Genomic DNA, 72,089 nt, shown 5'->3' on the forward strand with positions numbered 1-72,089 from the left:
TACTTATCCCTTCACCTAGCTGGGTGTTGCAGTTCCCTACACCTCCTCGGGGGTCTTCCGCAATCTGTCCCTCTCTCTCTGTACCTGTCCCTTGTTCACTTAAATTGGTTATTTCTGGTGGAATTTTCCTCAGCTTTGCATCTGAAACTTCCTTCTCCTGACTTTCTTTTACTGTGTCTTCATTGTCTTTTCCCTTCTTCTTTCTGTGTTCCTTTTGAGGACCTTGTGTTCCTTGTTCGTTTTCAGAATCTGAACTGGTATCAGAAATCTGCAATCTTCTTCTCAGAGAGATACTTCTGGGGACTAAATCTTGATTCAGTTCTGTTTCCCCCCTTTCAGAGTTCTCTTGTGTTTTTGGCTCTTCGTTCTCCGACTCAGTATTTGACTCTGAGTCGTCATAGTACTCTTTATCTTTGCTGTCCACTGGATTTGGTATCCTCAAAGTATGACTGGCATGGATCCAGTTTTTCAATCCAGCACACTTCACAGCTGTTGTCGTGATCAAAATAACTTGTCTTGGTTTTCCCCACCTTGGAACCAAACAGTTTCTTCTTCTGTGGACTTTTATCCTTACCCAGTCTCCTGGGCTCAGATCATGGGCTGGCTTCCTTTCAAGTGTGGTGGCATCCGCTCCAACCTGATGAAACAGAATGAACTGCGTCAGCCAGGCCTTTACAGTATTCCAACACCATGTCATCAGTTATTGTCATCAGCTTGTTGACTGGAATGTACACATGCCTCATTGCTCGTCCCATAATTATTTCATGTGGACTTAACCCTGTAGTTCTGCCTGCTATCGCCCTGATTGTCATTAGTACTAGAGGCAAGACATCAGGCCATTTCATACCTGTGGCTAAACACATTTTCCCAATCCTATTTTTGATTGTACCATTCATCTGTTCAACCACACCAGAAGCCTCTGGTCGGTAGGCACAATGTAATTTTTGTTGTACATTCAATGCTTCACTAATCAATTTTATGATCTCATTATGGAAATGTCCTCCGCTGTCTGATTCAAGGGTCACTGGGAACCCGAACCTGGGGATGAATTCTCTTAATAGTAGCTTTGCCACTGTCATCTCATCATTTCTTCTAGTTGGAAATGCTTCCACCCACCTGGAGAATAGGCAGACTATGACCAGAACATACCTCAATCTGTTACATGGAGGCATTTCAATGAAGTCCACCTGCATTCTAGCGAAAGGCCCTCCTTCTCGGCCTATGGTTCCTAGACTCACCACTGTCTTCCTTCCAGGATTGTATTACTGACATATTAGACATCTCTGGCATAGACTTTCTGCTACAAGTCTGAATTTTGGATTGTACCAGGTCTGCTTAAAAGACCTGATCATAGCGTCTCTCCCTATGTGTCCCTGGCCATGATACATCCGTGCCATGGTAGACATCATGCTATCAGGGATTACTGGTCTTCCATCTCGATAGACCCACACACGGTCCTTTTCTCTTGGTGCACACCCTGCTTTTATCCACTGTTTCATTTCCTCATCTCCTGACTCTTCCTGCAATTGCCTCACTTCTTCCCAAGTTCCCACAACGTTAGTAAACATTACTGAGCAAGAAAACATTTCCTTTTCCTTTGCCCGATTGACTGAATTCTGATTCCATGCACAATACTGTGCCATATCATTAGCATACCTATTTCCGGTAGTGATGTAATCACTACCCTGACCATGGGCAGCACATTTCACCACAGCCAATTGTTTAGGCAGCTGTATCGCCTCAATCCATTTTCCAATCACTTCAGCATTCTTAATAGGGGTTCCACTTGAGGTCAGGAAATCTCTTTGTAGCCAAAGTTGGCCAAAATCATGGACAACCCCGAAGCCATACTGGCTGTCGGTTATCACAGTCACTCTCACACTCTTCCCAATTTTACATGCTCTAGTCAAAGCAACAAGTTCAGCTACTTGAGCTGATCTCACTCCTTTCAGGTAAGATGCTTCCATCACTGCTGCAACCGTGCATACTGCATATGCTGCACTTAGTACTCCTTCATCTGTTCTCAAACATGACCCATCAACAAACAACACAAAATCACTTTCTGGCAAAGGTACATCTTTTATATCTGGTCGTGGTTTTGTGCAATACTCAAGCACGTCCAAACAATCATGATCTGCTTCATCTCTCACTTCCACATTCTCAGCATCTGGTAACAAAGTTGCAGGATTCACATTCAAACACCTCGCAAGGCTCACATTTGTTGCACCTAATATGACCCTTTCATACTTAGTCAGCCGACTATGTGTCATATACTGAGTACGACTCCTTGTTAAAAGAATCGCCACATAATGAGGTACAAACACTCTTAATGGATATCCCATCACGATTCCTTCACTCTGCTCCAAACTTCGACATGTTGCAGCCACTGCCTTCAAACACCTAGGTAAAGCTGCAGCCACTGGGTCAAGCATTGATGAAAAGTTCGCAATTGGTCTCCTCAACCTTCCATGTTTCTGGATCAACACAGAAAGTGCACATCCATTTCTCTCACTGCAATACAACTCAAACTCTTTCTCATAATCAGGCATGCCTAGTGCTGGTGCTACACACAAGCCCTCTTTCAATCGTTTGAATGCTGCCAATTCTTCCTTGTTCAATTCAAGGGGATCTTTCACATCACTCCTGGTCAAACGCACCAAGGGCTTTGCGATCAGGGAAAAATTACTAATCCACTGACCGCAGTACCCTACCATTCCCAGAAACATTCTCACCTCTCTTTGATTCATGGGAGCTCTCATTCCTTTTATGATTCTGATCCTGTCTATCGTTATTTTCCTCAGTCCTTTCTCAATTTTATTTCCCAAATACTGTACTTCCTTCTTACAATACTGCAATTTTGCTGGTGACACTTTCAATCCTCCGTCTGCCAAATGATTCAGTAGTGCTATAGTATCTACCTCACAAGCTTCACGTGTTTTCGACGCCACCAATAGGTCATCGATATACTGCACTAGTACTGAGCTTTCGGGCATTTGCAGACTTTCCAATGATTTCTTCAGCAATTGATTAAATATTGAGGGGCTTTCTGTATACCCCTGTGGGATTCGGCACCATGCCAAAATCCTCTCTCCAAACCGAAATGCAAAAATGTGCTGACTGTCATGATGTAATGGGATAGAAAAGAAAGCATGGCATAGATCAATTACTGTATACCATTCCGCATCATGGTGAATCTGGTACAAAATCACTGATGGATTTGGCACAATGGGACAGCATGACACATTATGGGTGAATTACATGGACTACTCATTATTTCTCTTAGGATTCCTTGCTTGATCATTTTCTCAATTATTGGGGTTACTCCTTCAATTATCTCAGGCGTCAATTTATATTGAGGGACGTTTGGATAGCTTATTCCTTCCTTCACAGTTATTTTCACAGGATCTATATTTCTCATTAGCCCTACATCTTCTCCGGTAAAATCCCATACTTCCGCTTTTACTGACTGCTTCAATTCTTTGGGTAATTCATCAGGGTTGAATATTGCATAAGTCTCAGTAACCTAATCTTCTCTGTTAGCTATGGTCATTTTATATAGTACATCCTCATCTGGTGTTTCAAATGCTATTCCATCTGGAGTACAGAATATAGTGCAATTCATTTTGCACAGGTCCCTACCTAATAAATTTACTGGACAGGTGTCGCACACAACAAAGCGGTGCATCTCTGTAAATTTCCCTATACTAACTTTTACTGGTTCTGTCAAAAATGTCTTTATCTGTCTGTTGGACACACCAACTACTTGGATTGTTTCATCCGAAAGAGGAAGATTCTTAACATCAGCTGATCTAACAGTTGATCGAGTAGCGCCAGTGTCCACTAGGAAAGTGATATTTTCATCATTAACCCTCCCATCTACAAATGGTCCTTTCTGGTCTACTTCTAGAGTTGCGCCAAGTACGCACTCTTCTTCCTCCCTTCGGCACCGTCAATAGCTTCCTTCTGAGTCACTCTCATCGCGTTGCAGCCAATACTGCGAAACAGCGCGAGCGCGTTGCGGTTTATTTACCTGTTCTTCATTGTAGAATCCCGATTCATTACTATACTTCTGTGTGTTTCTGCTCTGCGGGAAAGGTGGTTTTGGCACCTGATTCTGTGAGGTAACCACCTGCTGCTGTTGCTGCAGTTGACCACTCACCTCACTCTGCACCTGTGGATTCAATGATGGATTTTCATTATTAGTACTTGGAGGAAATTTACACTTGGATTTCCAATGCCCTAACCTACCGCAATTGTGGCATGGAAATTTCTTTTTAGCTTCTTCTATATTACCTTTCCCTTTTCCTGGGCTAAATCTCGGTCTAGTTCCTGGGTTATTTGCTTGTTCGACCAACTGAGCTTCGTGCCTTTCAGCTACCTTTACTTGTGCCCACATTGCCTTTTCTTTTAATTTTCGCTGTTTGGCCTCAATTTCGTCACTGAAATATTTAGCATGTCTTAATACTTCATCTATTTTCTTATTCTGCCAATCAACCGTATGCTGTTTTATAATGTCACCAATTTCTGCGCGTAAACCATATACAAATCTGTATACGAAATGACTCAAATCCTTATCACTCAGGTTCTCATCTCCACTGAACTGCTTAAAAGCTCGAATTAGCCTCTCATAGTATGCATGTACTGATTCTTTTCCTTCCTGATGTGTTCGATCAATTTTTACCCAATCTGTCTCTTTAGGGGGGCACTTTGTTTTTCAAAAATACCATAACCTGTTCATACTTCTTCATTACCTCAGGGTCCGGAGCTCCTGTCTTAGAATCCCTAGGATACTCTTGAGTTGGCCAGTTGATCATCAACTTGCACTCTGTCCACAAATCTGCCGGTACTATTATATCAAATAGACTATTCAAATCTATCCATAGTACTTTTGACAATTTTACAAATCTGTCTACCTGCCGGTACCACTCGACGGGCTTTTCGAGGGAAATCATTCGTAAATGACAAAATGTCCTGTCTTGTCCATGGGACGTGTACATATCCTCCTCCTGGAATCTCCCTCATGGGGTATTCAGTTACTGTCTTTTCTTTCTCTCTAACAGGAAACGCCGAAACTGTCTTTTCTGAAGCCTCATTACGCTTTCTATACCATTTACTTCTCCATTTATCCACATCTCCCCATTTTGACCTATCTGTCCTGTGGTGTTCAGATTTTCAATGTCCTTTTCAGTAAAATCAACTCGATAGGGTTTCTGTAAGGCTTTTACCTTATCAATATCTATACCCATTTCATTCGCAACTTCTCCTAGTCTTTCATGTAGATTTTTCGCTCTCCATGTCACGCTTTTACACAGGAATAACAATTCCTCATCCTGATAATTTTTCAATTTTTCTACAGGTATAGTTCCTATAATTATTTCTTCCAATACCATCCGTAACATAACCACATCTATTCACTGGGATTCTTTATCTTGTTTCTGTAACCCTCCTAACCATTCACTTAGTTTCTCCACAGAAGGTCCTACTGGGTTTTCTATGCTACCTTGTTCCGGATTTCTCTGGGGTTCCAATAATGTTTCTACTGTCCTTCTACTCTTTTCAGCATAATTCTGATTTATAAATGGATTATTTGAAACACTTGGTTCAAACATATTTACTGTCTGTCCCCATGGATTCTCAATTTGTCTCTGTTCTGAACTCTCAACCAAATTATTGTTCCGGTAAGGTACCGTCAAGCAATGTTCACTATCCTTTTGTTTCTCAAAAATGGGCACTACTGGACCTATGGTCACAGGAACTGTTACAGCTTCTAGATGCTTAGTTAATTCTCTTATTTTCTCTGTCAATTCTAGAGTTGTTTTGGGCAATTCTGCTGAATTTTCACTATTTATTCTATTCTCCGACTTCTCGACTTCTCTAATGGAGTTTCTCTTTCCTAAATCTGGTGAGTTAGGGCTATATGTAGGTAGCTAAATACCGGTCGGTAACGGCCGAAATTCGGTAAATATCCTGTTACCGACCGGTATTTAGCTATTTGAGATGTAGGGGGCACATTTCAGGATTCGGTAATTTACCGAATCGGTAAAATTACCGATTCGGTAAATACCGAATCCTGAAATGATATGTAGGGGGAGTGTATCATAGGTGTGTGGATTCGTTATTTACCACCAACTAAAAGTTGATGGTAAATGACGAAGACCTTTCAAAAAGCATTATTGTGCTATTTGAAAAGTGCAATGTGGCAGACATACATGCCCTTAGGGCATGTATGTGCGCCACATGTGCACACATGGACGAATCAGGGGTGCAAAAGGGTGTCAATGTGACACCCTGCCAACCATGCTACTGCCTCCCCCATTACCGAATCGGTATTTACCGATTTGGTAATGGTAACTGGCTTCCCATTGATTCCTATGGGCCTCCTGGCCCATAGGAATCAATGGGAAGGTATGCCTCATTACCGAATCGGTAAATACCGATTCTAAATTACCGACCCTTTCCGAATCGGTAAATTTTACTGATTAATTACCTACATCACATTTACCGATTCATAAATACCGAATCGGTAAAATTCGGTAATTATGAGTCGGTAAATGTGAAGCTACCTACATATGGCCGTTGGTCTCAGTTTAGATAATTCGTAATGTTTCTCTCATTGGGGCATTTGGTGTCAACATTTCTGGTTCTGGTCGGTACGGTGGTTGATTTTTTTAAAACACATCATCCAGCACATCATCATCTGATTCATTTGCTCTGTAACCTTTTGATTCCACATTATTCCTTTTTTCCACACATTTTCTTCCTTCATTCTCTCCTACCGCTCTTACAGGAAACATACCCTCAGTCATACTTGCATTCCGCCATCTTTTCATTCGATCATCATGTGTTTCATGTCCGTATGATCTGCCAAACAGATATCTATAACTTCTACCATTTCTTTGTTTTTCTCGTTCATGCATTTCGTCTTCCCATTCCGTCAATGCCTCAAACTGTGTCGGTCTAGGTTTCGGTTCTAAATACATCATCTTCTCTCGTAAATTCCTTAACACTGCCATGTTAAAGGAACCATGTTCTGGAAATGCCAAGACTCCATCGTCCTTGGTGTATTTTACCCAATTGTCTAACCAAATACAAGTATGGTACCCATATTTCGCAATCATCAAAGATGCAGGGGTTTTCGGTGGAGGAAGTAACTGTCCTTCCCTAGTCTTGACCTGTTTGTCTTTCTTAAACCACTTTTTCATTTTACCAAACCACGACTTTTTCTTCTCTGGCGGTTGGTAATACATTTTCTTGGTTTCTGTGTATCGCTAGTCTCTCTACAACTGTACCGCTATTCTGTCCACTCACAGCGCGACTCACACTAACGCACCAATCAGGAGCGTCTACGTCACTGTTTCTGTCCTCAAATTCCAGCGTGACTCACACAAACGCACCAATGGGAAGTGTTTACGTCACCCTGTACTTCTCCACTCCTAGCGCGGCTTTACGCTAACGCACCAATCCGGAGCGTTTTACACTTTTGACCGACTGTCCAATCCCAGCGCGGTCGTTCTGACGTCAGCAGCCGCTGCGGCAGCTCTGCTCCCGTCTACCCCTCCTTTACAAGTCCGCTCAGTGAACTTTTATTGCAACTTTACAATTCTATTAGTAACAACACAAAAACATCTCCTTTGTCCGCTCCGCTAACCAAAGAACAGCAATAGACCTTTCTCACGAGAATTCCGTCTTTCCCGAGAGCAGTGCTTACCTCTGCCCTACTACGGAATCGTTACTTTCGTTGATAAAGTAGCACATCCCTCTACCTTACCCTTCTAACAAGCATTAGCTAACCGTTTCTCTAGTATTGAAGAAATAAAACCAGAGTTTCACAATTAACCCGAATGCTATTTAGTTCACGCACTTTCACACAAGAAAATATAGTACATTCGCACAGAATCCTGTCTTTACGGAGAACAGCGAACAGTCTGTCCTACTACAGAATTATGACATACGTTAACAAAGCAGCGCTTACCTCTACTTTGTCCTTCTAACAAGCTCAGAGAATACCTGCTACCTTTTCAGTGATAAGCGTTATCAGTATGCCATTTGGTTTCCTGGTACTTAAAGACCAAAATTTCACAGGTAACCTTCGCTATCATTCACACTTCTTTTACACAGAAAATATTTCTAGTGGCAACACACGACGATGCTACTGAATCGAACCCAAACAATGCGACGTGCAACTTCAATCATTACACGTTTTCCCTGTGTACCTACAGGGTAACAACAATTCAGTTTTTCCCGAGAGCAGTGCTTACCTCTGCTCTACTACGGAACTGTTACAAACTTCCGACTTCCTACATCCCAGAAGCCGTGCAAACAACATATAACTCGACGCGACTCAAAATAGAGTGTTAGTACATAAACCAATACCAATCAAAAATCAATAAGCTATTTACAAGCAATGATCACCAAACCAAAACAGTAGCTAACCATATCTCTGCTACCAAGAAAAACTGTTGCAGCGTGGAAAGCAAAATCCCTCTCTTCGTCACAGATCATAGATTGCACAGACACACTGAATCACTACATTCGCTGGTGGGGCCCATAACACCAACACACATCCTCTATTAATCTGTTTCCCTAGGAGGCGATTGTTCCATTCGCAGTAATGAAAGGAAATACCCACTTATCCCTAATGAGCAATAGACTTCCCTACCGTTCTCTAGTCATTAAGGCCTAGGCTTCACTTTTTAGTATTCCTCTCATGGATAGGCCATGGATAAGCTAGCAGCTGGTTGAAGTGATAACTAAATCCATATTTTATTTACATAAATACACTTTTCAATAATAATGACCCAACACAGTTCTTGTAATAAATCTTAAATCTTTATTTAAATAATTGAAAATCGAATCTTTTGTTTAATCAAGCAGAAGACCATCATATTTACCTATTCTGGCTAAAAGTCGTCCTCTAAGTCAAATCTTGGTCATCAGTTCATACTGCCAGAGTCTTAGGAAACAGCTGTCCTGCAGTGTCACCGTCCTCTCCGTCAGCATAACGTCAGGAAATCGAAAATCTTCAGAAGGGTGTCGCCGCTAACTTCTCTAATCTATGGTATTTTATAGTAAAATTACATTTCAAAAGTAACGAGTAATATTTTTGAATGTCTCTGATTGGTTGGTGAGATCTGTTCCACCAGTTTCCCATGCGGAAAATGTGTCTTTAGATATAGTTCATAATTCCTTCGGGAAAGTATCTTTTATTGTTTCTTTCAGGGCAGCTGGCTGGTAGCCCGGAGCGTCCTTGAGTGGCACAGTTGAGTTAGGGTCGCGTAGAGGCCACTGCTGCTGATGGTGACGCATGCGCACTTCACCCAGAGACCTTCACAATAGAGTTGGTTTGTCAAATTGGGATGTCGGCCATTTTGTGGCCACTCCAAATGGTCAACTTAAGCAAAGAAACACAAAAACGTAATTAATACATGAAAATGACTAATAAAATGTTATCCCCTTACTAATACCCATATGTATGTGTATTTATCTAGCAGAAGCAACACTTAATGCAGGTTATACTCACATTAATAAAGCACAAATCGCAAATACATCACGGAAGCAACATATAACATGTAATATTCTGTTTGTCTATGATCAATATGCGTACACGTTTTAGTTTACGTATTAGTTAGGCCATGCAAATGCAATTCCCACGTGTATTCTTTATATTAGTAAGGTTGATTAAATTCCACAGCAATCCTGTTAGTACGATTACTATTAATCAATTAATCTTATTAATCTAAACATGCAAAATGAAGGGGGTATACAAAATTTTAAGATAAAACCCGCTCCAGCATCCGCACATTGCCAAAAGGAGACAATTGCCATGGTGAAAACAAGATGCATCTATGTTGCATTTCAGAGTCTATCTTGTTGTGGGAGCCAGTCCCAGCCACACCTCTGGGGTATCTTTTTTTACCAGGGGACGTTTTGAAACACAGAATAATCAAACATTTCTTACTATCAATTGTTTTGCTCTCCATTTTTGCCTTCCGAATGCAATCCAAATTAAGTAAAATATTTTGCAAAATGCTCTCTGAATAACAGAGAAACCAATATTCAGCGTTCTACGGATCACAACTATTCCTAAACTCAGTAACTATGGCATATTAAAAAAAGCCTAGGTTTCCTTCATACCTATTTTTCAATCATTCAATTTTTTATTATTAATTGATGCCTGGTCAATATACAGTCAAATTGTATAACAAGCTAAAGCTCAGGATTAGGCTCTGGGTATCAGATGTTTTTGAACAACCAACAAACACTATACAATCCTGCAACCAAAATTGTTTGATGGAAATAACAGCGTATTACACGTGTGAATTGCCCATAAGAGCAATTAAGTAAAGATGAACAGATTGTCAAAAGCTGCTATTTTTCTACTAATTTTCATAATTTATTTTTATTTTAGCAATTAATTTCTTTGTGGGAAAACCATGTGTGATCTAAAAGAATGACTCCTTGCCAGATTTCAAAGGTTTTCTGTTTTTCAGACATGCATAGGGTTCTGGGTTAACTCGTTTCTTTTACACCTGTTTCCACCACAAACTGCAAATAGGTAGAAACCCAAAAAATTGGACAAATTGACTATCTCTTACAAAAATTGAAAAACTGGTATAGAAAAAAAATATTTTATTTACAACTCTGCTTGTTCCTGAAAGCTGGGAACAAGGTGATCTTTAGTACACAAAACCTTTTGTTGATGCAGTGTATAGAGGAAGAAACGTATGCTTTCTAGCACAGCACTTTTTTCCCATTTGTCATGTACTGTCACAATTTTCCTATATTTTGACAACTTTTCATGGTTGCATCCAGGCAAATCCACAAACCCTGATTCTATCTGGATTCCCAACATCTTGAAAAAGACGAATAGGGGTGGGCAATATATTCGTTCCACTGGCAGAGTTGGCGGAGACCACCCTGCATTTCGCTAGTAACGCAGAATTCCAGCCAAAATCTTCCAAACTCCGCATGGTGTCTTTTTTTCTCAGGTGTGGCTCATGAGCAAGATTTGGCATCCCTTAGGGCAATTTTTGGTCACATAGAGGGCACCTGGCAAAATTTCTCCAACACGAGGGGTCGCGCGAGGCCGTTTGCAATTAGAAAGCTGCTGCTCGAGTAGAAAACCTACATGAGCTGTATCAAAATTGACTCAAGAAGCTGTGTCTTCTGGCACAGTGTGTGGTGCTGTTCTCGCTCATTTTCCATTATGCGTAACGAGCTCCGGGTGCTAAATTACAGCGCAAGCATTGCGATGTGCCTATTTCCGCCTCTTCATGAAATTCTGCAGAATCTCGTTGAGTTTTTTTGCAACTCCGTGGAACTCCACAGAGTTAAACTCCATGAGGTCCACCGAGGCTTAAAGAGAATTAAAATTTGGCCTGAATAACTCCAGTGAAAAAATGAATGCAGGCTTAAGCGCAAACTGCCATAACCATCAAAAAAAGGGCTCAGCACTAGAACGAGAAAAACCTTAGTAGCTGAGGGGCTAGTAGTATGTCTACAGGTGAAGTTTCAGCAGCTGAGGGGTTAATCTTCATGAAGTCTCATTACCCGAGAGGATAATAGAAACTGTGCAGGGGACCAGATCTCAGCTACTCATCAGATTCACTAATAGCTTCAAATGCTTGGTTTAACATAGGGTCTACAGTAAGGACTTGTTTTTTCCTGCTTGATGTCAATTTCTTGTCTCCTGAACTTTCTCATGTATTTGTTCCTCCCACACTTGTCTGTACCTGGTTGTAGTTCAGACTATTTGTAAATATATAATTCTCATACCTGTTTGTAGTTCTGATTGCCTACTGGCTTCACCAGAACATCTTTTGACTTGGTTTTCACATTTATTTGGAGTCTATTTTTAGTTGCTCATTCCCATTATCTACCTGCTTAATCTTGTTTGTCTGACCTTGGCCTTGTACCTGAGGGATGCAATCTTCACATATGTCATCTTATTGCAAGATTAAATTTGCCTCCAAGTGCAATTTTTTATGCTCTTTATTTGCAGACTCCCTACGACAGCCTCAAGTTTTACCTCCTGCTGAGCACCTTCGGGAATTGCTTGTAGCCCCATGTAGTACACTAGAACCCTAAAAAGAAAGCTGTCCGGTTGTGAATGATCTATTGTGAACTTACAGTAAACTTAAAGCAACACATTAATTACTATTGGTTGGCTTAAGTGCCACTCATATTTGCCTGCTTCTTATTCAAAGGATTGCCTTCCTCTTCTTGTGTTTGCCCCTCTGATATAGCCTTAGTCTAGCCCATGTATGCCTGAGTGAGTGTGTATGTATATATATATTCACTTCAAAAACGATAGGTTTCACACACGTTATAGTTAGGAATTAGCATTTAAAAAACCTTGCAAATTCACTTAAAAAACCATAGGTTTCACACATGTTATAGTTAGCTGGACATTTCCCTCGTAAAAAAACAATGAAATTCCCCCATTATAGTTAGTGCAGGCAACTATAACTCACGCGACCGCAATCCTCTGCTGATGATGTCAGATATTACATCACTGTATTTAGACACCTATTTACCCATGTCTTCTTCCATTAATCTTTAGCTATACATATATTACAAATATTTATTTTTCAGAAAGACACATATTTAATCAGTGATGTAATATCTAACGTCATCAGCAGAGGATTGCGGACGCGTGAGTTATAGTTGCCTGCACTAACTATAACGGGGGAATTTCATTGGTTTTTTACAAGGGAAATGTCCAGCTAACTATGACATGTGTGAAACCTATGGTTTTTTAAGTGAATTTGCAAGGTTTTTTAAATGCTAATTCCTAACTATAACGTGTGTGAAACCTATGGTTTTTTAAGTGAATTTGTACGGTTTTTTAAATGCTAAGTTATGTATTTATTAACATAATTTTTTTTCAGGTTCTTCACCGTACGCGCACCGTCCGCGCTCTGTGGGCGCTCGGTGCCCTTTGCGCACCGAGCGCCCATGATGCGTTGTGCGTGCCGTGCGCGCACAGTGCGCGCACCCCGCGCTTTTTCAAAAAAAAAAAAATGTTTTTCATCCTTGGGGGTCCTTCAGTGACCCCATGACAAAGGCTAGGGGGTCAGGAACTGTCCACCCTGCCCCCTTTTCACATTCTTCACCTTTGTTTTACACTGCCTCAGACTGCGAGAGACAAAATGGCGGCCGACACTTCCTGATTTCGACCGACTGTAATGTTTACTGTCATGTAACCACCAATCAGAATTACGCTCGCGCACGGCAGCGTGCGCGTACAGTATGCTTACCGTACACGCACGGTGCGCGCTTATAGATATATATGTACTTTTAACTGAAATTTTCTCAGGAACTACTGAACAGATTGACTCCAGATATTCAAAAGGCACATCCCTGACCTGAGGACTTTCTCTTTGCCAAATTTCAAATAATTCTGTTCAGCTGTTTGGGCTGTACCTTGGACTAAAGGTCCCTATGGAAAAATGCATGGGGAAAACGCGTTTTGGGACCCCCCTTTTTTCTTGGCCCCCGCTTGACTAATGACCCCGAGACTTACAGGCAGTCCCTGGGGCTTGGGCCGCTTGGGGGGCTTTGAGGCCCCAACACTTTTTGCATAATGCCCCGGGAAGGTGGCGGTCCCTGGGGCTGTGGGGCCCCTACAGGCCTCTGCCACATAATTTAGCATGCCCCTGGGACCTGGCCCACCCAGTGGCTTAAATTCAACGAAGCGCAGGAGTCAGAGCTTTGTTTTTTTCAAATGCTCTCGGCTGGATTCGCAAACCAAGCGCGAATTCGGCCGTTTAAAAAAAAATGCTTTCTTTGGCCCTGGGGGTCCTAGTGGGACCCCTGAGCAGGCCTAGAGGGTCAGGGTGTTTCTACCCTGCCCCCTTTTTCTTTTTTTTCACATTTTTGTTTTACTCTTTTCTTGTAACTCTGTTACCGAGTCACAAGATGGCTACCAACACTTCCTGGTTTGGAGTGTTGGCAGCCAATCAGAAGCTAGTGCCAGGGATGCTTCGCGAACCCTCCTTGGTTCTTAGATATCAATATTTTTCTTTTTTTAATTTCTCAGGAACTACTGAACGGATTTACACCATTTAAAAGAAAGGCTCTTTCTGAAACAAGACCTACCTTTTTGCCAAATTTGGTGTAAATTTGGTGTAATTCCGATCAGCAGTTCGGGCTTTAGCTTTGTCTAAAGTTTCCTATAGAAATTGACATGGGGAAAATGCGTTTTGAGACCCCCTTTTTTTCCACCCCCGCTTGACGAATCACCCCTAAACTTTCAAGACAGGAGCCAACCATAGTGCCCCACTAGTTTTGAAACTTTTGTAGAGATTCGTCAACCGGCGACAAAGATATTGGCAAAAGAAAAAACGCTTTTTCAATAGAAATGAGGTACTAACTATAACTACCGACTGGCGACCGCCAGTAGGTAATATATGTATGTATATACATAAATACATATCATCAATGGTCCCCCCTCCCTTCATCCAAGAAGAGAGACCGGCACTACGCAGGTTTGTTAGTCTGGCTTTGTTTAATGAAACAAAATCATCCACGCGTTCCGACCGTTACACACGGTCTTCTTCACGATGACACACTAAAAAAAAATTTACACTTAAATACACACCTTCCCATGTGAGAACTTTAACATCGACAGAGGACAATATTGCTTTTTTTCCACAGTTTCAATATCATAGTAACTATGGCAGCCATCTTGGAACATTTGGTATAACAGTATACATAATGTTTGGTACCACTTTCTTACCCAATAACAATAGGAACGCTCCCAATATGAATCTCAGAAGGGCTGTTTTTTTTATTATATGCCTTATGCCCAACTCTCGTAAATATATTTATGCACGTACTTAAAGATTCCGTTTTTCTGGACTTTTCATTAAAAATACATCAGACATGAAAAAGTGTACCTCCTATTCCATGCAGCAGCCAAGAAGATTGTAAACTTAATTCATGATTGGAATAAAGTGCTAGTGCTCAGTGCTTCTTTTTTATTTAGTTTTTTAAAAATACGTTTTCTTTTTTGTGTAAAGTGCTCGACTGCCTATCCTATTTATAACTCTAATTAAACACAAATTCCCTCTATTTTTCTCCAAGGATTTTGTATATTTCATCATTTTGTAAAAAAACAGTTTAAAAGCTGCAAAGTCACTATGTTACAGTGTAAAATAATAATTCTAAAGTGCTAGTGCTAGTGCTACCGTTCTCTCCTCCATCTTCCAATATTCTTGAATAAGTGTCGAATTACCCTTTTCCATGTGTTTTTATGCTTCACTTTCTACTGATGTCAGTGCAAATTAGGACTTAAAATTAGATTTCAATAAAGGCATGTATACATCTCCTCATCCATGTTAAAACCTTTGGGTTCCATGCTGTCTAATTCTAGGATTTAGTATGTTTCAAGTTTTCTCAGATCCTTCTCTCTATCCCCCCTTCTTCTCTTCTTGGCTATTTGGACTATACAGCCATATCTCATTAAGGCCGGATCACTTTGGTGTTCCTTCTCAAAGTGCCTTGCTGCTGGGTAGTTTTGATCTTTTTTTACAATGGCCCTTCTATGCTGCAAAATTCTCTTGTGGATCGGGAGTGTAGTGTTTCCCACATAGATTTTTAAACATGGGCACTTTAAAATATATACCACTAAACTTGTCTTGCATGTCAAAAATCCCCTTATTCTGATAGTTTTGTTAAAAGGTGTATGGAGAGAAGTCATATTTTCCCCATACTGACATGCCTTACATTTAAAACATTTTCGGAATACTTCCTTTAGTCTTATCCATGTTTGGGGAGATTCCTTCCCCAAATAGTCACTTCTGATTAGATAATCTCTTAGTGACTTGGATTTCCTAAATGTTATTTTGGGGTACTTTTTCATTTCGTCTACAATTACTGAATCTTCCTTTATAAAATGCCAGTGCCTTTTTAAAATCTGTTTGATTTTTTTCTGACTGTTGTTATATGTCATTATAAATATATGTGTGTTTCTTTTATCTCTGTTTCTCTTTTTCAGCGTAGGCTTAGAGGTGCTGGAAGAGTACCTTCTCCCTATTCAAATTCCTAGCTTTAACTGCTGCTGTTTCTAGAATTGAGGTCGTATCCTTTCCAAGAAGGACATTTCATTTCCTCCTCTATTTTCTTGTATAGACCTGCATGTTCTTTTTGCTCTATAAAATTCCCCAAAGGAGATACTCTTTATGAGGGGAAGTTGGGTGTGAGCTACCAGCGGGCAATATGGTATTTCCAGCTGTTGGTTTTCTAAAAATCGTACTCTCCAATTTACCTCCCTTAACCCAAACCTTAATGTCAAGAAATTCTATTGACTGTTTGCTCTTATGTCCAACAGAGCTAAAGTTTAAATCATTAGAATTCAGTTCACAGATAAATTGATCTACTTCCGTAACTGATGACATCATCCACAAAACTATTCACACATCACTCACACCCCATGCAACCTCTCTTCTGACCACTCACAAACCCACACAACCACTCACATACCTAGCCACAGATCCATACCAGTACTCACAAACCCACTCACCACAATAGACATAGAAACACTGTGCAAGTTGGTTGTCTTTCTTGTGACTTTAGAAGACAGACTTTAAAAACCTTTTTTCAATTCATTAGCAAAATTACAATTTTGACAATCCTTGAATATGAAAAATGCAATTAATTCGCTACGGTGCAACAGTGAACCAAAATGGTTAATTCAACACAATAGTTCATGGTGAATTAATAAGTGAGAGCGCAAGCAGGTATGCCAAGTGGCAGATAAAGCTATTGCTAACAAATATGTGTATCGTTCAGGCGCCGCGCTCTTCACGTGTGATGAACCTATTAATGGAGATGTAGGCTAGGGCCCGGGAGTATGTGCTCCATATAAAATCAAGAAATTGCTTACAAACAAGGGACACTGGGTTAGGCCCACTCTGGGTCCAATCAAAAAAACAAAATAGTCGGTACTATAGAAAAAGGCGGTGAGGTGGTACAAGAGCAATATTTCAAAAAAGGGGGTGGTTGTGTGTGGACCAGTACTGGTGTACAGAGTGGCCCCTCTGTCAACGCGGTCAATTGGAGTGCTGAGAGGAGTATTGGCGAGGTGTGGCAAAGTGACGCTTGGGTATATTGGAACCAAACGGATGCAATGCTAATTTCAAGTGATGTATACCCACGATGTCAACAGAACAGGTTTGACAGTGCCATAACGGTAAAGGATTTTCATCACCCCCTAGCCTAAATGCACATGGAGATCCTCCTCGTGGTTGAGGCCTCCTGGGGTCTTGCTTTGTAGTCTCACAATATATTCAGATTCCAGGCGTCTCAGATGACGTTCCCGATCTCCTCCTCTTGCTGATGCTGGGACCCTGTCAATGCCAAAGTAGGAGATTTTAGTACTGATATCTCTGACATGTGAATGCAACAATTCACAATGCTTGCCAATGGCATAGGACATGTCACCATTTCTAATGGCGCGCAAATGCTCTAGGACGTGCTTCTTTACCGGGAAAATCGTGCTCCCCACATAGCGCAAACCACAAATACAGGTTAAAACATAAACAACAAAGTCGGTGTTGCAATTGATGAAATTGGAAATCTTCCCTGTTTTTCCATTCGTAAGATTGTACGTTTTCACACTGGTACTGCTACTACAGGTTTTACACCTCCCACACTTATGGAAACCTTGGCGTTCCCTCAACCAGGTGCCCCGTGTCTTTTTCTTGATGGAGAGGTGACTATGCACGAGCATGTCCTTTAAGGACTGGCTTTTCCTGTATGTGATATGTGGTGATGGACTAACCAATTTGCCTATAATGACATAATTCTTGACTATGTGCCAGTGTTTGCACACTATCCTATGGATATCTTGTGAGGCATGGATAAAAGTGGTAATGAGTCTGACTTCTTGTTTCCCACTGTCCTTCTCTCTCGGAATGAGTAGGCTATTTCTGTCCCTTGTGACAGCCTTGTCAGTGGCTAATCTGATGTTTTTCCCAGTGTGGCCCCTACTTTTAAATCGGCCCGCATGTTTTTAGCTTCTTTTTCATAGGAATCAGGGGAACTGCAATTACGTTTAGCTCTTAGAAGCTCCCCATTGGGAATGCTCCTCTTTAGTCCAGTAGGATGGTGGCTATGTGCGTGTAGGATACTGTTGCCGGATGTGGGCTTCCCATACAGGCTGGGGTGTAGTGTCCCATGTTTGACCTCGATCAGAATATCTAGGAACTCGATGGTCATGCGGTCGGTCCTGCTGATAAATTTAAGGTTGAGGCTGTTAGCGTAAAGGCCTTGAATGAAATTGTGTAGAGCCTCCTGTGGACCATCACATATTAGAAAAATGTCATCTATGTAGCGGGTCCACAGGATGACGTTGTTCATGTCAATTGCATTCCCATCATGCCACATATGCTCCGCCTCCTACCACCCCATAAACAAACAGGCGTAGCTGGGAGCGAAGCAACTTCCCATGGCGGTACCAGTGTACTGTTCATACCACTCATCCTCAAACTGAAAACAATTATTGTGTATCACTGATGACATCATCCAGTGAATGTGTGTTTCTGTAAAGTTTAAATATTTTTCATATATATCTATGCCAAGGTGTATTGAAGAATGAATGTATTTACAACTGCCTGAAGGGATTATTTTGTAGGTGAGTCACTGACTGTATAAGTGAGTGATTGAACATGTCTTACTGAATGCATGGGTTACTGACTACACTGTGTGAAAGTCTGTATTAGTCTCTCAGGTGAAGTGTAAGCAACTGCATGGGTTGCTGAATAGCTACATGAGTATCTATATGGGTTATTGATTTGTTGTCTGAGTATCTGTATGCGTCCCTGAGTGTCTGTATGGGTGGATAGGGGGAGTATGACTCTGTGCATAGATGTCTGAGTGGGTGATTCACTGGTTGTATGGATTTAAAAGCGCATCTGGGAAGGGCTGCATGGATGAGTTACTGTGTGTATGGGTGTGTTGGTGAGTGAATGAATGTCTCAGTGGTATATGTGTGACTAACTACATATGTTTTAAGGCACTATATGTGAGTGTTGGAGTATATAAATGACTATACATGAGAGTAAGTTATTTGAAGAGTTCGTGTATAAATGAGTGTCTGCTTGTATCAGTAATTGTATAGGACAGTAAATATGTGTTAGTATCTTTATAAATAAGTGATATGGTGTGTCTATAAATAACAGACTTGGTGTGTATAACTGTATACATGAGTGAATGGATATGTGATTGATTCTTTGCATTACTGACTAGGTGTGTGAGTTACTCTATGGATGAGCGGCGGAGTGTGACTGCATGTATAGATTTATGAGTGCATATTATACTGCTGTATTGATGAGTAACTACATGTATAAGTGACTGGATGTGTGTGTAGACCTAGGAAACAGTGAGTGGTATGTAGTATGTGGCATTGTTGTGTGTATAGTTTCAAAAATTGTAGTCTGTATTTTAGAATGGGTGTATCAAAGTTTATATTAGGGCATCAGTATGTGTATCAGATTATCACGTGGATTATGTCATCAGTGATGTCATTTGAGATGTCATCAGTAATGTCATCAGTGATGTCACTGAGCATGTCATGAGTGATGTAATATGTGACATCATCAGCAGTGCACTGCGGGCGCGCAAGTTATAGTTAGCTCAACTAACTATAACAGGTGAATTTCTCTGGTTTTATAAGAGTCAAATGTCCAACTAACTATAACGCCCCTGAAACCTATGTTTTTTTGGGTGAATTTCAAAGGTTTTTAAATGCTAATTCCTAACTATAACGTCTGTAAAACCTATGTTTTTTCAGTGAATTTCAAAGGTTTTTTAAATGTTAATTTCATATTTAAATGTTTATAAAACCTATATTTTTTCTATTTTTTTGTAATATTTTGGAACTCTATTATACTTCTTTTTTTTTAGCTTTAAAAATTAAGTAATGTTTTATATCTTCCCCCAAAAATATGTATCTCTTTATTTTTTTTTAGAAAACTGCACTCCCATACCGGAAGTGTACCAAGCTGCATCACCACCTGAATCCTATCCGCCATATTGCTAAACTCGTAAAGGATGCGCATTTCGTATCAGACGGATTTGTGGCGCTGCGTCCCGCGTAACATCATATATGTATGAGTTCACGCCAGCTGCAACATAGGTATCCGACGGGTACGCAGAACCAAGCCACGCATTACATCATGTACATATGGGGTCGGCCCGCTGCGTGTTGGGTATGCGACGAGTGCACGCTGCCAGGCCCTGTGTTACGTCATAGACGTATGGTGTCATGCCGGGTACGCAATTCCCTCATTTTTTTTTGTCTCAAACCTACATCTAAAAACCTTTAAACTGTATATGAGAGCAAGCATTAATCTCACATATTTTAAACATTTATATAGTTCTAACTGTAATAAACTTATATTATGATAAATATATTTTCTCAAAATCTTGTTGGGTGCGGCCTCCTTGCGCCCTCGATGCGCGATTGCCATGTGACCTTAAAAAAAAGCATTTGATCAGTTCATAACATTTCCCATTGTAACAGTTGGAGGACCCCACCCATTTTGGTCATTCTCTCTACAGCGTTTGATGAGACACGCCCCTTCTGCTTAGAGAGCTTTTTTGAAAAGTTTTTTTGCTGTGTAAACATCTTCCACTACACACAACATGCAACGATCATCTTGATCAATATTCATGGTCTGTACATTAGCCGTCCACGTGTAATGGCCATGCATTTCAAACGTTACATCAAAAATCAAATGTGTGTTACACGATGCCCCTGGTGTGTGTGTGTGTGCACATTATTGTGTTTCCTTTTGGCCTGGGTATTGCTGGTCCAAAGCGGTATCATCAGCCACGGGCAGAGTGCACATCCTAGATCACATGTGACAAACAGTAATGTGTACATTTGTATTGCAGTATTCTCTGTCAGGCTTTACCAGTATAGTAGTGTGACATATGTGAGACTTTCAGATTTACGTTTGGCATGCACTGCTTGACTATAATGAACGTTATCACTATTTATGACGTAGCCTCACTGCTGATACTCCCTCCATTCGAGCACATTCACATGTGTGCGCTTCGCGATAGCAACACTTTCAATAATACCGCACACCATTGACATGAGTGTCTGCGCATATCCACAACCTTGACAACGACATGTGATGTTGGCCATTCAATGTTTTCGAACAGCATCTCATTAGCAATAGTTGCCGCCCTCCAGGTACATGCTACATTAATGTAAATTGCGCATTCTGCGATGTCAAAACTGCAACATAAACACACATAAGTACACTTCCTGGCCAGGCAGGAACTGGACAACGCCCAGGTCCCCGGAACTATTATTCACACCCCTACGCTCGCCTGGCGTACGGAAGCCCAGCCCACTTTGCGTATGTATAAATAGGATAACGACGACGCCACATGTCCCAGTTCTTCTACACTGCCTCAGGTGATATGGCCGAATCAACCTCGCATATCACAATGCGCAATAAAAAAAGGGACCATAATGCGTACACCATCGTCGCAATCAACACTGCACCTGAATTGTGAACCCTGCTGCCCGTCATGTTTGGACACACAACAATGACAGCAGGTGACCAGTTGGGCCTGGGTGCAAGGGGCTGCAATTGAGCACGATGCTGCGGGAGGGGTGGGGTGCATCAGCCTGCGTGCGCAGGTACAAACAAGCGATATTGCCCCGCGTAATAATGTGTTCTCTGACCTCATTCAGTCACATGTCTGTCTCATTTTAAGGACCTGCTGGACCGTACTGTAGGCCTGAGCCAGCGGGCAGCGCTGCCATACAGACACGTGTTGAGCGCAGTGCTGCGGGAGGGGTGGGGTGCATCAGCCTGTGTGCAAAGGTGCAAACAACCGATGTTACCCTGCGTACCGATGTGATCTCTGACCTCATTCAGTCACATCTCTGTCTCATTTTAAGGACCTGCTGGACTGTACTGTAGTCCTGCGCCAGCGGGCAGCGCTGCCCTACAGACACGTGGCGTTGGCTTTTGGGGCACTGTAGTGAGCTGATTACTAAGTGTACATGCATACAGGCTTGCACCACCGCATTACACGCCCACATTACGCTACTACCATGTGCTCTGTTCCTTTGTATGTGAACGTTGGCATAACATTATTATTTAACATTGTGTATTCTCGTGCACTCCAACTCCTCTTTGAACCACGATTACCACTAACAGTTCGAAGATCGTACTTCAAGAAGGAAGGATGCACTCAACTGGTGTTCTCTATTAACGTTGAAAGAAACCTTCATTTACCTCAAGACGTTTCCAACATTATATTTCTTCTCCCTTTTCAGACACTGGGTTAGTGGAGCCAAAATGGGCGGAGCGGGTGCTCACCCTGTGATGATGCCCTGGGCATTCTGATGCCTTCCTCCATGGTATCAAGACACCGTCCCTGACCGGAGACCTGCTGGGCCACCCTGATAGCGGCACCCCAGAGTTGGAGCTCACACCGGCATGTCCTTGGACACACCGGTTGCGGCAGGTGAGCAGTCAAGCCCCGGCACGCAGGAGCTGCAATTGAGCACAGTGTGGAGAAAGGGGCTGGGGTGCAGCACCCTGGGTGCACAGGTGCAGGCAAGCGATGTTGCCATAGATAATAATGTAATCTCTTGCCTCATTCATATCTCTGTTTCATTTTAAGGACTTGCTGGACCGCACTCTTTCTCGCGGACCCCAGCGTCCCAGACACACTAGTGACGGGAGGTGAACCGTGAGGGCTGGGTGCAGTAGGCCGGCACTATGTCTCCTCCTCCCTCTGTTCTTTTCACTCTCCCTCCCTTTCTCCCTTCCACCCACTCACTCTCTGTCCCATTCTCACTTTCCTTCGTTCATTCTCACTACCTTTCTTTTTCACTTAGACATGGCACACATACTTATGTTTCTTTTTTGTCTTGCAGGTTTTGTACGCTGCTTCCAGAGGAGTCCCACCCACTTCTTTCATGTTTTACTGTTGTTCGAATAAACTTATATTTCCATTTATTTATGTTATTTTTTTACCAATAAATAACTGAGTGTATGGGTCTTTCTTTTCTGACAACACTTGTCTGTAGTTTATTGTGAAAATCGGCAGTTGATAGTAGGTTATAAGGGACATTTTGTTACATTTTCCAGTGCACCTACCAAATATAAACCAACAGACTATTACATAAATGAAGCCTGGGTAACTGTACAACGGCAAGAGTTCTCTGGCTGTATCACTTTATAACACCATGAGTACTGCCTGTGTGATTTCAGAACCAATAAGGCACTGCCTAGGGCCACCGAGGCTTCAAGGACTGGCGAGGCCCACCCTGCATATTTAAATAAAGCCCCAGAGGTTGCCAATTCCTGGTCTTAAGTTGGTCTCGAAGCCCCCTGAACAATTCGTAAACAATACCCGGAGAGGTGTCGATCCCCTAGTCTGCGAAACGTCTCTGTGCCCTCCCGCGTCTAATTTACATGTGAGATTAAGATCCCCAGTGCTGCAGAGATCCCGCAATATAATAATAGGATTGGCCGCGGAACATTACCCACCAGTGTGCTCATTTAAATGAACGGGTGAGACCCCGCTTCAGTTTTTTTTCTCTCCATTTTTATCATCCGGTTCCGCTTTATTGAAATGATACAAGGTTTTCCTTCAACGAGACAAACAAGAATTTACTGCCATAGGGTGCAAGCAATGCTCCCGCCCTGTAATAGCAAACATAAATGTCCTGTGCTTGCACACCCCGGAACATTGTATGATCTGTGCCTGGGAGGTGGCGCTCCATGGGACCATGATGCTTTGGTTCATGCATAACTACAGAATTAGTATAAATGCATACTAACATTACTTGCACACGTGTGGTACAGCAACCAGAGTGTAGTGAAGAGGCAGAGGAAGCTCAAAATCAAGAAATATAAATCCTACCAGAGGTAGGATCACATAGTTCAATCAGCTGACAACCCTGGGATGAGTAGAAACAGATTCACCAAGAAAACGGGTCTTTAGCACACGACCCTGGGATGAGTAGAGACAGATTCACCAAGAAAACGGGTCTTCAGCACAATGCAAGCATGCGCAAAATCTTGGTGAGTGCTGCCTTCTTTTCACCTTCTCCCGCTCGTCACCAAATTTATGTAGTGAACAAGAAGACAGCAGTGGATCCGATAAGTAGATTTATTGCAGGAAAAGAAGACAGATTAAACAGTCACCAACAGGACCAGACACCAAGGCATCCATCTTCTCCAGCACCGTGTACAAACTCCCCAAGATTCCCCTCATGACAGCCCTACATTCTAACATTACATACTTACATTATAGTATCATTACATACTAACATTGTACTATGACTTACATTGAAATAGTACACAGAGCACATCACTTTACAGCAATGAGCTTACAGTTTAATCCCCGAGACTTCAGGCCAGTAGGGGTGAGTATTTTGCTTCCCACTCCCTGTATAGTATAAACGCATACTAACACTACTTACCGTTATACTACAGCGGCCAGTATGCTACAGCGCCCACAGCCCATCGCTTTACAACAATCAGCTTGGTTTGATCTCCGAGTCTTCACACCGGTAGGCGTAGTACTTTGCTTCCCACTTCCGGTATAGTATAAACGCATGGTAGAGCTCAGTAGTTCGCTTCCCACTCCCTGTATGGTATAAACGCCCGCTAACACTACTTCCACAGATATCCTACAAACACCAGAGCACATCACTTTACAGCAATGACCTCCTGGTTTACGCTCTAGGTTTCATACCCAACTGTAGCAGCATCTCATCTCATCACCATGTCACTCTGAGCAACACCGCACTTTCAGACCGGTAGGTGTGACTACTTCACTTTGCACTCCCCCACAGAGGTTACAGTGCTCCTATCCTCCTGTTACCTACTCTTTTTGCCCTTTGTCCCCCTTACTTGCTGCAATGGAATCACAAAATGGCAGCCAACACTTCCTAGTTGCAACCGCTCGCAGCACTCACAACCAATAAGCAGCAAGTTCGCGCTCGTAACGCCTCAGCCAATCAGATGGCAGAATTCCCAAATATCTATATCTGTAAATTTCGATATTCCTCCAAAAGCATGCTTTCTAGACCAAGACCCTTCTCCCTGCCAAAGTTGGGGCAATTCCGTTCACCCGTTCGACCTGTAGCCTTGTCTAAAGTTTCCAATGGAAATTTATATGGAGACAACACGTTTTGGGACCCCCTTTTCCCTCAGCTCCCCTTGACGAATCACCCCCAAACTTCCCACATAGGAGCTGATATGAACAAAGAATTAGTTTGGAAAATTTTATGAAGATTCATCAAATGACGCCAAAGTTATAAGCAAAACAAAAAATGCTCTTCCTATGGAAACTTGGTCCTAACTATAACTACCAACTGGCGACCGCCAGTAGGTAATACATATATATATATATATATATATATATATATATATATATATATATATATATATATATATATATATATATATATATATATATATTAGTCATGCCCTGGGGAGATGGTGCCCCCCAGAGGCTGTGGTGGGGCCTAGCACCTCTTCATTAATACATAATTATCCCCGGAGAGGTGGCAGTCCTCAGGGCTGCAGGGGAGGCCATGTGGGCCTCCCCCGCATTAATTTTAATCAATAGCCCTGGGAAGTCAAGGGTACCCCGGGCTACGGGGAATGCCACATGGGCACCCCCTGCATTACTATAAAAAGTGCCCCAGGACCTGGGCCACGTGGGGGCTATTTACTAACAAAGCACGGGAGCCTGCGGTTCGTTTAAAAAAAATAATCTCAGCAGGACTCGCAGATCCAGTGCGATTCCCACTGTAAATGTTTTTAAATGCTTTTTGCCACTTTGGGGTTCCTGTTGGACCTACCAAGAGGCCTAGGGGGTCAGGGTGTTTCTACCCTGCTTCATTTTCTTTATCTTTAATGTTTTTTCGTCTGACTCATTCAACCGAGCCACAAGATGTCTGCCAACACTTCCTGGTTTAAAGGGTTAGCAGCTATTCAGATCTCAGCACAAGATCTCAGGTGGGGGTGGCGGATCCTCCATGTCCCCAGTTATATATCTAAAAAACCTTTAAATAACTTAAATAACTCCACAACTACTTAACGGATTTATACCCAAAGGCACTTCCTTGGACCAGCATCTACCTTCCTGCCAATTTTGGTTTAATTCCATTCAACAGTTCGGGCTGTAGCTATGGCTAAAGGTCCTATGGAAATTAACATAGGGAAAATGTGCTATTAAGCACCCCTTGGTTCTTGGCCCCCGCTTGACAGATCGCCCTAAAACTGTCAAGTTAGCAGCTGGAGTGAGCGTCATATCAGTTTTTCATACACCTGCTCACCAACCTATGCAGCAACTCACAGACCCATTCTCAAAGTTTACAGGTGATAGTTAGGAAATACAAATATTTTTTTTTAAACCTAGAAATTCATTGTAAAAAACAAAGGTTACAGAAACACTATAGTTAGGAAATAAAATTTAAAACACCTTTGACATTCAGTGAAAAAAACAAAAGGTTACAGAGACGTTATAGTTAGGTACAGATCTCAAATGTACAAAACCACAGAAATTCAGCAGGTATATTTACCTAAGCTAATTATAAATGTTGCCTCCACAATCAACTGCTTATGTCCTCATATATTAAATCACTCATGACCTGATAAGTGACATCACTGCTGTCATCTCAAATGACATCACTGACATCATCCAGAGAACCACTCACACACATACTCACATACCCATTCACAGACCCACACCAGTAGTCACACATCCACTCACTCCTCCATAGAGCACTAACACAACCACTCACTCACTTATACAGCCAATCACACAACCATTTACTCACCCATACAGCTACTCATCAACTTGTCCCTCACCCGTACAGCCACTCACACAGGCACACACTCAGCCATACAACTACTCACTTATTCAACTATACAGTCATTCACACACCCGCTCACTCACCCATACACCCTCTCAACACAGCCCCTCACTCACCCATGCAAGCACTCACCCAATGGTTTCCATACCCATTTAGATATCCATACAAGCACTCATACATCCACTCACCCACCCATACAGCCATTCACACAGATACTCAATCCAATACAGCCACTCACACACCAACTCACTTAACCAAACAGCCACTCAAACAGCCACTCACTCACCCATACAGCCACTTAGACACCCAGTCACTCACTCATACAACCATTCAGACACCCACTCACTCACCTATTTCACGAGTGATGTAATATGTGAGATCATTAGCAGTGCATTGCGGGGGCATAAGTTATAGGCGCGCTCGGTTGGTTGATCAAGTTCCCTTGCCTCTTGAGGGTCCCTAGGGTCCAACTAGCCCTACTGTTACCTCTAATAAGCTCCACACAGCTGGATTGCTGAGAGGTGGTCAGAGGCCACGGCCCCCCTTCTCCACCACTCTGCAAACATGCATCCTGGTGCACTACTGGTTGGTGATGAACTCTACTTTACTCTCAAGGGACCTTGGGGGCCAAGAAGCCCTCCTGGTACCTCCTATATGTCCTACGCAACAGAAGTCCTGAGAGCTGGTCAGAGGCCCAGCCCCCTTTCTCCACCACTCTTCAAATGTGACTACTACTTAAAAAAACCTTAGAAATTCACAGAAAAAAAACAAAGGTTACAGGAAAGTTATAATTAGGAATTAGCATTTAAAAAACGTTAGAAATTCACTGAAAAAGCCACAAGTTCCAGGGACATTTTAGTTAGGAATTAGCATTAATTGCACCCCCGTAATGCACTGCTGATGACGTCACATATCATATTACGCATGACATGGTCAGTGACATCACTCATGGCATCTCAAATTACATCACTGACCAGGTAGAAATGGCAGTTTAAACACTGCATACACAAGGCTGCAAAGGCAGGCCTGAGACATGTTTAAATGTGCTAATTATGTGGGTGAAAAGCTTTACAACAAACAAATGATGGACGGAATGCTGACAATGCAGACATTCTCCCCCAGTCAAGAGATCTGGGTTAAATCCATTGTTCTTTTGCCCACTACGCCACCCCAGTTTAGACATGGCCTTATGCAAATCAGTCTTGACCCTGTGCCTCATGGGAACAGTCCAGCCCGAACTGCCAAGCCATGTATTCCCTGGACCGGAATCAAGCATCCTAGGACCGGTTTCTGGCTATCAGCCGTCATCAGCCAGGATAGCTTGACTCCAGTGGCGTAGTGAGCACGGGTCCCACGTCTGGGACTACCCATCCCACTTAGGGCGAAAAGCTTTACAACAAACAAATGATGGACGGAATGCTGACAATGCAGACATTCTGCCCCAGTCAAGAGATCTGGGTTAAATCCATCGTTCTTTTGCCCACTACGCCACCCCAGTTTAGACATGGCCATATGCAAATCAGTCTTGACCCTGTGCCTGGGATGGGTATTCCCAGACGTGGGACCCGTGCTCACTACGCCACTGGAGTCAAGCTATCCTGGCTGACGACCGCTGATAGCCAGAAACCGGTCCTAGGATGCTTGATTCCGGTCCAGGGAAGACATGGCTTGGCAGTTCGGGCTGGACTGTTCCCATGAGGTACAGGGTCAAGACTGATTTGCATATGGCCATGTATGAACTGGGGTGGCGTAGTGGGCAAAAGAACAATGGATTTAACCCAGATCTCTTGACTGGGGGAGAATGTCTGCATTGTCAGCATTCCGTCCATCATTTGTTTGTTGTAACGCTTTTCGCCCTAAGTGGGATGGGTATTCCCAGACGTGGGACCCGTGCTCACTACGCCACTGGAGTCAAGCTATCCTGGCTGACGACGGCTGATAGCCAGAAACCGGTCCTAGGATGCTTGATTCCGGTCCAGGGAAGACATGGCTTGGCAGTTCGGGCTGGACTGTTCCCATGAGGTACAGGGTCAAGACTGATTTGCATATGGCCATGTCTGAACTGGGGTGGCGTAGTGGGCAAAAGAACGATGGATTTAACCCAGATCTCTTGACTGGGGGAGAATGTCTGCATTGTCAGCATTCCGTCCATCATTTGTTTGTTGTAACGCTTTTCGCCCTAAGTGGGATGGGTATTCCCAGACGTGGGACCCGTGCTCACTACGCCACTGGAGTCAAGCTATCCTGGCTGACGACGGCTGATAGCCAGAAACCGGTCCTAGGATGCTTGATTCCGGTCCAGGGAAGACATGGCTTGGCAGTTCGGGCTGGACTGTTCCCATGAGGTACAGGGTCAAGACTGATTTGCATATGGCCATGTCTGAACTGGGGTGGCGTAGTGGGCAAAAGAACGATGGATTTAACCCAGATCTCTTGACTGGGGGAGAATGTCTGCATTGTCAGCATTCCGTCCATCATTTGTTTGTTGTAACGCTTTTCGCCCTAAGTGGGATGGGTATTCCCAGACGTGGGACCCGTGCTCACTACGCCACTGGAGTCAAGCTATCCTGGCTGACGACGGCTGATAGCCAGAAACCGGTCCTAGGATGCTTGATTCCGGTCCAGGGAAGACATGGCTTGGCAGTTCGGGCTGGACTGTTCCCATGAGGTACAGGGTCAAGACTGATTTGCATATGGCCATGTCTGAACTGGGGTGGCGTAGTGGGCAAAAGAACGATGGATTTAACCCAGATCTCTTGACTGGGGGAGAATGTCTGCATTGTCAGCATTCCGTCCATCATTTGTTTGTTGTAACAATTATATGGGTAGCACAATCAAGACTGCTGGCATTCATTTTACAGACCCTGGGACCATGTAGTGCTTTTATACTAGGGACTTATAAGTAACTTAAGTATGCCAATTGGGGATGATCCAATGTGATCATGTTTTAAAGAGTGAGCACATACACTTTAGCAATGGGCAACAGTGGTAAAGTGCGCAGAGTCCTAAGGCACGCAAAGACGAGATGAGGAAAAACTGGAGGAGAAAGGCAAAAGGTTTGAGGGAAAACCACCCTAATGCTGACAGGTCTAACGTGTTGCCCCAGCTGAAAGTGAGGAGATCTACCAAACCTCTTGAGAGTTCTCATCACTAAGGCGGAAGAACCTGGATAGACCATCAGCATTGGCAGGGTCCGACCCTGGACAGTGTTCCACCATAAAGTCCATTCCCTGTAGGGAGATGGACCACCTCAACAGTTAGGGAATGTCACCCCTCATTTACATGAGCCATCTGAGGTGCCTGTTATGAACCGGGACGTGAGACCCAAACAAGTATGGTCTCAGCTTCTTCATTGCCCAGACCATAGTAAAGGCCTCCCTTTCAATCACACTTCACCTCGGATACAGAGCAAATATCCTCCTACTAATGAAGGCTACAGGTTGGTCTAGTTCCTCCTCATGTAACTGTGCTAAGACAGCCCCCATGCCATGCTCTGCAGCATGTGCCAGCACTATAAACCCCTTGAGAAGTCAGAAGCCTTGAGTGCAGGTGCTGAATACATGGCCTACTTGAGGGTATCAAAGGCTTTCTGGCAGGCCTCTTTAGATGATGACCTTTCTGGGCTGTTTCTTTGAAGTCATCTCTGTTAAGGGGGCTGCAATTGTGCCAAACCCCTTAACAAGCCCACTGTAGTATCCTGTAAGGCACAGGAAGGCCCTCACCTCTGTCTGTGTTTTAGGGGGTTGCCAGTCCAGGATAGATTCAATCTTGGCCTGAAGTGGCAGCGCCTTGTCCCAGCCCACCATGTAGCTTAGATATACCACTGAACCCTGCCCTTTCTGGCACTCACTGGTCTTGATAGGCTGGCCTGACTGCTGCACCGCCTGCAGCACATCCTGGAGGTGGTACCAGTGTTCCTCCCAGCTGGAGGTGAATACAGATATGTTGTCCAGGTAGGCTCAGATAATGTTTCCATCCTAGCTAAGACCATGTTGACCAACCTCTTAAAGCTGGCAGGGCATTGTTTAAACTAAAGGGCATCACTCTAAATTAGAAGTGGGTTTCTGGGATCAAGACAAGAATACTGACTTCTCATTTTCCCCAATCTGCCAGTACCCGGATGTGAGATCAAAGTTGCTGAGGAACTTGGCAGCACCCAGCCTGTCGATTATCTCATCAGTTCAGGGGATGAGGTGGGCGTCAGTCTTTGTGACAGAATTGTGCCCACTGTAGTCCAAACAGAATGTAAGTTCTGGAATGGTGCCCAGTGGGGAAGCCTTGGGTACCAGCACCACAGCGCTGGACCAGGGACTGTTGGAGGGCTCAATCACCCATAACGCCAGCATCTTGGATACCTACTCCTTGATACTGACCCTCACCTTGTCTGAAAGCATGTAATTTTACTTTTAACAGGCGGACTTTCTCAAGTGTTGATGTCATGGGTGAAAAAATGTGTGAGTCCGAGAGTGAGGGAGAACAGAGAGGAAAACTGCCCCAGCACCCTCAACAGTCACTCTGCTGTTCTGGGGTCAGAGTAAGTGAGAGATTCACACCATTCAATTACCCATCATGCTCTTGGGAAGACAGGATGTCAGGCTTGCTCTCCTCTTCCACCCCTTTATCTGTCACCAGGAGTATGCTGAAATCATATTTCTAAAAGTGTGGTTTGTGGTGGTTCATGTGGAGCACCCTTAAGGATTTTCTATGTGTCTTGAGATCTACCAGGTAGGTGCACTCCCTCTTACCCTCCTTCACCTCGTATGGTCCTGCCCAATGATCCTGGAGAGCTTAGGGCTCCACAGAGTCCATAACTCACACCTTCTGGCCAGGTTGAAAAGCTAGAAAAATGCTCAAACCTTGTCAGACCTCTCCACCTTTCTCACTATTCTGCAAAGTGTCGAATCAGGCTCCCCACTGGATCTTCTACCACCATCCAAACTTTGTCTACTGGATCTGATTCTATTATATATGATGGTTGATCTCCTGAACACTTCATTACATAAAGGCTTTGTGTCTCAGGATTGGATGCATGCTATGGTTTTTTCACTCCTAAAAAAATGAATCAGGACCCTTTGATCTAGTCAAACTTCAGACCTATTTCTTGGCTACCCGTGCTTTCCAAAATTTTGGAGCAGCATGATAATACTTATCTCACATCCTATGCAGAGGCCCAGTAACTATTTTATCCTTCACAGTCATGGTTCAGGGCCAGACAAAGTATGAAATCCACCATTCTTGAAGTCACCGATCATCTTAGACGACTCCTGGATGAGGGCTATACAGCTTCGGTTATTTTATTAGACCTTAACGCAGCTTTTGATACTGTGTCTCACTCCATCTTGCTTGAAGCCTATCTTTTTTGGGCCTGAAAGGAAATGCCCTTGCATAGCTAACTTCATTTCCCAAGGACGGTGTATTTCAAGTCGGTTCAGCCACTGCCAGATCTGAAATTCAAACTTTAACTTCTGGTGTCCCCCAAGGCTACGTGCTGAGCCCTCTGCTATTTAATATCTATGTCAAGCCTTGGGAAACATAGTGGAGAGTTGCAATCTGGCTATTTTTTCATACGCAGACGACACACAAATAATATTTGCTTTGACATCTACCCAGGATCATGGATTCTCTGACCTTAATTTTGGCTTAAGTCAAGTCACCACCTGGATAAGTGCTAAATCTCTAAGGCTGAATGGTGATAAGACGGCAGTCATGATCGTGGGTAGACCTCAACACTGGCCCCACTCCTTCAGACCTATTCAGACCCCATCTTCCAATGTTAAGAATCTTGGTTTTGTTCTTGATGACAAACTATCAATGAAACGTCAGGTGTCTACAGTTACCGCCGCCTGTTTCGATGTGCTGAAATGGGTGAGGAAGATCATTTTGATGATCATCCAGTCCATTCAGAAGTAACCCTGGCCGTCGTGCTCCGCTTCGCCCACGGAGTGCACGTAGCGCTGCCTGCTTCGCCGTTTACGAAGTAGGCGTAGCAGGCAGCGCTATGCACACACCGTAGCGAAGGTTAAAGGTAAATAACCCACCATACCTTCAGCGCTGCGTCCCGGGGATCCCTCTTCTTGCTGACGGTAACATCTTCACGCAAATGCGCATGCGCGGACGCCCGCACATGCGCATTTCTCGCAAGAAATGTGCATGCGCGGGCGTCCGCGCATGCACATTTGCGTGAAGAAGTTACCGTCAGCAAGAAGAGGGAGCCCCGGGACGCCGCGCTGAATGTAAGGAGGTTTATTTACTTTTTTTAACTTTCTTTAAATTATTTTAAAATTAGGGCGGGTGGCGCGTAGTGGGGCTACGCGGAGCGGGCAAGTGTGCGTAGATTTTGCCCCACTACGCGCTGCTCCACGTAGCCCCACTATGCCCACTACGCCCAGGCCTGTTCAGAAGACCGTGGTCCCGGCCTTATTTATATCCAGACTGGATTACGGTAATTTTTTATATTTGGGAATTGACCAGGCATCCATGAGGCACCTGCAGATGGCCCAGAATTCAGCAGCTAGACTGCTGTACTGACTTACCAAAAATGTCTCAATTTCACACATCCTTCATGAACTGCACTGGCTGACAATCTCTAAACTCTTTGCTATATGTTTAAGGAAAAGCTAGAATAGGGCCATATTACCTCCAAAAGCTAGAGACATCTCACATTCCACCTCGTACCCTGAGGTCCTCCTACTTGGTTCTCTGCACTGTACTGAGATTCTTTCTGGCCTGGATCGGAGGATGTTCTTTTGCAGTGTTTGGTCCAAAATTGTGGAATTCCCTTCCCAAATCCCTCACAGACAGTACCTCTCTTCTTGCGTTCCTCAAAGATATGAAGACACGGGTCTTCTAACTAGATAGTTCTTCTGTTTCATCATGCTAAGCGCCGGGAAACCCTTAGGGGCAGCTGGGCGCTTTACAAAACTATAAATAAATAAAATAAAATAAATAAACCTTGTCAAGCTCATTAAGTGCAGGATGCATTGCCAAGGAATTGTCAGTAAAACAAATTCAAACAGTTTTTTTCCTTATTCAATCAAGTTAAATCCATCACTAATCCAGTTTTATCCATATGTTTGTTCACAAAGTTCACCAACAATTTTAACAAGTGCCGATCAGGCTTTCCTCAAAATGTAAATCCAATGCATTTCTGGCAAGTCTGCCCTTTCTCAGGGGGAAGTACAATTAAAAAACATCCCATAAGTATCAACAGTCTGTTGAAATTGTTGATGAACTTTGTGAACAAACATGTGGATGAAATTGGATTACTGATGAATTAAACTTGATTGAAGTAGGAAATAAACAGTTTGAATTTGTTTGACTGACAATTCCTTGGCAGTGTACCATGCGTTCAATGAGTCTGACGAGATATGAGCACTTTTCCAGTATTTCACACACACAGATAGAGTGTACTACAGGATAGCATGCCCTACACACTTGCCAGTAAGCAGTAAAATGTAAAATTGAAAACTGGTGTGCATTCTAGAGCATTGTTTTAGGTTGAAACTCTACCAGAGTGACGATTTGGTCGTACCAGAGTTTCATAACATCTTGACTGCCTCAAGATTGCTTTTGGCCTTTTACTAGAAGCAATACCCCTGGTTCCGGAAAGCCAGCATAATGCTGGACATATTCTGAAAGGGTTTACTGGGAGCTTGTTCTTCCCTCTCTTACAAGGCTCAGAGGACCCCTAACAGGGTGACCATAGAAGTCAAAGGGGCTAAAGACAACTCCCTTCTGTAGCACCTTCCTGTAGGCAAACAGAAGACATGGCAGGAGGACGCCCCACCTTATGACTCATGGTCTCATGTAGGCCCATGATCATGCCGCTGAGGGTCTTGCTGAAACTCTTCACCAGTCTGTTTGTTTGGGGAGCATAGGTTGTGGATAACTTTTAAAATACTCCACACTCATTCCACATGGACATCATGTACACTGATATGAAGTTAGTGCCTCTGTCAGACACTACCTCTTTGAGGCATTCCACATGAGTAGAAATCTCCATCAGGGCCCCGGCCACAGCAGGTACAGTGACTTGCCTCCTTGGGATGGCCTCTGAGTAGCAAGGGGTATGGTCCATAAAGACCAGGATAAACCTATTGCCGAAAGCTATTGTGGGGTATAAGGGGCCACCCTCTCAAAAGGAGTGCCAACAGGTAGTAGGGCCAGGAGAGCCTGGAGCATTTTCCATAACTTCCCGCTGGCCTGGATGTTGGAACAGGACCTACAGAATTAATCTGAGGTCATCTTCTTCGGGTACAAAAGAAGTGGGCAAGTCTGGTGAAGGTCTTGTTTTGCCCCAGCAGACCTGCCAGGGGGATATCGTGAGCCAACTCCAGTGGGAAGGGCGTGTAACACTGGGGAACTACCACCACATGGGTTGCTCCAGGTCTTGGAACCTTGCTATATAGGAGGTCATTCTAATAGATAAGGTGCTCTCCAGAGGTATTACCTGTGGTCTGGGTTTCAGCTTGCTGCCTCAAGCCCTCTAAAATGGGACACTCTTTCTACGCTTTGCAAAAATCCTTCCTGCTGGGACAACCCTCAACTGGCCATATAGCATGCTCAGTCAGGTCACCCATAGTCACAACATAGTCTCATACACCGACGTCACCAAGCTCATCCTCTCCCTCATGAAGGAAACCCAACATCACCAGGTGCAGTTTACAAGAAGGGATGAAAGGCATTGCAACCTTGAAGAGCAGTAGCTGCCTGAAGCTCAACTCAGAGAAAACAGAATTCCTCATCCTCAGCTCCACCTCCTCCGTATGGGACAAAACTTGGTGGCTGCCGCCCTCAAAAACCCACCCACTCCAATGGACCACGCTCGCAACCTAATCAAATCCTCATACTCGACTCTTCACTCACCATGAACAGCCAGATCAAAGCAGTGCCCTTCACTTATTCAACACCCTCTGCATACTTTGCAAGACCTTCAAATGGATCCCCCCGACTCCAGGTAGACCATCACGCATGCACTCCTCACCAGCAAACTGAACTACGGAAAGGCCCTCTGTGCCGAAATCAACAAAAAACTCCTCACCAAACTCCAGACCATCCAACACGTCGCAGCCAAATTTATCCTCGACATCCCACGACATGACCACATCACCCAACACCTCGGTGACCTCCACTGGCTTCCCGTCGAAAGAAGAATAACCTTCAAACTGCTCACACATGGTAAACAGTCAAAATATCGAAGTTAAAATATGGAGATGACAAAATATTGAGTTTTAAATATTGAGAGGACAGAATATCGACTTTTAAAAATATAGTGGTGCAGAATATCGATATGCAGGTAAGAAATATAGTTTTTAATAATATCGATGTTAATAATATTGTCAGTCATAATATCGTTGTTCAAAATATCGATTTTTTTTTAGTGTTTTAAATGTTAGTATATGTTTAAAAAGTATATATTATTATTGTAATGTATGTTTGAATTTTTTAAAAGTAATACATTTTGGTGCCGATTCCGATCCGGTAAAAAGGCCCCACGAATCGTCGTACGGAGCATTTTCTCCGTACGACGCGTACCCGGTAAACTTGCATTACAACCCAGGAAGTACGATTTGTACAGAAAGTCGCTTTCCGTACGATTCGTAGAAAAGACCGTACGGGGGAAATTACCTTTCGAATCCTCTCCGGAACAGCCTGTACGCGCCGTCCGTACGAATGAAGCAGCGTTTTACGGACCAGCAAGTACGATCCGTCCCTACGGCATTCCGTAGGGCTCTTTTTTTACGGGAGCCAAAAACTGCCGTAAAAGCTGATTCCCCAGGGGTACGAGTCGTTCAGGCCCCCCCATCCCAGCCCCGTATGTACGTGCCGTACCCCCAGCCCCGTATGTACGCGCCGTACCCCCAGCCCCGTATGTACGCGCCATACCCCCACCCCAGCCCCATATGTACGCGCCGTACCCCCAGCCCCGTATGTACGCGCCATACCCCCAGCCCCGAATGTACGCGCTGGGGGTATGGCGTGTACATACGGGGCTGGGGGTACGGCGCGTACATACGGGGCTGGGGGTACGGCACGTACATATGGGGCTGGGGTGGGGGGGCCGTACGACTCGTACCCCGGGCACAAGTGTACCCGGGGTAGGGGTCATACACAGTTCGCTCCGTACGGGACTTTTTCCATACGCTTGTGCATTCGGAACGCCGGTACGGATCGGACTTGTGCGCTCTGACTTCAGTTTTACGACTCGTACGTAAAACTGTCCGGGGACGTCTCGTAGACTTTTCCCGAAGCGATTCGTATGTATTTTTCCCGTACGAATTGTACTTCACCGTTTGTACGGTACTTGTACGATTCGTACATAAAAAAATACGGATACGAGTCGTACGGGAAAAATAAATACAGGATCGGAATCGGCACCTTTATGTTAAATAATTTTTGCGGATTTTAGTTCTGTAACAGGTTGTGGGTTTATAGGGAAATAGGGTGGGAACTAATTTAATTATAATATATTAATTAAGAATTTTTTTGAAATAATGAATTATATGTTAATTAATATTTGCATAATTTTATTTCACAGCGGGTTTATAGGGGAATAGGGTGGGAAGTAATTTAATTGAAAGTAATTCATTAATAAATTAATTAATTAATATTTTTGTATTTAATAATTTATATTGAGAATTGTTAATTAATTATAAATGCATTAATAATGAATACTTTATTGTTAAATATGTTAATTGTGTTAAAAAAAAGTTATTAATTAGTTATTAATTTAATACTAATTATTAATAATTTGTTAATATATTAATTGTGTACTTTTTTAGGACTGGGTTGAGGGTTGATAGGGGAGCAGGGTGGGAAGTAATTTAATTTTTATTAAAAATGTTCATATTTTATATATAATATTGTTTTAAAGTTATTTTATAGTGTTAATTGTGTGAATTAATTTATATTTGATGGTTATTAATGTTATTGTTAATGAACATTTGCCTAGCCTTCGAGCTGGTAAGTTTCAATTCTATTAAGGACTCTCAGGCGAGGATTCTGCCTTCTTCCTTCGCTTTATTTTTTACAGCAGCAACTCAATAAAACATCAACAACTACATCTCCCATGAACACTTGGGAAAACAAAAGTCTCAGTAGGAACCTTCCTCTCTGTCCGCACCCCGACCGATCACCATAGTCCATCTACGCTGTTACCTCTTCCTCTTTCTTCGCGCAAAGCACATCCTTGCGGATCTCATGCGTCCTGTTTGGTACCATCATTTCCTGCAAAAGAGGCAGTGTCAGAGGCGGAACCGAAATCCAATGAACTTATCATAAGGAAACGTCAATTGTGCAACATCATAAACAACGCAAGACTAAACTTAGAAATAACCCCTCTAAGTGGATTACTTACAGTCATACGGGAAGGGTCCACTTCTCCGAAGTCATTGGGAGGGATAATCCTCGCCTCCGAGTCCTTAATAGAATTGAAACTTACCAGTACGAAGGCTAGGCAAATTTTCATTCTATGGCAGGACCGGAGGCTTCGGATTATGCTAGTTTAAAGCTTGTTGACAACTAACCTCGCTACCTCCAGCACCGGCTTGAAATAGAACCTCTTAAAGGTGGAATCTGAGGACTACTCGGCCGTGCGCATTAGATCCTCCAATCGCGCTCCTAGGGTAAAAGCTTTAGAGGCCATCGCACCTCTCGCTGAATTAGCACCAAACTGTTTGGTATCGATCCCCGCCCCCTGCATTACCCAACGCACCCATCTGACGATGGTCGAGGATGAGACTGCCTTGTATGGCTTGCGTAACGTAATGAGCAGTTGTCTTTCACCCGGAGGGCGAGAATCATTAGTCATCTCTTCATAGGCACGGAGGCACTGCACTACACACAGTTTAGGGGAGTCTGGAAAAGCTGGGTACGAAATAACCATTGTGTTAGACTTAGTTCTTCTACTTACAGTGAAAGATACCCCTTCCGGTGAAAAGACTCTGGCCAAAATATCCAAGGCTCTTACGTCAGAGACACGCCTGCAGGAGACCAGACACAACAACATTGCCAACTTGGCTGTCACCTCCTTACGACAGAGAAACCTATTCAGTTGCCAAAGACAGAAAAAGATTCAAAACCCTACTTACATCCCAGAGGACGGAGTATCGGGGTTCTGGGGGAAGCGAAAGGCGAATCTCCCTGAGGAGGCGACACACCAAGGGGTGCTCGCCGACAGGGGAACCCTGTACTACCCTGTGACAGGAAGGTGTTAATCGACCGATATGCCAAACCATCCTCTGCTAAACTCGCCAAAAAATTAAGGACATGGACTACATCCGTCCCCATGGGATCAACACCCCGTCGCACACACCAACAACGTCATAGGTGCCAGGCAGATCTATACCTCCTGGTCGTGCTATCTGCCCACGCCTTGGAGAGCAAGCCCTCAGCCTTTCCCTAAAGGCCTGGGAGTGTCCAGCGACGCCGGAGATCCTCCAGGCCATCAATCGTAGCGTCCCTTCTTGGACTAGTCGATGGGGAACAAGGTCTGGATTGAGTAGAATGTGAGGAGAGTGGGGGAGTGGGATTGGAAAATCCCAAGAAAGTTCCAGTAGAACCGGAAACCACACTTGAGACCTCCACCATGGTGTGATCAAGACCACCTCCGTCTGCTGTCATCGCAGCAGCGCTGACACTCGCGTGATCATGGAAAACGGAGGGAATGCATATCCCTGTTCCCCCTGCCAGTCCTGGAGGAAAGCATCCGTTGCTACCGCCAGAGGATCCGGGCGCCAGGTGAAAAATCTCGGTAACTGATGATCTAGTCTACACGCAAACAGATCCACCAAGAAGGGTCCCCACTTCTCTGACAGGAGGGAAAAAACTTGAGGATCCAGCTTCCAGATGCTGGCATCCAATAGGTGATGGGAGTGCCAATCCGCCAACTCGTTCTCCCGCCTCGGCAGATATTCTGCCATTACCGAAATCCGGTTGTCCAGGCAAAAGTGCCAAAAATCCAAGGCTAAATCCGCCAGCATCTTGGACCTGGTGCCCCCCCAGGTGGTTGATGTAGCGGACCGCCAAAACATTGTCCATCCTGAGGAGGACACACGACTGCACTCTGTCATTGGTTCAGCACCGAACTGCAAAGGAACCGGCTAGCAACTCCAGGCAGTTGATATGTAGCGACTGCTCGTGAGTGGGCCAGGCTCTACCTGTGGAAAACTCGCCGCACCTGGCCCCCCACCCGGAGCGACTGGCGTCCGACTCAATAACGATATCCGGGGCTGAACCAAATATCGCACGGCCTTTCCAGGCCTCCATGTGCGTGAACCACTATTGCATCTCGACCCTCTCTTCGTCTGACAGGGGAATCAGCTGCGAATATGTCAGGCCCCGTCTGAGGTGATGCGCCTTCAGACGCTGCATGGCCCGATAATGGAAGGGCCCGGGGAAAATGGCCTGAATCAACGAAGCGAGAAGACCGACCAACCGTGCCAACTGGCGGAGCGAGATGTGCTGTTTTGCTAAAGTCTGACGTAGTTCGTGCCTGATTTTCGCCATCTTCCTGGCGGGAAGACTCAGAGTGGATGATACGGAGTCGATATTGAAACCTAAAAAGGTTGGGCATTGGACAGGCCTTTTCCCGTTGATAATGAACCCCAAACCCTGAAGGAGATTGACAGCGGTCTGCAACTGGGTAGACAGCCGTTTGGGGCACTGGTCCAGAAACAACATGTCGTCTAAGTAGACGATCATCCGCACTCCCCGTGCCCGCAGGAACTCCACCACCGGCCGAAGGACCTTCGTGAAGCACCACGGAGCAGAGGATAGACCAAAAGGGAGTGTGGTGAACTCGTACACCTGACCTTCCCACCTGAACGGCAGGAAACACAGATGCGGGGGAAAAATAGGCACTGTCAGGTAGGCATCCTTCAGGTCGAGCCTGACCATCCAATCCAGTGGACGCAAAACGTCCCGGAGGAGGTGGATGCCCTCCATTTTGAAGTGGCGGTATACCAGCCACTCGTTGAAGTCCTTTAGATTGATTACTGGACGTCGGCCTCCTTCGACCTTGTCGACTAAAAAGAGATTGTTGAGAAAACCACCTGGATGCTCTTGTGAGTTACAAATCGCCCCTTTTTGGAGGAGGGCGAACACCTTGTCGCGCACTAACTCTGCATCGCGCTGCGAGAAGGTAATGGGGCGGGGGCGATATAGCTGAAATGGACGGCCATGAAACTCCAATTGGAAGCCCTGGACCGTCTGCAGCACCCAAGCATTGCTTGTGAGGGGCACCCAAGACGGGAAGAACCGTGCTAAGCGCCCCCCACCTGCAGGCTCACCGTGTGGCAGCACACTCACCTCTTCCAGCACCTTGTTGCTCGCCTCTGTGGCTTCCATGACCACGGAACTTCTGCCCTCATGTCGGATAGAAGTTATTAAAGCGGGCGTTGTCATGGAACTGCCCGCGACTGGAGCCTTGCCCCTGATCAGGGCTGTTGAAGCGGCCGAACAAGCGGCCCCTGCCACGTCCGGCCCTCTTGAAAACCCGAGGGGTAAAAACTTTCCGAATGTTAGATTGCGCCCTGTCCAGGGACATGAAAGTAGCAACAAACTTCCCCAATTCCTTGACAAAGGGGTCCCCAAACAAACCCCCTTGGGCCACAGCACTGGCCTCCGAGGAGGCGAGGTCACCCAACTTGGGGTCTATCTTAATAAGAAGTGACCTCCGTAGCTCTATGGAGAGTGCACAATTTGCATTCCCAATGAACACGATCCCCCGCTGTGCCCAATTGGAGAGAACCTCCGGGGAGGTTAGGGCCCCTGACAACTTGGCCTCCTCAGCCATGTCTAAGATCTTGGTTACAGGACCTACTGCATCCAGCAGCTTGTATTGGCAGGTGCGCCAAGAACGGTCGATACCCTTCTTAGGGTCCCTAATAAACTTTGCTAAAAAGGTCGCCATCTTCTGCTCGATCTCCGGGGTCAGCGCCACCTTCCTTTCTAAGCTGGGGCGAGGGCACTCCGCCCGAAGGCAACTGCGAGCGTCCTTATCCATGGGCTTATGCAGACGACTCGCCACGTAGTGGGCCACCTTGTCCCCAGGGACCCAGTCCGTAGACCTTGGATGGACAATATCGTCCAGGTCCAACATGTCTAAAGACCCCACCGGGGCAGGGGCCGAGCCCGAAGCTGGGAGCCAAGACCTAGAGGAACACGCCTCCTCATCAGTATCAGGGGAGTCCCCATCGTCAAGGGGATCAGGCGAGACGGTTTGCGGGGTTTGTGGAATACCCTCCGTAGGGGGCAACTGGGTTGGTTGAGGGGCCTCCTGTGTCATAAAGGCGCTCTTCAAGCACGCAAAGGCCTCCGTGTCAACCCCTTCGGTGCAGGGCTTTTTGCTGGGCGGGTAGGAGGGTGTGGGCACAGGGGTGGGTACAGGAGTAGGGATAAGTGACGCTAGCTTTGCATAAGCCTCATCCAAGCGCGCCGACAGACGCTGCTCAAGGGGTCTCATGGCCTGATCTACAGCCCTATAGATAGAATCATCTACTGCCTGATAAAAATCATCCTCTCAGGGGAGGTAGTTTAGGGGGTCCTCCTCCTGGTACTGGTCGTGTTCTCCCTGTATTCTGAGTTAAATTAGGCTCCGCAGGGTCACAAAGGCTTAGGCAGCGTGTGCGCACTAGCACAAATGAAAAGGCCTGAAGGCACTAGAATTTGGAGCTGGGAGGGAGCCCAGGCAAATGTGGGTGGCCAAAGGCGCACAATAGACGTGCAGAGCCCTGGGGACACACCAGCCCTTACCTGTCACAGGGCAAATCACCCGGTACAGTGTCCCACAGCACCACAGCACTTGATGCAATTACAACCCCGCAGGTTGTCAGCCACAACACTCAAATACAGACCCCAGAGGTCATTCAGGGCTGAGAAGCCAGGAAAACCGACCCTTAAGGGTGTCACACCGGGTGGCAAGGAGCAGACAAATCCCTGAGGGCAGCGCTGGTCAGAAAACTCTGTGATCCGAGTTTTGAAAGTCTCGCTGCCAACAGGGAGGAACGTCTGCTCCCTAGCGGCGGAAGGACCACACCGCAAAAGTCACTGGGTGAAAATAGTGTGAGGTACGCTCTAAGCGTCCCGCGATTAACAGGGAATCTGCCAGGAGAAAAACAGTGCAAGCGGTAGTATATAACCGTAGAAACAGTCATAAAAAAAAAAAAAACTAAGGAGAAATAAAAACAACTTAACTTGCTTGCTGCTGAGCAGCAAAGAAAGAGAAAGAGGAACCAGCATAGATGGACTATGGTGACTGGTCGGGGTGCGGACAGAGAGGAAGGACTCCTATTGAGACTTTTGTTTTCCCAAGTGTTCATGGGAAATGTAGTTGTTGATGTTTTATTGAGTTGCTGCTGTAAAACATAAAGCGAAGGAAGAAGGCATAATCCGAAGCCTCCGGTCCTGCCATAGAATTGTTATTAGTTAGTTAATTAAATGATAATTAATTATGTTACTTGATTAATATTTTAAAATATTGGTGGTGACGTTTATAGGGGAATATAGTGGGAGGTAATTTTTTTGTTTTTAAATTAATTAATTGTTAATTAATGTTAATTATATTGCAGGAGTGGGAATACTAAATGAATCCCTTACGCTATTCAACACTTTCCCTACTGTTGCACTTGCTGGAGTGGGAATTGTCATTTTTACCCACCCGCTATCCAACACTTTCCCTTCTGTTGCACTCGGTGGAGTGGGAATAGTAATTTTTACACACCCGCTATCCAACAGTTTCCCTACTGTTAAACTCTTTGGAGTGGGAATAGTCATTTTTACCCAACCGTTATCCAACTCTTTCCCTACTGTTACACTCGTTGGAGTGGGAATAGTCATTTTTACCCTCTCACTATCCAACACTTTCCCTACTATTACACTTAAACTGGGATTAGTAAATTATTCCCACATGCTATCGAACACTTTACCTACTGTTGCACTTGCTAGAGTGGGAATAGTAATTTTTACCCACCCGCTATCCAACACTTTCCTTACTGTTGCACTCACTGGAGTGGGAAAAGTAATTTTTACACTACCGCTATCCAACACTTTCCCTATTGTTACACTTGGTGGTGTGGGAATAGTAAATTATTCCCATTCGCTAGCCAACACTTTTCCTCCTGTTGCACTCTCTGGAGTGGGAATAGTAATTTTTACCCATCCGCTATCCAACACTTTCCCTACTGTTGCACTCACTGGAGTAGTAATAGTAATTTTTACCCTCCCGCTATGCAACACTTTCCCTACTGTTACACTTGTTGGAGTGGAAATAGTAATTGTATCCCCTACACTATGCAACGTTTTCCTTACTGTTATAATTAATGTAGTGTGAAATTTTATTTAAAAAATAATAATAATATTAATAGTTTAATTTATTACATATAACATTAATTTTTATATAATTATATTACAGGTTTATTTAGATATATGTGTAATCATAATTTTAATTATGTTTTTAACATTTTATAATTAAATTTAATAAGCTTTTATTAATATTATTACGTTTATATATAAATTTAAAAAAATGCATGTTTAATATTTTTTTACATTACATTTAATATTTAATTTTAACATTTTTTAGATAATTCTAACTATGTTTTATTTAATTATATTTATAATTTAATTAATTTTATATTATTTTTAAGACATTAAAAAAAATCATATTTTATACAACTATATTTTTAACAACGATATTTTGGTATCGATAATTTGGTACTTACCTTTATGGAGATAGAAAGTCGATATTTTGTCCATCGATATTTTGGACACGATATTCTGGTACCTCGTTATTCTGACTGACGATATTATGTTAGTGATCCCTCACACATGCCTACAAAGCTCTCCAGAACACCGGACCCCAATACCTCAATGAGCAAATCTCTTTCCACGCCCCCAAGAGAAACCTCAGCTCTGCCGACCTCCCCCTAGCCATGCTCTCCCGCATCCACAGGGCTAGAGCGGGTGGCAAATCCTTCTCCTACCTCGTGGCCAAGACCTGGAACGAACTCCCCTTCCACATTTGATGAAGCCCGACACTGCACCAATACAGAAAGGACCTCAAGACCTGGCCCTTCAAATGACCCATGGAGCTGCTCGCACCCCTTCGCCCCCAGCGCCTTGAGACCGTCAGGAGTGAAAAGTGCACTTTAAAATCCCTGACTTATTGATTGATTGAATTTTATAGCCCATTGTAATCATTAATGTTGCTGTCCCCTCACCCAACCATTCAGTGTCTTGTTAGAGTAGTCCAAGAAATCGACCCAAGACTGATTGAGGAGTTTGTGGCTGTCCCTGACCTTCTGGCAATACTTTTCAGGGGTCAGCCCAAATTTTGCGAGAATAATGGCTTTCATGGGGGTATACCTGATTTTGTCTTCTACTGCTAGGGTCTGGAGAGTGTACCAACCCCACTGAGAGCATATGCTTCTAAAGATCACCCCCTCCCCCCAGTGCTCCTCTGGGATATTTTGTACTCCCAGGGTCACCTCATAAACTGAATAACACGTATCAATGTAATCTCCCACCACATAACTGGGCACCAGGTCTTTGGATATATGGCCCTTCTTATCCTTTCAGACACTGAGTGTATGCTGCCACCAGTGCCACTGGAAGCTGCTTGTTTTGCCTTCAGTTCCAGCTCTTTAAGGCTCTTCTTATGAGACAAATGTTCCAAAGTATATTTCTTCTCCATCCTGATCTTGGCCATCTGTAGCTGAAACTCCCTCTCTGCCTTCCTGCTGGCCAGCTCTTCTGGGGACAGGCCGTGTCAGGATACACTGCTTCCTGCTCTGGCAGGGAGCTCCAATTTAAGGGAAGGGCTCCCCTGAAGGCTGCATGGCAGAGCTGATGTCCAAGGTCCTGATCTTGCTCATCCATTTCTTCATCATCATCCTGCTCCTCTGTTGCTGTTAGTGACTGGTGAATCTCCCACTAGGCCCTCAGCGCTTTCTGCAGCTCCAACATTTTGGTGCCTTTCTCGGTGGGGAGTTCCCTCTTTTTGCAGAACTCTTTAAGCTCAACCACAGTGTAACTTTTCAAGTCGGCCCGTAGATTTGTAAAAAAACAAAAGTAGCTAATCAATGAGAATGTAAAGACTCGATTGTTCTAAAATTATTTATGTGGGGTGGTAATATAACACAAAATTACTGCATGCCGGTGCATAAACACAAGTCCAAATCCTCACCGATGAACACCAGTGTAATGAATTGGGTTGCTAGTTGAGGAGGGTGAAACCCTATTCATACAGGAGCCACAATCCTTGTCAGGGTGAAGCCACAAGCAAACTGTAAAATTAACCTGTGCTCAAACCTTGGGTAGCTTGGCACAGAGCAGTCAGGCTTAGCTCAAAGGCAATGTGTAATATATTTGTCCAACCCTTCAAACACTAACATAATGAAAACACACCACAAAAGGATGCCACATAAGTTTATAAGTAGTTTTTAATAAATTATTAAGACCACAATGAAGAAATTCTATCCAGTAGATTTGAAGATATGCAGGTATAAAGATGTCAGTAAAAATAGTGCTGAAAAGTACAATGCGCCAACTGTGGCTATCTGGTAACGTCGGACCGGGACAAAGTCACAAGTTCAGATCCACCGCGATGGAGCGTGGGCAGACTACAGGGACCCAGTTAGGCTCGCTGAATAAGAGTACCTTAAATCCTGGTTTGCAGAGCGTTGTGAGGTTCAGTGCTGAGGATGTGTTGTGCAGCTAAGGCTCTGCGTCAGTTCCAATGATGATGTAAGGTCCGGTGTCAGCGTCAAGGATAATGTCAACAAGGGTTTGCGATGCAAAATCCAGAGTTAAAGATGCGTCACGCAAATTGAGGTGATGCGTCGGTTCTGAGGAGCGGCGAGGCTGAGGTGCGAGAACATGCTGCTGTGGAAAAGAGATGCGAGGGTCAGCGTTGGGGAAGCTTCACAAAGGCAGGGGCTCTGATGCAGCTGCGGGGTCAATTCAGAGTACATTACGTTGGAAGAACTCTCGCAACAGAGGTGATGAATCAGTTCCAGAGGCAAGGCGTCACAACGGAGGAGATGTATTGGTTCTGCTGCATCCACATATGGGCTAGCAGAATACCTTCATGCCTACTTCCAAGGGTCCAGGACTGGAGTGAGACCACTAGAAAGGGTAGGACTCACACAGTTCAAAGGCTAGGTTCAAGGTTCAAGGCTGTTGGAGCCTTCTGTACCTGAGCCTCAGGTCTGGAGGCCAGCCAACTGGCCCATGGAATCACTTTGAGGTCCTAGGTTGAACAGATGCAGGTCCAGTCCTTCTCACTCAGGCAAGAGGGCAGCAGGCCAGGACTGCATACCAGCAGCTCCTTCAGAGTAGTAGTCCAGCAGAGGGGTAGTCTTTTCAGCAGCACATCAGTTCTTCTTCCTGGCAGAGTATCCACAGGTCCAGAGGTGTATGGAAGAGGTGGTGTCTGAGGAGCTAATATTTATACCTGGTGCCCTTCCTCTGGAAGGTGGGAGGAGCTTCTAGAGGTTTCTCTTTAAAGTCCCCAGGAATTCTACCCTCTCTGTCCTGGATTCAGTCTAACTACAGGGAGTATTCAGCCCTTTGTGTGAAGGCAGGACACAGACTATTAAATTGTAAGTATGGCTGTGCCCAGCTCCCCCTCCCAACCTTCTATTGATGGCCTGTCCAGGTACACCTAAGCTCGCAATTGTGTGTGGCTGTCTTGGAGGAATACACAAAGCCCAACTGTCAGCTACATCCAGTCACGTGATCCAGGGACAGGCTACAAGCACTAAATGGTTAAGACAGAAAAAGGCCAACTTTCTGAAAATGGCATTTTCAAAATTGTAATTTAAAACCCGACTTTACCTTGAGAGGATGTTTCATCACAATTACAAAGACACCAAACATGGGCTGGCTACCTGCTACCACTGGGAAATTACAGCTTATTGATATTAATAGTAATAAGGTAACTCCAATGTAATCCTATGGGAGAGGAAGGCCTTGCAGGAGAGAAAAACAAATGTAAGATTTTTTCACTACCAGGACATCTAAATCTTAACCGTACTGGTCCCTGATTTAAATATACTGGACCCCCGGACTTTGGACTGTCCAAGACCTACTCTAAGGGTGACTTAATAGAATTAAAAAGGAAGGGTTGGATGTAACAAAAGGTTTCTTAATAAACGTAATTTGAGGTAATTTTCTGTTCATGTGAAAGCTGCTGATTTTGGTGGAATTCACTGATGACGTTCCTTACGAAACAGCTTTGAAAGGCCGAAAACAGTCCATTTGACTAATTATGACTTTTGGAGGTAGATCATCACTCTAGTAGAGAATATAAACATGCTTAAAGTGATTTTCATGCCACCAGAGGGACAAATACCAAGATTTTGTGAATGAGTAGAATTCTATGAAAAAAGCTTTTTTTGGCACTTTTAAGCCATTAAAATGCCTACTTTCAATTCTGGGAGTAAAATAATTTTCATTTGGAGTCATTTTCTGTTCACAGGAAAACTGCTGTAATTTGGTGGAACTGGCTGATGCCGGCCCTTACAAAACGATTCTGAAATGCAAAAATGATCTGTTTTCAGATGCTCCATCTTTTGATTATTTATGACTTTTGGAAGTGGATTATCACTCTGTTAACTGAAATATCATGTTTAGTGTGATTTTTGTGCTTCCAGAGGGACAAAAACCAACATTTTAAGTATGAGTAGAATTCTACACTAAAACTTATTTGGGGATTTTAAGTCCTTAAAATGGCTCCTTTCGCTTCAGGGAGTGAAATAAAATTGATTTGGGGTGATTTTCTGTTCATGTAAAAACTACTGTATAATGTAGGGTGGGCGGTAAACTCCACTCCACCGGCAGAGTTCGCAGAGTTTTGTCCACTCTATGCTCTGTCTGAGGGAAACAGCATTTACAATGCTGCTCTTACCCCGCACGTAAGTAACAACGCGGTTGTTACAATGACCGCGTTGTTACCACGCGTGCCTTTACAACGCAAGTCGTTTCTATGACTTGCGCGAGATGGAGTGCAAGACCAAGGAATGTGTTGGATTTTAAATCTAACACATTCCCTGCTGTTGCGCTAACTGGAGTAGGAATAGTAATGTTTACTATTCCTGAGTCCAGCACGCCATCTAGTGCAAGTCGTAGAAACGACTTGCGTTGTAAAGGCTCACGTGGTAACAACGCGGTCGTTGTAACAACCGCGTTGTTACCTACTGCGATGTAATATGTGGCGTTGTAACGTCACATATTCTCTGTCTGAAGGGCAGAGTTGCAGAAAAACTCCGCCAACTGCCATGTGGCGGAGTTTTTTATGCATGTGGCTCACCAACGTTAAGTGAGCATTAGTGAGAAAATCAAACGCTAGCACGAGTCCCGGATTGATTTCTGATAAGGGCAGTAGCAGCAGGTCTCTACCGGTTGCTTTGAGAAAGCTGCTGCTCGCATTGAGAAAACTGACTTCTACCTGAGTGGCAGGAAAAAGCAGCGCCACCTGGCTCACCATGTGATACCGTTTGCAGTGATTTCACAGTGCAGGACAAGTTCCCGGTGCTCAAAAATCTGCATTAGCAGCACGACATATCTAAACAACTTATGGCTTTTGGAGGTGAATCATCACTCTGGGGGCTAACATAAACATGTTTAGAGGGATTTTCATGCTGCCAGAGGGCCAAGAAACTACATTTTGAGTATCAGTAAGATTTTACGAAAAACGCTTAGTTGGGCAACTTTATGGCCCTAAGCAGGCTTCTTTTATTTATGGGAGTAAAATAAACTTCATCTGGGGTAATTCTCTGTTCATGTGAAAAATGCAGTATTTTGGGGAAAATTGGTGAAGCCAGCCGTCTCTTGCAACACGGCATCGAAATGCCAAAAATGGAAAGTCTTCAAATGGTCCATCTTTTGACGATTTGCGACTTTTGGAGGTGGCTCAACACTCTCAGAGCCAGAGGGCCAAAAACCAACATTTTGAGTATGAGTAGAATTCTACAAAAAAAGCTTATTTCAGCACTTATTAGGGTGATTATGGCAGACTTGACGCAGACACCTTAAAGTTTTCACCATCATACAAAGGTGTGTGCTTGGCGCTAGGCAGCTAGATTGTGTGTCAGCGCTGGGGAGAAAGCAGGGCATTGCCATATCTGTTTCCTTCTCACGCAACGCAGTGAAAAAACATGTAGAGCCTCATTTATGAGGACCCTTGTGCCCCCAGAACATAAGTTTTTGTGACATTCCGTTGTGCAGGAGCCTGCTCCATATTTACGAGCCAGCACTAAGCCACTTTTTTTGGCCTAATACTGCCTCGTAAATATTTTTCCCTTTAATGCAGTTTTCTGCGCTAAAGGGCGTGCAATGGGTATATCTGGGGATGTTTTCAGCAACATCCATGGCTTTTTGACACTGCCTCAGATTTACGAGAAATCGTAAAAATGAGACTGCACAAAAAACGTACACCTCCCCTAGGGAGGTGCAAGGGAGGCACAACAAGGAGAAAAATCTTTATTTCTCCTCGTTTTTCCTTTTTGTATGTGAGCGGCATTCTGTAGCACGCACAGAAAGAGGAAAAAGCCTCTTGTGATTGTTTTTGTGCAGAAAGGTTTTTCTTCCTGCACAAAAATAATCATCCCCGCAATGCAGGCACCCTTGCACCATGGTGCAAAGGTGCCTGCGTTGGCGCACGGCAGACCATTGTGCCCCAGGGGAGGCAAAAGGACAGGAATGTGCCATACCTGACAGATGCAGTGCATTCCTTTCCTTTTCTTTTGCCGTAGGGCAGCACAGCAGGAGGGCCTGTGGCGCTGCCCTACGACAAAATCTCATAAATAAGGGCCTTACGCCGCTGTTGCGACACATTTTGTGACACTACGGTGGCATGAAAAATGCGCCACACCGAGGCATATTTACAAAGTGGCACATCTAGGCAGATGCGTCACGTTGTAAACCCCTGCGCTACATTATACCTGCAACAGGTATAATGTATGGAGGGTGCGCATTCCGACACAGGAAAGCCTCGTAGAAGTGATGCAGTGAAATCTATGAGATTTCACCGCGACACTTCTACAGCATCAGTGCGTCAAATCCTTACGCCGGCTTGAAGCAGGTGTAAGGGGTGACGCAGTGCCTTTCACATGGGGGTTGCCCCATGTGAAGTGACACATTGATGGATTTGCATCTGTTGTCAGACAAACTCTAGCAATGTACCATTATTATTGACGTATTTTTTCAACGCGACATGAAGCGTTGTACAGTAAATACGGTGCATGCATGGTGTCGCAAGGATGGCGCTATGAAAAGTGTCGCATCGCTGTTTTCCCACAGTGATGCAACACTTTTTATAAATTAGGCCGTAGGTGCTGTGCTATCATACACCGAATAGTGTCTTATAAGAGTTTTGTACTTGAGAGACGCCTACAGTACAATCATCAGGCACAGACAACTGACTGGCCCGATCTAACTCATGTGAAATCAGTGGTCGAAGTGGGGGGGAACGGCAGGGCACGGCGTGCCCCTACTTCTTCAATTCCAGCGATTCCGTTCCCCTACTTTTTTATTTTGAAAATGCGACCCGGGATGCAAGAAATCACCATCGCCTATAAAGCTCGGCGTTCAAGGACGGGGGGCAGAGAAGTAACAGGACTATGTCTTTTTCTTCTTACCCAGAAAAGCAAAATACAGTGTCCGCTTCTGCTCTGTAGCTTCAGCTGCCTACCCCTCCCCCCAACTCTTTCCCTCTTCCCTCTCATTCTGTCTCGCAGTTCTTCTCTTACAGAAAACCGAGATTTCAAGACAGGGTTTTCACACTCTTTCCTCTCCTTTCTTTTATTTCCTCCCCTGTGAAATGGATCCAAAAAAGAAAATAATTTTTGCTGGAAATGTGCAGCATCTGGAATAAATGGTTAAAAATAGGAAAAATAACTAAGTAAAGTAAGACAGACTGGTAGCCAGAGGCGCTACTAGAGCCAAATTTCGGGGGGGGGGGGGTAAAGAAATTTCGTGGGGGGGCGGCTTAATCTTTAAACAATAGGCAGAGTGGAGCTGGAGGGGTGAAACAACAGCAAGGCCTCATTAACATGCAAATGGTCTTTAAAAGACCTGTGAAGTGCTCGAGTGCGGCTGTGTGTGTGCCAATGGGCGTTGCGCACCTGCTGGTAGCAAACTGACCAGATTGATTTTATTCACACCCAAACACATTAGCGCCACTTTTACAGAGTTTGCCAGTGAAGTGCTATTTTTGTTTTCTTGTCTTTGTTTTCCCTGGGCTTGCAACTAGTGCCCCAATCCTGGAGGTACTGCAAAGTGTGGATTGGAAAACAAAATGCATCTAGGGATGTGATCTTTTTACCATACTGCTTACGTTTTGTAAGGATATAAGCAATGGGCATTGAAATGGGTCCATTCAGGGCCCTGTAGTCATGTCCTTAACTTTTCAGGCAAAAGCACTCACTGATTTCTGAATAGTGAGTGTAAACGCATTATGGTGACCATGTTGTTCCTGCTTACAATTCACATGGTTTGCTAAATTTTGCATTCCCTATGAGTGTTTGCTTTTTCCAGGATGTTGTCATTTTTTTTTTGTAGGCTGCATATTGCTCTGCGTCATTTAAATTGAGCCGCATCCAGGTGTTCATAGCTGGCAACAATTGGGTTGTAGTTGAAGGCAGTGTGAGATTTTCCAATTGGGGCAGTATGGTGTTTAGTGGGGGAGAGGATGTGGCACTATGGCCAGAGCTACTGAATTTATAACTGGGGAATTAGGTTCAGCCTTAATAACCAGTCCACCAGACCACTCTCCTGAGAGAGCATAATCCCATGCTACACCTTAGAAGGCTTCGCAAGACTTTAGAAGCCCTGGTGTCTTAGCACCAGCAGGTGGACCCTAGCAGTGGCAAGTGTGGGTTAACCTTCAAGGTTTGTCCACCACAATCCATATTGAAGTTCACCTCCAGTCTTGCAGACGGGCCTATGAAGCAGCACACACTAGAGCGACAGTGACTCTGTCACTGAGGTCACAGGACACTTGAGAAGGGCCAGCTCTAGGGCAGTGCAACCGGTGTGACCGCACCGGGTGCTGACTTTGCGTGGAGGCATTATGTTTGCAAGTATATTAAGGTTTTAAAGTGCCGGCTACCTCCTTCCTGGCAATTTTCGGAACAATAAAAATGTCATGGTGACTCTGGTGTTTAATGTTCTTCCTAGAGAGAGATCATTTTGTCTAGTGGAAGTTCTGATTCATGGAAAGGTAGCTCAGAGGGTTAATGTGCCTGCTGCAAAGAACATGTACCATACAGATTGTGAGAAGTTGGCCTGGTATATGCTGTCCACTAGTTATAGTGGGCACCTTGTACCAGTCCAAACAACCCTTATTGATGATAGGTTTAAAGACAATCTTTATTGAAAGCTATCCTAGTGGTAGCTATGGAGAGCAGCCTTCAGGCTAAGTCTTGAAGGAGTGTAAAGCAGCTTGGTTTACCAGATTATTTTTTTTAGTTTAGAAAGCTTTATTGAATATAATAAGCCAAGTAAAACATCAATACAGAAGAGAATCTATGGCAATAAGAAAAAACCATTAGAATCTTACCAGATTTAAAGAAAACCATAAAGGAAATAGGGAATATACTTAGGGAAAATATATATATATTTTTTTTTAAAAGACAGCATGTTTGGTATGGAAAGGAAGGCAAAAGGAAGAAAGGTGAGGGAGGGAAGGGAAAATCGCAATCAATATACAGAGAAAATTATCTTATAAATAACAACAGCAAGTAAAAATACATATAATAAAAACAAAATAATGGCTATAATTGGCAAATGATACAAGAATAAGGTAATCAAGGAACAATTCGAGAGAGAAAATTGGTTAAGGGCAACCATAACAAATCTTTTTTGATCAAAAGAGGTACAGTGGTAGCAAAAGCACGATCAAGTCTATGGTGATGACACAGTAAATTCCACCAGGCGTTATATGAAATCTTTGAGGTGTCTTTCCAATTGGTAGTAATTATCTGCAAAGATATGGCTATGTATAAATCTATAAACTTGCGTACATTACAGTGAACATTCCATATAGGTGAGGCACCACCCAGAAAGATATGTACAATCTCAAAGGAGTGGTCAGTAGCTAATACTTCATTTAATTTTAACCAAATACGAGACCAAAGAGATTTAACTAACGGGCATTGAAAGAACATATGGAAAAGATCACTATCGGTATAAGAACAAGACCAACATTTTTTAGAATCGGACAGTTTAAAGTGATGTAAGTCAGACGGTGTGAAAAAAAGTCTATTGTAAAAAAAATACAAAGTCTGTGCAGTACTAGCAGAACGGGAAACAGTGTGTATTTTAGACCATAAGGAATTCCAAACCTGAAGGGAAAACTCTTGAGCTAGATCCTTTTCCCAGGAGAGTTCAAGTTTAGATTTGGGTCTATCAACAGAAGGGCAGGAAAGTAGTTTATAAATAGCCGCAGCCTTGAGAGGAATAGAGAAATCAGGTGGTGATAGGAGAGGGGGTGTGCCAGTAGAGGGAAGAGAAGCAATATGAGAGATAACGGGAGCCTAGGAATTTATAAGCAAGGGGTATTGAGAAGAATGTGCATTAGAAAGATGAAAAGAGGCACGAATGTCAGAGAAATCTCGGAAGGAGTTATTGACAAGTAAATGCTCAAAGGTAGTAATTCCTTTATCAATCCATTCCTTCCAGAACAGTGCTCTATTATTTATCTTTAAGGATTTGTTATACAAAATTGGAGTTGAGGACAGAAACTCTGACTGCGAAAGAGAGGAGCGAAACACTGAAAGAGCAAGTGCTTTGGAGTACTTGAATATAGGGGTAAGAAAACGCGGCGGCGGCTGAGATAAGCGAATAGCCGTAGTAAAAGAGAAAGGTGAAAGTTGCGCAAGTTCTATGGAGCTCCAGGCAGTTAAAGGAGGATCAGAGGAATCAGATAGAAAAGGCCAAATTTGTTTTAGAGTAAAGGCCGAATGAAAGCGAGTGAGGTTGGGAAAGTTGACTCCACCTGAATCTTTAGGTTGTTGGAGACGAGAAATAGAGATCCTCGCTTTGCGTTTATTCCATAAGAAGGAAATGAAAATACAGTTTATAGTTTTAAAAAAATAAAGTGGAAGGGAAATTGGAAGCATGGAAAGATAAAAATTTACAATGGGAAGAAGCATCATTTTAATAGTGGCTAACCTCCCCCACCAGGATAAGAAAAGGGGAGACCAATTGTCTATAAGAGAAGAAAGCTTTTTGACAATCTCGTTCTGATTCAGCTTGATGGTTTCTCTAATAGTGTTAGCATAAAGAATACCTAGGCACTTAATATTACCAGAATTCCATTTGAAACCAGAACCTTGAAACATATGAGGAAGGCAAAATTTATTGAGGGGCAAAACCTCAGATTTTTCTATATTAAGTTTATATCCAGAAACCAGAGAGTATTCTTGCAGCAGGGAAAAGAGTGAAGGTAAAGAGGTGGTCGGATTAGAAATATAAAGTAAAATATCGTCTGCATAAGCGGTGAACTTAACATCAATATTATGAAATATAAAACCAGTATAGGAAGGTGAACGCCAAATTTTTTCAAGAAAGGGTTCCAACGCAAGAATAAAAAGAAGAGGGGAGAGAGGACAACCTTGTCTGGTGCCTCTACGCAGAGAGAAATAATGAGATTGAGAACCATTAACCCAGATAGAAGTAGAGGGAGTAGAATATAATAATTGAATATGTCGAATAATGGAAGGGCTAAAGCCATGCCACCTTAATGCACCAAACATAAAATCCCAGCACACTCTGTCGAATGCTTTCTCAGCGTCTAATGTAATGGCGGCAACTGGGGAATCCATCTTTGAGGTAAGGTGGATGATATTAAGAAAAGTTCTTGAATTATCAGTAATGGACCTGCCTTTGACAAATCCAGACTGATAAATGTTAGTAAGGTTAGGAATGATTTTATTAATACGAGGGGCCAAAATTTTAGCATAAATTTTACAGTCAATATTAATTAAAGAAATAGGCCTATAATTTTTACAAAGGGAGGGATCTTTATCTTTTTTAGGGATCAAACATAACATTGCCTGCGTAAAAGTGCCTTTGGCTTCACCTTGAGCAAGGAAATAAGTAATCAAAGAGAATAGATGTGGTAAAAGGATATCCTTGAAGCACAAATAAAAACGAACGGTAAACCAGTCTGGGCCAGGTGTTTTATCTTTGGGGAGAAGAGTGATAGCATTGAGTATTTCTTTTTCTGAGAGGAGGACATCAAGGGAAGAAAGGTCAATAGAGCTATCAGAAGATTTGGGAATAGACAGAAAAAAAGAGTCAATTTGAGCTTGAGAGGGAACGGATTCTGGAGTATAAAGTGAAGAGTAATAGTGAACAAAGCAATCAAGGATTTTATCATCAGTGTATTGGTGATTCCCATGTGAGTCGACAACGGAGATTATTTTGGACTTCTGCTTTTTAAGTTTGAGATAATTAGCCAGAGATTTACCAGCTTTGTTGCGACCCCCGTACATTTTGGCATGGAAGTTAAGAAGATTATTACATGTCGAATCCCAGGAGTATTTGTTATATTGCATTTTGGCTTTAATGAGGGAGGAAAGTGCTTGTGAGGAACCTTTGGTAAAGTAAAGATGCTCCAGGTCTTTAATTTGTTTGAGAATTTGAGTTGCCATTGATAGGGCCTTTTTCTTCTTTCGAGATACAAAGTCCATAACAAAACCTCTGGCAGCAGCCTTAAAAGCATCCCAGATGAAATGAAATTGAGAAGTAGAGTGAAGGTTAGTTGTAAAGAAATCCACCGCAAAGAGCTTAAAGTGTTCAGTGAACTGTGAATCAAGTAGGAGCGTATTATTAAAGTGCCAGCGCTGAGAAGTATGAGAAGGCGAGGGAAAATCCATATCAACTATGACAGGGGCATGATCAGATATAAGAATAGAACCTATCTCTGAATTGGTCATAAATTGAAAGACATGTTGGGTAAGAAAAATATAATCAATACGAGAATGCGAGGCATGTGGTGGGGAGAAAAAAGAAAATTCTAAAGTGTCAGGGTGAGAAATTCTCCATGCATCTGTTAGACCTCTAGAAGAAATTGCTTTAGAAAAGGATTTTTGCATCTTATTAGGTATATATCTGGTGTGTGATTTACGGTCTAGAAAGGGGTCCATAAATTGGTTACAGTCACCACCCAAGATTAAATCATCAGTAGCATGAGAAGAAAGAAGCTGGGAAAAATCATTCCAGAAGGTCAAATCCACACCATTAGGGCCATAAACATTACAAAAAGAACATTTTGTATTATTAACAGTTACATCTAAAAACAACCATCTACCACGGTTATCATGAAACTCATTTTGTAACTGAACAGACAACGATTTATGAAAGAGAATAATAACACAATTTTTGTTGTTTACTGCCGGAGAGCAGAAGACCTCTCCAACCCATTGCTTACGTAATGAAGACAAATCCTGTGAAAAAAGGTGCGTTTCTTGTAACAATGCAACTTGACATTTCAATCTTGCTAAATGTGATAAAACACGTTGTTTTTTAACAGGATTTCGAATACCTTTAACATTCCAAGAAACAATGCGAAGACCGTTCATTTCTGGAAATAAAACAAGAATAAGTGAAAAGAAATAGAGAATTTAAAACAGAGTGAAAAAAGGAGGAAAAAAGGAAAAAAAATGTTGGATAGATACAAATGAGGAAGGAGAACCAAGAGCAAGGAAACTAGAGAGTATGACCACCACAAAAATGGTGATGAGAGTACAGGAGAAAAAAACAACAGAGTTCCATAAGCAAAAATAGAAAAGAGAAAAATATAGATTGGGGTAGGTATTATAACAGTTGCCAAAAAAATAGGAAGAATGAGATAAGAAGGAAAGGAAGGGTAAACTGAGGGTAGGAAAAAGGAAAGGGAAAGGGAAGGGACAAAGAGTAAAAAGGAGGATAAGGGGGAACAGAATCCCCCAGAAAGTATTGAAAGAAGGATGGCAAGAAGCCAAGGGGCTTTAGCCGCAAAGAACAACTGAACAAAGGACATTAATGAGAGAGGGGGGCAACGAAGAACAAGACAGCCGGACTAGAAAGAGACAGCTATAAAAAGCGGCTACCCTAAAAAAGGAAGAAAAAAAACCTGTAAAGTAAAATACTGAACGAAAGGCAACCAAATAAGACAAATGAAGGAACTTACCAAACATCTAGGGAAAGGAAACAGCAGTGGGATAAGACGAACAGCATAAACAATAGGGCAATATGAAGGGTGACCTTGACAACAACACCGGAATGGGAAGACCTGCAAGAAAAAGAAGGAATGAGCAAAGGAAAACATAAGAGCTAAACTATACAATCAGAATAGGAGTGGAACAAGAGATAATACTCAGACATTAATAAAACAGTTAGGGTTTGCTCAATTCCATAAGTTCTCCTTTGTGAGTGTGAATGAACGTCTTCAAATCTGCAGGGTCTTCAAAACTAAACGTTCTGTCTTTATAAGTCTCAGTAAGGGGTGCATGCACCACCTTACCCAGGCTGCAGTAGCAGACATGTGGTGTCATTTTGGAAGGCTTCCCAGGGTTGACACAATACATGCTGCAGCCCCTGGTAGGGCTATGGGGTACCTATGCCCTTGGTACATAGTATACCATATACTAGGGACTTATCAGGGTACCCCAGAATCCAATCTGGAGTGTACCTATAGTACTTGTAATCAATTTAAGGGAGAAAGCAGATAGGCTTGGGTTCTGAATAGCAGGATCCCAGCCAGACTAAGTCGAAAACCAGCAAAACACCAGGAAAAAAGTGGGGGCAACCATGCAGTCAGATTCCACCTTCCTACACAGATCACAAAGTGCACATAATGTAAATAGGTCAGTGGGCTACTGCTTTTGTCAGAGAGCTCCTTTTGTTACTTGCAGTTTAGAAGTTAAAATCCTAACATACAACAGTGAGCTATTAACTTTCATCTAAGAGCTGCATACAACCTGCAAGGTATAAATTAGAGCGTTATGTTTTTCCCCCCAGTCTTTGATTATCCTAATGTTGCAAAAAGTGTTCCTTTGGACATAAATCAATTCTGATTATTAAAGAGAACCCTCAACCATGGTATTAAGTTTTAAAATTCTGAGTTTATGTTTCTCCAGACCAATCACTATTAAACTATACCGCCTAGTAGTATGGTTGTCATGTGACTCCTACACCCTGTAGTCCTTAATCTTATGTAACATTTTCTATACAGTGATTTACACACATATTGATTGTCTCTGAGTAATGTGTGTGATGTAAAGTGCTCTGACACCCTACACTGGTATGAGTGGCGCTGTAAATCGAATTAAATGCATCTGAGAGAGAGTGTGGTTATGGAGACTTGAGGGGCACTGTTAAGGGTGGTAGTGAGGGAATCCATGACAGAGGTGGCCATTAGAGGGTAATAACAAACATTAATGCACAGGGCACCACCAGTGCCCTTGAGGCCAGTCTGCCTCACCCATAGGTAGCTCCATTGGCCTTGTTTCAGAAGTAGTAGCTGCAACTCACCAGGGATTGACAATGCAGAATTTGCACGCACACCAAACTAAGTTTGCAAACTTCACAGTCTCTCGGCTTCATTCACAGGCACTTTTAACATGTGCTGCTTGCTGTGGGGTCACTGGAATTAAATATGCAGCAAAGGAGGACAAAATTATGCCACAGTGTTGACTAAATTATGCATTTAAAAAAAGGCTGCAGAGTAATGCAGTATATTTTCTGATATTTTATTATTTTGACGTGTACACATGCTAACAGTCTTTGGAAAGATGTTGCCTTATTAGCACCAGTGTAACATACAAATGCAGCAGTGAGAAAGGTGATCAGTCAACCTTTGCAATAAGCCATCCACTCCGCAGCAAAACAAGTCGCATTTTTTATTAACTTTTGATACGTTTGAGCTACAAACAATTTATTTGTTTAAATGGTCAGATCATGCAGCAGGTCTTGCATTAGGAGGCAAATATGGCAGAGCCAGAGTTATATAGAAAACATTTGCAAACTAGGAAATTTTGCTATTCATGTTTGAACTGCTGTTGTGGAAAAAGGGAGAAGTGCTGATGATAAACACCATGGCTCTGCGACAAATGGCTTGTGCTTCCACATTTTATCGTATTTGGGACAATCTGTGATTAGAAGCATATCCCACTTTGTGAATGTGTTTTACTGTCAATAACTCATTATAACCTTAAATAATCATGTGTATCCATTGGTTGATTAAACTGGGCAGTGAAATGCCAAACAAATACTACAAATTGGGATATTTGCGCATTCTGGCCACACCTCTGGCTCCGCCAACTGAGCCAATCCTTGGGTTATTCCCGCCCTCTTATTCTCCACCCACAGTTCCCCTACTTTTTTCCCCCCACTTCGACCACTGTGTGAAATGGATATTTTGTGTGAGAATAACACATATTCCATGTAGGAATATCACAAGCTTTCCGTCTGTGCATTGTTTGCGCACTATTATTTGACACCAGTGTCCCATGCCAAGGCACGTCACCCAGTTTTTCGTGACTTTAGTTGACGTGCTTTTGTGTTGATAGGAAGGGAGTTAAGTTTGATTTTTTTCCTTTCTCTTACTCCCAGTTTGCATGGATTATCTTGAAAGACGATCGCCGCAATTGTTTGCAAAAGTTTAATATATTTGGGCCATCGTTTGGTCCCACCCTCCCTGCCTCCAAGGGAAGGTCGGACTCTCTGGCTCGAGGCTATGCGGTCCCGGCACGTCATGATTCTTTTCCTTCCCGACCCATGATCTCTGGACACCCCTAGACGAAGGGTTCGGGGTCCCAGGCATGCGCTTGTCACGTGCCAGTCCAGCACTGCTGCCCGCTTTGGTCCATGGCTGCGCCCTTGGCGCATTGGATGGCTGTCGCTCGCGCTTCTGTGTCTGGGGAGCAGCGCCCTGGCGCGTGCGGTGTAAAGCTTAGCTTTCCAAACACTTCTTGCATATTGTATAAGCCTATCACCCATCCTCCCCCTGGGGACCACCGAGCCCCACTCCACGCGAGGATCTCTGGCGTGAGATAAATATTGTGACGCTCTGGCGGTATCCGGCGGTTTACATAAACCGATTAAGGTTTTAATTCTGTGGGATTTACGCGGCGCAATTACATTTTACAGTTCGTTTCCTCTTGAAGAGCCGCGATAATTTAATATTTTATATTTCTCATAGGAAGGAGCCCGCCAAGGATACCGAGGTTAGAGGTTGCTTAGATGAGCGCGTTGATGCCTCTGTTGTGCGGATTATTGTGCTGACTCTGCCCTTCATCCTCCCGAGGCTGGCTCGTAAGTGACAGTAACACCCATAATTAGTGCCCAGATGGACTGAGTTTATGTTGTGGGCTGACTGATCAGGTACATACAATCTCTGGAAATTAGAAAAATATATTGAAATTCAGACGGGTAACGGGTTACTGCCAAAACTGGGGATGTGTTTAGAGCGGGACTCTGAGTGACATCAAAGAGACACTTGGATCGAAGCTGGAGCTGTGTCTGGTGTCACTCACCGAGGCGAAAAGCATACTGTTTGCTAACAGGTGGGATGTCAAAATATTAATCACAAAAATATTGGTTGCAAAAATAATCGTGTGAAAGTAAATATATGAGGGTTAGCGCAGGTTTACTTTTTTTTCATTCCGCACCTACTCACTTATGTCATAGTATATATATGTAGCGTTGAGTATGGTAACTCTATCCCTCCCCGTGGTACTCATAGTACGGCCCACGGGGCACCAGCGGCCGGCAGGCCTTCCTTGGCGCCCACCAACTTTGCAGGTAATTTACCCATGGCTCCCCAGAAAGAGAGAGAGAGAGAGAGGGATAGAGAGAGATTAGAGAGAGAGATTGGAGACGGAGAGTGAGAGTGGAGAGAGAGAAAGAGAGATAATGGAGAGAGTGGCGAGAGAGAGAGACAGTGGAGAAAGTGGAGAGAGAGTGTAGAATGTAGAAAGAGAGACTGACTGAGAGACTGAGATACTGACTGACTGAGATACTGACTGACTGAGAGACTGACTGACTAGGAGTTTGACTGAGAGAGACAGACTGACTGATTGAGAGACTGTCTGAGAGAGCGAGAGAGAGAGACTGACTAAGAGAGAGGCTGACTGACTGAGAGAGAGGCTGACTGACTGACAGAGTGACTGACTGACAGAGAGAGAATGGCAGAGAGAGAGAGACTGACTGACTGAGACTGACTGAGAGAGCGAGAGAGAGAGAGAGACTGACTGAGAGAGAGAGACTGACTGACAGAGAGAGAGAGAGACTCTCTGTGATGGAATTGGGGTCAAAGTGTGTATGAATGCCTCTTAAAATTGCTATTGTCTGCTAATAAAAATTTATTATCAAAGTGTGATCTTTGTAGTTACATCTGCTTTTGAAATACAAAAAAGATGACAGGCTGAGTGCTTGAATGAATCTCAGCCACTGGTAACTACTCTGGGCTGCATTCCATCATTTTTTTGCTCAGTGCAGACAAGAGCAAATCATATGGACTTCAGTCTTATCCCTGCCCTACAAAGGGACCATCTGGCCTGATATGCAGGTTGTAGTTCATGCGGTGCAAACCACTTTAAGTAGGAGAAAGGGTAACTTGCATGTGGTTTGATCTCATCTTTGATACTTCAGACAAGCTGAATTTGTGACCAGTTTTTTTGTGCCGGGTGTGGTAGTTTGAAATCTATCATATGAACAAATATGTCCATTCGCAAATTACCGATTCCTAGTGGGTTGCAATTCAACCTACCTCATGAATATTAATGAGATATGTCACACATTGCGACCCAGTAGGAATCTCCGCCATCACAGGGTTGGTGGCCTGCTGAGGTCGGCAGGCCCTCAAATCTGTTACTGATTTAAAATAAAGCAATTCTTTAAATGCAACCATTTTCATTAATGGAAATGGGCTGCATTAAAAAAATTGAACTGTATAAGTTTAATTTTTTAGGAGTAGGCGGGGCTTATTCTTCAAAAAATGCTTTTGTCTACGTTGACAAAGGGAAATATCCCATTTGCAAATGACTTACCACCCCCTTTGAGGAAGTAGTTAAAGGTAAATATTTAGCTAAATTCGGTCAAGAAATATTACTATATAGCAATGGAAATCAGTATTTGGAAATGGTGCCCTAAGTATTCCCTTACAAATAATGTTTCGAATTAGTCGCAAACCCAAATTGCAATTCAGTAGCATGCTATCAAATCGAAATTTGTCGTCGAAATTTGTTTGTACAGACAGAAAAGTCTTTTGCAGTTGAAAACAGCCAGATTCTGTGAATCAGACATTTTGCAACCAAAATAAGGCTACTCACATGTGGGCCTCTGTGACTGGTCCACCACCGAACCATGAGTTAGTCGAAGTGACGTTCACTCCATCAAGTATGGTGAGGCAACCATCAATAGATTTTCCCGCCCAGGGTTCTACCTTGCAAGGCCAGCCAGTTCCGGGCAGGAAAATCAAATACTGACCCTGGCTGCTGGGTGAAAATCCCTGCACATCAGGGCCATTGATTGTCTTGCACAAGCAAAGTCCTGCTTTGCAAGTTTGTTTGTGTAAAACAATTAGAAATGTCAAGCAGGGCGATAACAACATGGCGTCCACTTCGCATTTCACTGAGTCTACACAGCTGACACACGACTACAAAGCCCTCCACAATCAAGTGTCAGCATACATCAATCACCGCCTAAACTTCCACAAACCCTCCAGACACCTGCACTCTGCATCCCTCGGACACTCTCCCTGCATCCCCAGTGGCCACCGTAGAGGACACTCATTCTCATACCTCACCGCCAAATCCTGGAATGACCTTCCCCTCCACGTCCAAACAGCTTTCTTGCTCCCGGAATTCAGAAAGGGACTCAAGACCTGGCCTTTCAAGTGATTCGAGCCAGTAGCTAGTGCCTGGATACCCTCACGGGTGATTAGCCATGATGTACATATCTGTGATTCATTGATTGAGTCTACAGCGTGCGCCATGACCTCGGCAGTGGCAGCAGCTGGTGGGCAGCTCGCTGGAGTATGAATAACACAATGAGTTCCACTAGGTGTTTCAGGCTTGCCCAGGCGTGGATCCCTTGCTCACTGAGACACTGGGAAACATAACATTTAATATATAACATATATCATAACACATAACAGAACACATAGCATAACATATGACATACCATAACATATAACATAACATATAATATGACGTTTACCTAGTAGCTCAGTTGGACTGCTCCTACAGAAACAGGATCAACGGCAGACTTTACCTAGGGTTTGCTATCTTCTGTAATGATGCAGGCGAGCTAAAATAATGATATTACCTGTTTCACCCAGATTAATCACCAGTGGTTTAGAATATTTCAAACATTTTCATTCATTACTGCCCTTCTGTCTAGACATTTGTAAAAATAGAAACACTGTTATATTATTCAAAAGGCAACATGTATTAGGAATGAAATGGCTTTTAAGATATGAATACAGGGGCTCATTGACAGACCTGCAGAGAGATGCTGGGCGTTGATACAATAGTCCACACACTTCTCTGATGTTTACTACAATATTGAGCTGCAAAGAAGGTAGATTGTATAACAGTCTGCAGGCTCTAGAGAGTGCCTAATGCCACACTGTTACAGTTTCAAAGCGCTGCAAATGTCAAATGTTGCTGTGTAAGGTTAATGGGACTGATGTTATAGACAGTCTTATATTATTATTATATTATAGAAGTGACCCACCAGAGCTTGAAACATCAGAGTTGTGTGCAGATCTCAGCAGCTGTGATTAACCCTGTAAGGTAACTCACACATTCAGACTTCTGTCCGCACTGCATGGGTGTCACCAAGTCGAAAGTGTCGAGGGGAGGAAGAGGCGTATAGCACATATCTAAGGGAGGTGCTGTGTTCTGGTCCCTGGGAGAAAGGAATAGTTAGGAGGATGACCAGGCCAACAGCTGATGCTACTGACTCCACCCCAGCCCAGTAAGTAGGGATTCGGGTTGGGTTAAATACAGGGAAGTCAATTCACCAAAATGGCAGGCGAAGCAGAAGTGACATCACACGCCCTTTGACCCTAATTATATTGTATGACCCATGACCCTGACCTTTGCAGAACGTGATGTCAGATGATCTTAACCCTGATGACTCCACAACAATTGACGTTGCACAAGTTTCATAACAACTGGATGATTAATGTAACAACAAGACAGACAATTGTTGGTTTTAGATACCACCTATATTAAGGTGCTGGCATGATCTTTGAAAGTGCTGGAGTAATATTTGCCCTGATTTGAAGCTAATGAGTGAAGCAAGTGAACCGGACCTCTTCTAGCAGGACCCACTGGGGATTTTCCTTAAGAACCTTTTGAAATGTTTGAGGCTGTAGATGAAGATGGTGGTGTTTCCAGGGTTTGACATGAGCCGGCATGGCCCGGCCAAGGCCATTCAAATTCTATTGACCTATTAGCAAAAGTGCAAGACCTCCAAAGACTGATCATGAAGCAGGTGCACACTATTTATTCATACACGTTCATATGGGAGTTTATATACAAATTTATGTCTCTGTATTATTTTCCATACACATGTATACCTTTTTATGTAGTTATATATCTATATATTCATTACTTTACTCCCACCAAAGAAAAAAAAGAAAACCCCTCCAACTCTCTCCAATTCACTACTTCATGTCTCATCCTATAACTCTTTCAATATATCCTCTACCTCCACTATCTGACTCATACCAAACCTCATTTTACTACTATAATCTCGCTAATAACCCTATCTAGACTCTTCCCTCCTCTATCCCTCCTTTGACTCCTCCCAAACCTCATGTTACTACTATGAACTCCCAAATAACATTTTCTTGAACCTTCCCTCCTCTATGCCCACTTTACCCAACTAACAGACTCACATGTCCACCTCTCCATCTAACAACCTATATTTCCCTTTACTAATCCACCACTAATCCACTTTGTGTTCCAGAGTAGTGTACTACTTGCCTCAAAGTGCTTCAACGCCTCATTAGGGGTAGTAAGAGCTACATAAATACAATTATAATTGCAATATGGGAGCAGTCATTGGCCGCTGAGATTAGGCTCATTGATACTGACATCAGCAGTCATCATACCTCCCAAAATTATAAACAAAAATGGAGAAAGTCGAACTGTTTTATTAGCTGCGGTACTATTAACAAATATAGCATTTGCTGAATGACCTGTCCGATTGTCCCGCTGTCCACCACTAAACCATTTTATATCTTAATTTTAAAAATATCTTTATAGCGCTACTGCAGTATGACGTGTCAACACACTTTACAAAAACCATAAATACAATACTTAGATAACGACAGTCAAGATTGAAATACATTAGAACAGATAATGCATGATTGTGCTGAGGCTGGTAAACTGGTGGCAATTCTCGGCATTTGGGGCACTGATGGCAAAATACTGGTGCTGGCATACTGGAAGAAGTTCACAGCAAATAGGGTTCCTGTGGCAAAATATTGGCGCTGGCATACTGGAGGTAATTCTTGGCAAAATTCAGGTGCTGATATATTAAAGGAATTCTTGGCATAAGAGAGGCAAACATGGTAAAAATGCCGCCCTGACATGCTAGGGGGCATTTTCCACATAAATTCATACATTGTATATGAGCGGTATCATTGGTGAAATGGTGGCACAGGTTTATGGTAGATTATTCTTGGCATTAGGCACCTCCTGGGCATATGGTGAGGCACCACTGGCACAATACTTGCCCTGGCACCATGCAAGCAATTATTGACATATGAGTCACCCATAGCTTCATTGGCTTGCCTCGCCATGACAGCACTTGAATATTTAATGACTGCCATTTCAGAGCCTTCAGCTTGGTAGCAAAGTGGTGTGAAAATAATGCTATCAAATGCATCATTTGACCCTATTTTTAAAAAAATTAATTGGGCGAGAAACCCCTTCCAGAAGTTGTTGGATGGCTTGCTTGCTGGAACTCAGGGCAAGGATTACACCACACCACTTCTACAGATGGCCATTGGCCACCACCCTCTGTGACAGTTCTCTCATTGCCATCCTTTGGAGGTGGCCATGAAAATGAAGCTGTTAGCTCCAGGGAGAGGCTGGTCTGTGAGACCTCAGATGAATAGGACTCGGGGACCAGGAGGTTACAGCTTACCCCACTACTGATATCCCTGCAAGTCATGAGGTCACAAGGGTGTGTGGCTCCCTAAGTGTGTGCTATATGTTAGAGTCCATGTAGTATGTGAGAGGTTTGTCTGAACCTCACTATCCCCCATGGGACTGCTGTTGGCACCTGTATATTATCACTTCACACTGGAGCTTTGCCCTGTAGTTCCTGTGTGACGGCTTGTTTGGGAAAGGTTGATACAGTCCCCAGACACCTCAATTCTTGTCTTAATGGGTACATGTTTCTTATAGCTTGTGGTTGAGGATTACAGCAGGTACCACAAATTAGGGTGATTGGTGGTGCCTGAGACATCTTCCAGCACTGAGGCACGGATGAGCCTCTCCGCTTCACGTGCCTCAATGGGGCTACAGTGCGGATGAGTTGTTGCGGTGATGAGAAGAGGGAGAGAGAGATAGTGTCCAGGAAGCCCTCCATCACCAACTCACCAACCACCTGGAGAACAACAACCTCATGGACCCTTCCCAATCTGGGTTCCGCTCAAACCACAGCACAGAAACTGCCCTAATTGCGGCCACCGATGATATCAGGTCTCTCCTAGACCAGGGGGACACCGCGGCCGTGATCCTCCTCAAGCTCCCAGCAGCATTCGATACACTGTCCCACCACACCCTCCTAAATAGACTCCACCAGATGAGAATACAAGGGGATGCCCTCAACTGGATCGCATCTTACCTCACTTCAAGAACTCAGAGCTTTCGCCTCCCACCTTACACCTCGGGCCCTAAGAACATCATTTGCATCATCCGCGAAAGTTCCTCACTGAGTCCCACCCTGTCCAATGCATACATGGCCCCTCAGGCCATTCTGGTCAGAGTCCACGGTATGAAGATCATAGGTGTATGACAAGAGTCAGCGGTTGGGTGCAAAACAACTGCCTCAAGCTCAACACTGACAAAACAGAGGTACTCATCTTTGGGAAAAATGCCAATCCCTGGAACGACACCTGGGGACCAGCAGAACTGGGACCCGCTTCCTCACGCTCCGCATGCTCCTGAAAATCTTCAAGTGGATCCCCATCGGCATCGGATGCACCATCACCCAGGCCCTCATTACCATCCGCCTGGACTATGGCAACACTCTCTACATGGGAGTCACCACTCAGCAACTAAACAGACTACAGACCATCCGGAACGTAGTAGCCAGGCTCATCCTCGACCTCTCAAGGTGAACCAGCATCACCCCCACCTCAGAAAACTCCATTGGAACCCTGTACACAAGAGATGTCGGTACAAAGTTCTGACTCATGCCTACAAGGCCCTACACAATGAAGGACCAGTCTACCTAAACTACAGAATGAATCTACACCAACCCATCAGACATCTGCGCTCCACCACCCTCTCCCTCACCCACACTCCTCACTACCTCTGAAGCAGGAGCGGTGGCAGCTCCATTTCCTACCGGCCCGACAAGAACTGGAACAGCCCCTCATCCACTTCCAGACCTCCCCACCCTGTAGGATTTCAGAAACAGCCTAAAAACCTGGCTATTCGACTGACAACTCCCAGCAGCAGCCCCCCCTCCCCACAACTTGGATACCGTCAAGGGTGATAAACAGCACTTTACAAATCCTGATTGACTGAAAGAGTGAGAGTGTCTGTGACCAGCTACAAATCATCCACCTGAAGGCCATGTACCAAGGTGCGATGTGTTCTGGGGTGAGTTGTAGAGGAAATGAGGACATTTGTTTGTACACAGGGTGAAGGAGGTTTGTGGGAGGTAGATGAAGAAGCTGTTGCTGAGACACAGCTCTCTTTAAAACCAGAAAGTATTCCATTGTCTTGACCGAGTAAAGGTGGCTGGAGGTAGTTTTGAGTGTGAACCAAATCAGGAGAAATCCAGCCTTTTGTCTGTGGTTATGTGGAGTTAAATTGTGTTAATAAGCCCCCGAATCGACACCCCAGTTGTAGTACAGGAATGGTGGATTTCAAACACAACTGGCTGCACTACACAAACTGACCAAACTACAGTGAAGCGGTAATTTCACGGAGGATTGTGAGCTGTTGTTTAAGTGTGACCTGCAGTTCACCTTTGCATTTCCCATAGTAGGCAGATGTGGATCTGGTGAAAATGGTGGATACGCACTGTGGTTTGCATCTGCGGACCACAGGTAAAAACGTTTTGCCCAGCCCTAGTTGAGGAGGAAGGGGCTTGTTAATGGTGATGACCTGTTTATGAGGCTGGCCCCACTTGTGTCTCAGTGTCTGCTCCTTGGCTCCTCAAAGAAGGTGACAGAATCAGGATATGAGGCAGAGTGCATATGTGTGAATAGATATTGTGGGGCATATTTATGAAATAGTGGCACAGTGCAGCGCAGCAGGCAACCTTGCTGCACTACATTGCGTTGCTGGGAAAAGGCAGGAATGCACTGTATTTAAGGCATACTACGCATGCATGACTTTTCCCCCTGCACTGGCACACAATGGGCAGCCTAGCTTCAATGCAGACACCGTTGCACCACAATGTAAAGGTGCCTGCATTACAGGCAGGATTGTTTTTGTGCAGAAAGGGAGACCTTCCTGCACAAAAACAATCATTAGAGGCATTTAGCTCTTTCTGTGCACACACAGAAAGAGGAGGTAAGGAGGAGAAATAAAGATATTTCTCCTCGTTGAGCTTCTCGTTGAGCTTCTCCTGGGAGGCGTATCTTTTTGGTGCATTCCCAGGTTTAAATCTGGGAATGTGTCAAAAACCATGGGAGTTATGTGGAAACACCCACACATGGAATGCCTACCTAGGGCAGAGTAACACTCCGCAGCGATTTGCACTGCATTGCATTACTCATTACGCATTAAAGATTTTTGGAGAACCTAAAAGCCACTCAAAGTAGCTTTGCGTGGCTTCAAAATCTGACTTAAGGTTTGCATCGCTCTTACATCCTGAATATGTGACCTTACAACGCATGCCATTACATCGCATGCCGTTGCAACGCCAACCTTTACCCCGACTTTCTGTCGGGGGAGCGCTGGAATAGATTAATTTTCTATTCCAACTCCAGTGTGTGCAACAGTAGGGAAGGTGTTGGAGTTAAATCCCACACCTTCTACCTACTGCTGCACACCTTTTCAGCTGCAACGGCATGCGATGTAATGGCATGCGTTGTAACAGTTGTGTAGTAAAAGGTGTTTCCCCATGCGAGACTACACGTATCCTGGTACTCTGCAACTCCATAGGGATGGGGCAAGTTACTCCTGGGAAGATTGCAAGCAGGAGTGAGACAATATCGCCAAGACGGAGGGGGCAAAATACACCTCAGCACGGATGGCAGCCCAAAGTGTGGAAAAGGAAATCAGATTTCACAGTCCCTAGGAGCTTATACACAGTGCATGGCTGATCGTCATAAGGGTTCAAAAAAATGGAGGTGGAAATAGAGGAAACAGCTGGAGGTTAAGAAAGTGGAAAAACTGGTAATAATTTATAAAACAAATGAAAAAATGAAATTATACTTTTTAAACTGCAGTGCGTGTAGAGCACAGTGAGGGTGGCTCCCCTTTTAATTAGACCACAAGCATCACCAATCATTCTATTAGTTGGACTGTCAGGGGCGCCAGCTGGAGTATTGAACATCTGATAATCCAATGGCGAACCGTGCTGAAGAGCCCCCTCCGGCATTTATTCACACAAGGGTCTCTGCCAGGGGAGATGAAAAGCGCTTCATGTCCAGAACGACAGGAGCTAATGAGCTGGAAGCGCACGAGGCGCCGATGGGAAAGTGAGCGCAATCAAAGCAGAAATACTTTAATTTCCGCAAATTAGTCCAAACCGGGTACAGGAAACCCTTGAACACCGCTGGTGGCCTGATCTGTGATTTGAGGAGGAGGGGCAGTGATGTCCGCGTGGGCGTGATGCATTAGGAACTGACCTGCTGCTTCCTTTGATGCGCCCATTCTACGCCAGAGGCACTGGGTGAGAAGCAAAGCCCTCCTGATGTGGCTCCTTTGCTTCTCTGCCAGGGCAAAGTGGTCTTCATTGGCACGGGACCACCCCCCATGAAAGGATGGATCCTGACTGGGGGCTTATTTATGAGAGGCTTGCGCCGCCGGAGCGTCACTCTTCGTGATGCCTCACACTCATATCGATGTGGCCACGCAAAGTCACAGCCCAAATCGCTGCGTCCCCTTACTCTATGACAGGGAGGCATTCCATGAGCGTTGCAGTGTGTTTTGGATTTTGACATTGCCCCAGATTTACTTAATCACGTACTCCTGGGACAGCTCCAAAACCTTACACCTCCCCAGAACAGGAGTAACGAGGAGAAATATTTTTTATTTCTCCTCGCTTTTTTCCTCTTTCCATGTGTGGAGCATTCAGCAGCACACATAGAAAAAGGAAAACACCTCATAGGAATATTTTTGTGCAGGAAAGTGTCCCTTTCTGTGTAAAAAAAATCTAGCCTGTAACATAGACACCCTTGCACAATAGTGCAAGGGAGCCTGCGTTGGCGCTAGGCAGCAAATTGTGCACCAGCACGGGGGAAAGGACAGAAATGCATCGTATGTCATAAATACAGTGAATTCGTGCCCTTTCACTTCGGCGGAGGGCAGCACAGCAAGAAGCTGCTCCATGCCAATTCCCCGTAAATGAGCGCATTGGTATCTTGTTATTGGCACCAGAATGATCCTTATTACAGAAGGGACTGCAAGGGTCCCCAGGCCCTTCTCTAATACCAAAGTGGTCCAGGGGCACAGAAAGCAGGCCCACGTGCAAAGTGAATTACAAATGGTGACAAAATAATTTACCCAAAGTCTCTAATTAAGTCTTATATCAATATAATTAAAGTTACATTGGCCATATAGACAGGAAAACTTATAGTACAGAACAGAAAATCAACTGTGTAGTATCTGCATAAAAATTCTCAAAAGATACAATATATGGTCCAGTTTAAAAAGAAATACTCTAATAACAAAGGGGCATATCATCAAGACGCTTTAGCGTCTGTTTTCTGGCGAAAAGCGGCAATAATGTTATCGCACTATCAGCAAGAACACGCTAGCTCGTGTTTCAATGCCTCTGTGCCCGTTTCCCTAACACCCAG

Source organism: Triturus cristatus, chromosome 4_2 (assembly GCF_964204655.1).
Source record: "Triturus cristatus chromosome 4_2, aTriCri1.1, whole genome shotgun sequence".
NCBI lineage: Eukaryota > Metazoa > Chordata > Amphibia > Caudata > Salamandridae > Triturus > Triturus cristatus.